The sequence below is a fragment of the Camelus bactrianus genome, chromosome 1 (assembly GCF_048773025.1).
Source record: "Camelus bactrianus isolate YW-2024 breed Bactrian camel chromosome 1, ASM4877302v1, whole genome shotgun sequence".
In the NCBI taxonomy this organism is placed as follows: domain Eukaryota; kingdom Metazoa; phylum Chordata; class Mammalia; order Artiodactyla; family Camelidae; genus Camelus; species Camelus bactrianus.
The window spans coordinates 22,318,235-22,390,323 of record NC_133539.1 but is presented as its reverse complement, the minus strand read 5'-3'; the positions used below and the strand labels follow the sequence as shown (position 1 = coordinate 22,390,323).

The window sequence follows — 72,089 nt, the reverse complement described above, 5'->3', positions numbered from 1 at the left end:
CTGCGCTGGGCCGGGCTGATCTCAAGTATCCATGGTCATCTTATGGATTGGTTGAGTCCGGCCACTTTGGTGGTGTTGTCTGGGATGGACAGGATTCCTGGATCCCCTTTCCATATAGTCTCCAATCTACAACATGCTCGTGAGTATTCCCATGGTAATTTAAGGGTTCCAGGAAGGTGGGTAGAATTGTCGAAAACCTCATTCACCATGGCCCTCTGCCACAGTCTGTTATCCAGAGCAAGTCACAAAGCTGGCCCAGATTCAAGGGTTGAAGAAATAGGCTCCATTTCTTGATGGAAGAGGAAGAATCTATGATCATTTTTGCAATGTGCCGTAGTGTAAAAAAAACAAAAGTTTTAAATAAAGAAGAAACATAAGGGTTCAGTATGCAGAAATAACTAGCAAATTTGAAAAATAGAGTTTTCCTTAAGTGTTAAAGTAGAAGACAAGGGATCCAAACACCTCACCCATCATTAGGTTTTTTCCTAATTCTAAGCCTCAGTTTCCAGGATTACCTTCTATTACTGTTCCTCCATGTTTCAACCAAAGCATCGCATCCCCCATGGATACTTTTGCTTTTGAGATTTCTTCTGCCTAGAATTTATCTCCTTCCCTTTCTACCAAGCTGCTCAATATTTCCTTTCAAAATTCTATTTATTCCAAATATCTCTTCTTCCATGAAAATTAATAATAATGGTAAAACTATGTGTGATTCCTAAGCATATGCCAGACACTGTTTTAAGTATCCCATTTATTCCTACAACATCACCCTAAATATCATTAAAGAGGAAAATCCAGGTCTCTCTGACTCAAAATTAATGCCCTTAATCTTTGCATTAACTACTCTCTAAAGTATTATTTCTCAGTTTCCCCAAACAAGTATGATTTCTCTCAGTTTTATTTATCTTTAAAGCAGATTGACAATAGCAAGTGTTGGTGAAGATGTGGAGCAATGAGAATACTCATGCATTGCTGGTGAAGGTGAAAATTTGTACAACCATTTGGGAAAACAGTTCACTGTTCTCTCTAAAGTAAAGATACACATACCCTATAAGTAGAAATTCAAGTACTAGGATATACCAAACAAATCTATACCACATACACCAAGAAACAGATCTAAGAATGTCCACAGCATAATTTTTAATAATCTCAAACTTGAAATGATTTAAATTTTAATTAATAGAGAAAGAATAAATAAATGTATATGCCATAAGATGGAATACTATATAGCAATAAAATTTAAGAAACTACAAATAGATAGAGCATGGATGATCTCAAGGACATAATGAGAGGAAGATGACAGACATGAAATGCACAGTGAATGATTCTATTTAAACCAAGTTTTTTTTTAAAAAAGACAAAATGAAAGTACACTGGGGATGCATGCTTAGCTGGGAAAACTATAAATAAACATAAGGAGGATGTTAGCATAATCATTAGTAGTTTCTTTCATGGGAGAGAGGAAGTAATATTTAAGAAGAAGTATTTGGGGACCTTCTAGGTTCTAGAGATGTCTTATTTCATGGTCTTTCTGGTGACTTTATGAGCATTCACTTAATGATAACTCATTATACTGTACAATTTTATTTTTTGCACATCCCTATTTGCATATTACAACTCACAATACACAACACACAGCAGGAGATCTGAGCAGCACATTTCCACGGCTGCTGCATCTACTGAAGAGATACAAATTGTGAAAATTCCAACACAGCAATGTAAATAAATGAGACATAAAATACTTTGAATTGCAGATTTATTAACTTATGTTCATATAAATAATTGAACATTATTAAAGTTTTATGATTATTCTAATCAGGAAATCCTTGAAAATTTATGAGATAGTATGGAGTAATATTTTTCTACACTGAAGACTACAGAAACAAGACTTCATATCCACTGAAGTCTACCTGAGAGTAACAACTAATAAACTAGGCAATTTCAATTTCTAAAGCCCAAAGAAGCCTGTTGAGCCGACTCTTAAAAGCATCTGGCCTTATCTTTCAACACTCATAACCAAGGTGATAGAGAACATTCCAGCAAGTGGGGATATGTAAATCTTTATGGCTCTCATAGCCTAGAGTCTGAATAATCTAGAGAAATGTGACTTTCAATTAAAGGCATTTCACTTGAGTTTGCCAGACTGTAACAGAAAGTAAATAAGCTACCAACTCAATCCCATGTGATTTAATGTTGATGATGGAGTGTGAACAAAATAACTAGTTCTACAATGTTTCCAGGGGTCCCCAACCCCTTTGCTAGAAGCAGGAGGGTAGGGAGAAGGGCAGGCACTCATGTTTACCATTCAGAAGGTTTCTCTGAAATATTTTATCTTCTCCTTGTGTTTTTCATACCATGATTATGCTATTGAGAATTCACATTTAAGAGTAGATTAGGACCTGTCAAAACATAAAGGACGTCAGTAGTGGAGGAAATTGAAAAACGTGTGTGTGTGTTGGTGGCATGGTGCCTCATTATTTCTATTCACTGAAACTTACTAATCCTTGTGTTATCCCCTGGTTTAATAGAGGAAATGTCCTTACCTCCATATCGAACCCCCCAAGGCCTGATGAAATAAAAAGAGGAAAATTTGTTGGAAATCAGTTCAGAGGCACTTCACCATATTTTAAAGTAACTATGCTGCTGTTTACTTAGTGATTCTAAATTCCTTTAGCTCATTGTCAGAGACAATGGAGGTACCATCATTTTAAATGTAGTCATGGGTGTTATAAATAACATGGCAATATTCCCCTTTTCAAGTAAATGAAGTGAAAAACTGAACCACTGAATTTGTAACCAAGTGAAACAAATCAGGATTCTTGTTCCATTAGGGAGAGAACACGTTCCTTTTCAAGTATTTCATTAAGCAGGACATCTTCATAACTGTGAGTATGGAAGGAAGGATACGCAAGACGGTTGGAAATCCAAAAAGGGCAGCTGTGGATTGGGTGAAGCACCTCACCTCCCACTATGGAACACGAAGGCACCTGGTCCCTCCCTGCCTTCATCTTCACTCCTAGCCTGGCAGTCATAACACAAGCAAGTGACTTAAGTTCAGGCAATCTAATGCCCTTGCCCAAGATTCTGAATTTTGAATAAGTATTGCAAAGAAAACAGGACAGCAAGGATCTGCTCACAGTTACAGGCATAGTGACCGTCTCTAGAGCAAAGCCACAGCTTCTCAGCCTGATGTCTGTTGTCTGCCTTCCGATCTGACTTTCTAGAGCTGCCCTGCTTCTTGTCCTTTGTCAAACTTTCCTTCCCTTCAGCCTCTTCACTGCTTCTTGGAGCTTTCAACATCACTCTGATAAGATTTCCATTTGCTTAAGGTTACTACAAAAACCACTTTACAGTAAAAGGCAACCGAACTGATGACGACAGCCAGAAACTCTAATCTCAGCAGGGATCAGGGAGCTCAGCAGCAGCGTGAGGTAAGAGTTTAGTCACCGACAGTTAAGGGAGAACAAAGGTCAGTGGGCAACAAGCTGCCTGGGGCTCTCCTGGGACAGCTGAGGTAACTCCCTTGCCATCACCTGGTAAGGCTGTGGGCCCTAGTGGACCCCCTGCTCTGGCAAAGCCATTTCTAAGAAAATGGCTGCTCCAGAATCTGCCAGGACTAAACCAGCATGTGCCCGTCTCTAAGAGAACAGAACCAGAGAAAGCAGAGATCGAGAGCTTGTAAACACAGGGAACATGTGTGGATCTGACTAATGGTTGGTTAAAACTCTAGAGTTGACAAAACTTAAAAAGGTCAAGAATATCCACGGAAGGGTCTCTCTCCACTAAGTGGGCAGCACTTCTTCCTCTGAGACAGAAACAGAACTGGGAAAGATGGGGAGAGGCAGCAAAGTTGGAGATAAGATGATGTGAAGTAAGTTATATCGGTGGCTTCTATTTTCTATATTCCATGTGAAGTGGGAAGCCAGGACATCTGCTAAGAATGAGGAAGTGAGAAAATAGATAGGTTTGAAGAGTAGGTAAAAGTTTTGAATGGTCAATATCAGGGAAAGTATGAAAAAAAAAAAACTCCACTGAATGGTACATATGTCCAGATGAGTTGAAAATAACCAACTTATATGGATTCAGTCTATTAAGTATTTTTTCTCCAGCAGGGCCTCACCCAGAAGTACTAGCTGTAAAAGTAATGTCAGATCACTCAAAAGCTAAGAGATATTGAAAATTCGTAGACAGCCAAAGGGGAGAGAGAAGTCAGGTGCTGATAACAGGGTAATAAATAGTGGTGTGGAAACATAGGTTCTGAGCTGGCTCTGGGCTGGTTCTGGGAGGGAAGTGAAACTAAGAAGGAACAGAACAAATGGGAAACCAGGAAGGAAGCCAGAGCTGGGAGGGTGCGAAGAGGTAGAAAACAGGTTCAGCTGAAAGGAAGGAAGTGGGATGGATGGGAGCAGTGAAAGGGATACAGCTTCATGGTCAGAAAACTGAACAGCAAAGAAGATGATGTGACTTCGGAAATGAGTGCTCAGGAGGAATAGAGGTAAAGGTCATCAGAGTCAGGATTCACGGTCCCTGATTTAAGGATGCTGGACACAGCATTCGAGGATATTGAAGTTACCCAGGCTGATGGCAGGATTTCAGTAGAGAAGATGTATCAGTCAGGAGTTGATTTCCTAGATAAGTGTAGAACAATGACCTAAGAGTCAAGGGGATGATTGGGGAAGAAAGCAGCAGAGCTGAGATGTATGGCTCTAAAAACAGAAGTGGCATAACACAATAACGTAGAAAATGAGTACGAAAAAATATTGAAAGCATTGCAGTTTAAAGAAATGTTTTAATTATCATAACTGGAAGGACAGGGGTGGAATGAGTTTCAGGGGTAGTTGCTTCAAAGGGCTCAGCCATGATATCAAGACCTTGGTTCTCTCCTTATTTTCAGCCCAAAGCTTTAACCTAAGTTAACCTTGAAGTCTTAAGGTGGCTTCCAGTACAATCCTCACCATGTGCTCCCTGCTCACGTTCAGCTGGAGATAGAGAAACTGATTTCTCATCCAGCACTTTGAAAAGGAGAGAACTTCCAGAAGTGCCTCCTGGAAACCTCTTTCTGCATCTCACTGACTAGAATGGGGTCACATATCACTTGTCAACTAACCAGTCATCAACAAGAAAACAGCACTTTTTTCAGATGTACAACTTGATGAATTTTAATAGATGTATACAGCCATGAAACCACCACCATGATCAAGATAGCTAACATTTCCATCACTCCCCCAGAGGTGCAGATTCCGCATCCCCAATATATCCCTTCCCACGCCCTTTACCCACTGACAACCATAAGTTTGTCTAGAGAGAGGTCTTGAGTCTAAAGATGATCAGATTCTTCAAGAATCATCTATCTTCATTCCTGACCCCAGGTTCTACGTTCTAGGAAGATGTGTTCTGATGGAGCCCACCTCCCTCTCTATTTCCTCTGAAACCCCTCAGGATTGATGTGTATAGTCTGCACCTGGCCCCATGTGCACTTGCAGATGGCTGAATGTGTAGTCAGTTTCCTGGGGGAGTGGGGAGGATAAAGGGAAGTGATGGGAGTTCCTACTTCCCCTAGTGGGCGGGATCCCCTAGATGTAAGGACCAAACTCCCCCCATTGAATCAGGAGAACTCTGAAGGCAGAAGTGCTCTCTTCTCTGGCCTGTGGATCTTCCTCTACAGCCCGAGGCTTAGCGCACAGATAGAGAAGTTAGCTCATCGCGTTGCCTGAACAACCAGCCGGCAGGTCTATGTGAGTGTGAGAAAACGACCTGCCCAGGGATGGTCCCCCACTGCTCCCCTCAAATCATGTCCCCAATTAGGGCTATGACCCACCTTCCTTCCCAAATCTCCATTTGCTCATGTACAAATTTCCAAGCCACAGCCAACAGGGTCCAGGCCCTGGCTAGCAGCTCTTTTGAAATGTTTTCCCCCAAATCTCCACCAAATGAGAGCTGGATTATAAGGACATTTTTCATTAAAAAAAAAAAAAAAGGAAAAAAGAACCAAGTGGAAATGACTAACTGGCTCAGATATGGAGGAGTTTCCACCAACTTACTGGCTAGCTGCTTTTCAACTTTGTAGCTGGCAGCTGTTGGCTTAAGTGAAGACTTGATGGGGTGGCGTAGGGGAGGCTGGAGCTGGGGAGGTGGCAGGGAGGAGGGTGGGCAGGTCAGGCTTGGGGCCAAAGATGGGCACGCAAGCATGCACTGCGCCCTCTCCACCCCCTCACCCCCCCCCCAACTCCTGCCTGCTTCCCTAAAACAAACACATTGACACTCCTGAATCAATGATCCATCCGGGCTCTGTTACACAACTAAGCTGGCGGTAAAGCGAATTCAGGTAAATGGATTCTATTTTCTCTCGCTTCCCATTAGAAAGTTGAAGATCTATGTCCCCAGAGGAACACTTCCTCTAACACTTCCAAGTGTGGTCCTAGGACCAACAGCATCAGCATCACCTGGAGCTTGGTGCCAAGGCAGAAACTCTGCCTGACCCCAGATCTTCTGAATCAGAATCTGCACTTTTTAACCAGATCACCAAGTGTTTCACAGGCACATGAAAGGAAAACAGCACTTCTTTAGATGAGATATGCCCAGTTTTCGGGCTGAGGTCAACTCCCCTTACGACACTGCTGTTCCCAAGAAAATGGGAGCTGCTGCTGGGGAGTCTACCATGACCTCCATCACTCACATGTATCCATGACGTGTCCTCAGCGTCTTCACTTACAGTGATAGGTCTGTAACGAGTAACAGATGATGACTTTAAATTCTCTGAATTAACAAAGTTTTGGCTTTCTATTAAAGAACCAACTTTGTGTTGGTTCCACTTGACACGGTATTCAATTCATAACATTCTCATGGAACAGAATCCTCACAACTGCCAATGAGGATCAGTGCTATGAGCACATTACTCTTCTGTCTTATAAAACCGCAGCAACCTTGTGGTCTATTGCTGAGGCTCCAGGACGGTCCTCATGCTCTTTCTATGCAGACTACAAAGGTCCTCCTCCAGCTACGCATCCTAAATGCCGTGTTGCTACAGAGGCAGGGCTCTACGCCCTCCACACTGAAGCTGGCGTCCGTGAACGGTCCTTGGGCCTGGAAGTCTGGACGTCCTTACTGACACTTACAGCAGGCACAGAGGCAACGTCGGTGGAGAGGCAGGTGGGAAGACTGACCAATGCCAATACAAATATAAAGATTACACAATCCTATTTATTTTTTAATTTTATTTCACTTTTTATTATTTTTTTTGCAGGGGAAGTAGTTAAGTTTGCTTATTTTGATGGAGGTACTGGGGATTGAACTCAGGACCTCATGGATGCTAAGCATGTGCTCTACCATCCTACCTACACAATCCTATTTAAAAACATCCAGTGGCTGCCACACATAGGACACTATCCCAACTCCTTAGAACCGCATAAAGGACTATTTTACATGCAGGCACAACCAATGGTACCAGCTTCTTTGCCCACTTTGCATTCCAACTACATTCTTAACATCGCTGAACACTCCTTTTTATCTCTATGCTTTTGAAGATTCTTCCACCAAGAATTCCTTCCCCTACTTTGAGAGTTATCCCATCCATCATTTATCCCTGTCCATCATTTGTTATTGATATAACTCACTATATTAACACACTTAGCCAAACTCCACAACAATGGCCAATCGGTTGATGCTTTAAAAGTTCAGCATTTTCTGACTTTCTTTATCTCAGTATTTTAAAAATTGTAAGCAGTTAAGTACATCTTTACGAGTCAATTGCTGAATTGCTCATTTTCAGTAAGAAGTCTCATGTCTTGCAGCCACAACTTTAGAAATAAATGTAAATGACTGACACAGAGACAGGATGCTAAATGAAGTGAAGTGAGGGCAAACCAGTAGGGCAGGATGGAGGTGTCAAAACTGATTGGCCAGTGTACATTTTTAAAATGTGTGGACAGTATTCCCGGAGGCCAAACCCACTGGGTGACTGTTTTCAAAAATAACAACATAACCTTCTTAAGCCATTGTTTCATTCTGTGTGATACATTTATAAAACTGCTGCCTTAGGGACATTAGTCGCCATGTTTACTTTGCTAATGAAACAAATGATTTTTATTTTTTTCCCTTAAGATGAGGAAATCTTGAATGCTGTTCACAGGCTGGGAGATCATTGGGCCAGTTACTCCCACAACATTCCTCCTCTGAGAGCATACAACTCCTCTCTGATCTGGGGCTGTTCTTGTCGGCCTACTCTCTTTCACTATTAGGAAATGACATGTGCTTCAGCTTTACTCCTTGAAGTAAGGTTCATTGCTGTATTTAAACATCATGTGACAAATAGATGCAAAATCTAAAGCTGTGTCCCCATTCCATTCCAAATTCCAGCATATAAATAACTGATAGGCCAGGGAGAAAAAGGAAGAAGGGAATGAAGAGCTCGTAAGTCCATCGTACGTACCAGGTGAGGCTTCTAGATTGTAACTTCCCCCACAGCTGAGTGAGTCATCGCTGTAGCCCTGATCCCTGGCACAGTTCCCGGCACCCACACAGGCACCGTAAACATTTACTTACTGAAATGACCTAAATCCATCCCAGATGTTGTTTCATTTAATCCTCACAACCACCCTCTGAATTTGGAAGTACTGTCTTCATTTGAGAAAGAGATTAAGTTACTTGCCCCAGGTCACACTGAAAGGCCTGATTGCTAACTAAGGATGTAAGACTACAAGGAATCTAGAAGTCATCTAGAAAAATGTAACTTTTAATAGGTTAAAAAAAAACGTTCTTGAATTTAAGTCTCTGTCCACAGACCACATAAATTAAACCAAACAACACATTGCTGTAAGTGGGAAAGTCAAGACAAACTTGAGTTCAAGCTTGAAAATATTCTACACAGGAGTTTGACTAACACACGCTAACGCATAGGATGCAATTTGACATTTTGAGTCCTCCTGCAACGTGACAGGAACAAGATGACTAAGGAGGGAACTGAGCAATAGACTCTGCCCAGGTGTAAAAGACAGAAACATAAATAGGGTCACAGACTCTAAGCAGACTCTGTGCTTTTAGAGTTAAGAACCAAGCACTGTGGGGCACCAATGACAGAACAAATAACTCCACACGAAAGAAGACGACGACTAAGGATATTGTTAAAGAAACATTGCAGGAGCAAAGAACGGTTACAAAAGATCCTGACGTGGGAAGAGAATCGTGAAGAACTCCACGGATGGTTGCTCAGACTATGCGGGAGGAAAGGGTTGGACATAACATTGGAAATGCAGGCTGTTATCAGATGTGGAGGGCTCTGCCCACATCCATTTGCCAAAAGGATAAGGATGATTCTCTGAATGTTCTACACCAAGTACCCAGAGGAAGACTCATGAGTGCTGGCTAACCCACGGCATCAGTGTATATCTCCTGTCAGGTAACTTCCTTTAACTTACAGGGGCTCCTTTTCAACCTGTCTGTTTCCTTCTCTGTCTTTGATTATTCTGGAAGGAAAATGGGTCCGGTAATTGAAACTTGATCCAACCGAGGTTTGAGACATGATATGAGATTTCACATTAAAATATTCAAGTGCCTTTAAGAGCATTGCTATAATCAGTAATTATTTTTGAATAAGTAATATAAATTATAATGTTGCCTAATATTTGAGAGGCTCTTGTGCCAAATACTCCTACCACATAGCTTTCCTAAGAGCATGCAACTCCCACGAGCCTGTGTGTACCTAACAATGGCATGTGCACATGACATCATGATTTCACTTATCAAAGGATAAAATGAGTCACATCTGAAACTGCTTCATCTCATGGAAGCCAAACAACCTGTCAGTTTCCAAGCTAGAGATCCAGTTTATTTTCCTGAGAGTTCATGGGCTAAAAATGCACGTCCTATTCTACTCTGCTGAAGCAAGGAACGACTGTCTTCTGATTGGTGTACCTCCAAATCTGCTTTTTCTCATCTTGAGGAACTTGTGTTACTTCAAAACAGCACAACAATTCTTTCTGCTATAATTTCTTCTTCTTTATTTGAGGATATGCTTCTAGGATTTCGTTCCTGATGCTGCCCATTTCCTCTTTCAGTCAGGCTCACTTGAGTTTCACTCATTTCACCTAGTTCACAAGTTGATGCAGGAAGATTCCGCTTTCCTTTCCCTTTGCTTTCTAAGCCAGATATTTAGTTTCCTAATACAGTTCTCTGGATTTGGCTTTAATGGAGTGCCTGCTATGGGAAATATAAATTTAATGACTTCTCAGTTTCCGAAAGCATGCAACATCCAAACAAATCTTGTTCATCCTTATTTCCCCTACTTGTATAATTCTACATAAAATTCATCTTCTCATCAGTCTAATGTCTATCACAGACCTAACTTCTATTTATTATTGTCCTAGCTAGCACCCTTTTAGTCCTGGCTAGCTACCTTTCCTGGGGGTCTGAGGATTTTCTGAGCATAATCTCTGATGGCATGGACCTAACAAACTTACCCACTCACCATCAATGTGTCATTTTGAAACTACCTAAAAGAGCCTCATGCATTCTGTGCAAATTTCCAAGTCTTCCACTTTCTCAAATCTGTCCACATTCTCTAAACCCTCCTCATACCTAGCTTTTTCCACCTCTGAAGGCTGGTTATTAGGTAGCATCCAGGGCTTCCACGAGGCGGAGCTCAGCACTTCCTCCCTTGTTCTGTCTTATGAGGTCAGTGCTATGTGCTCTCTATCGTCTTGTTTCTCTCCTGATATTGGAAATCTTTGGTCATATCCTTTCTTATTTGTCCCACCTTTAAGAGTAGCTGGGCTGAGTCTGAAAAGGCTACAAACTATACAATTCCAACCAAATGACATTCTGGAAAAGGCACAGCTACAGAAACAATAAAAAGATCGTGGTTTCCAGGGATCTGGGGGGAGGGAGGGAGGGAGGGAGGAATGAGTAGATGGAGCACAAGGGATTTTTAGGGCAATGAAATTATTCTGTATGATACTATAGTGATGGCTACATGTCATTATGTATTTGTCAAAACCCATAGAATGTACAACATCAAGAGTGAATCCAAATGTAAACTACAGACTTTGGTTGATAATAGCGTGCCCATGTTGGTTCATCAATTGTACCAAATACGCCACACTGATGAGGGATGTTGAGGGTAGGGGAGTATGTATGTGTGTGTGGGGAGGGCTATATGTGAACTCTCTGATTTTCTGCTCAATTCTGTTGTGAACCTGAAACTGCTCTAAAAGAATAAAGTCTATTAAAAAAAAAAAAAAAAAGAAGAAGAAGAAGAGTAGCTGGGCTGACCTAAACAGAGAAATAAATTTATTGGAAGGATATCATGTTTTCCACAACCTCAGGAAGACGAGAGCACTGTGTTCAGAATGGGCAGATAAAAAAGGGGGGCTATACCACCCACACCACACCTAAGATCATATCACAGTACCAGTCCAGCAAAAATGCAACCACGTATCAGAGACTCAGACACTAAACAGACAAAAAAAAAATGCTCCACTCCATCTTGATTGTGGTAGTCTGCCTTATGAAATAATGATTTGACCACCTATCTCTATGCAGTACTATAGTTAGGCTCCTCACATGGAATATGCCTTTCTCAGCTTCCTTTACCTAGCACTGCAGTTCCCAAACTATGCCTTAGGGTCACCCAGGAGACCCAACAGGGTGTTTTAAATTTTCAAGGACAACATAGCAGCATCTGTCAGACACTACTACGACCTCGAGGTGATTCACATTTTCATTAGATCATGCTACATTCCTTTCAAAGACATTTCTTTCTCTGCAAAACCAGGCTTTCAGTGGTTGCCGCAATCAAAAGCAAGCACCACGTGAAAATCACTGGGCAACAGGAAATGAGAGTGGCAATGTCCACTCATTCCAAGGCTGGTGAAGTTGGGCAGTCTCCAAGAGGTACACACATCCTGGTAGTAACTGTGTCAAGAATGAAACTAAACATTACTTTCTGTGTGTACATGTATTTGCTTTATAAATAGCTACTTGTTTGTCAAAACACAAATACTTATTAGGTGTTAATAAATGGAACTGTTAAGTATTTCTCCTGGCCCAGGGGTGCTGTGGGAAAATAATTATTGAGACACTAATGAACCATGAACCAAAACAGTTTAGGAAACTCTGAACTCCTGTGATGTCTATTGGTTAAAAATAAATAAATTCTCAATCATATGATAAGTCTATTTTTAGTTTTTTAAAGAACCTCCATACTGTTTTTCAAAATGGCTGCACCAAACTACATTCCCACCAACAGTGCAAGAGGGTTGGTTCTCTTTACTCCACACCTTCTCCAGCATTTATTATTTGTAGACTTTTTGATAATGGTCAACTCTTGGTCATATATCTGGAGAAAACTCTAATTCAAAAAGATACATGCACCTTAATGTTCATAGCAGCACTATTTACAATAGCCAAGACATGGAAGCAACCGAAATGTCCATCAACAGATGAATGGACAAAGAAGATGTGGTATACATATACATATATATTGTATTATATATAATGGAATACTATTCAGCCATAAAAAAGAATGAAATAATACCATTTGCAGCAACATGGATGGACCTAGAGATTATTATACTAAGTGAAGTAAGTCAGACAGAGAAAGCCAAATATTATATAATGTCACTTATACGTGAAATCTAAAAAAAATGATACAAGTGAACTTATTCACAAAACAGAAATAGACTCACAGCCATAGATAATACACTTATGGTTACCAAAGGAGAAAGGGGGCAAGGGATAAATTAGAAATTTGGGATTAACAGATACATACTACTTTATATAAAATAGATTAACAACAAGATCCTACTATATAACACAGGGAACTGTTTTCAATATCTTATAATAACTTATAATGGAAAAGAATCTTAAAAAGAATGTATAGATACAGATAAGTGAATCACTATGCTGTACACCAGAAACTAACACAACATTGTAAATCAACTATACTTCAATCAAAAGAACAGCATTCATTTTTTTAAAAGAATATTAGATAGCCTCTGAAATGACCCCAAATGACCATCCCAAATGATCTCTTAATATTTATACTCTCTTACAGTCCTGTCCCCTAGAGTGCAGACTGAATCTACTAACTCAATTCTAATGACTAGAATACAGCAAAAGTGATGGATGCCACTATTAACATTAGGTTGCAAAAAGACTACTTCTGCCTGATGAGTCTCTTATTCTCTAAGTTGCTCTGAAGAAAGCCAGGTGCCATGAGTCAGCTGCCCATAACATGAGCTACTCTCTGGACAGATCCATGTGGCAAGGAACAGAGAGAGACCTCCAGCCAACAGCCAGTGAAAATCTGAGGACTTCAGTGTAACAACCCATGAGCTACTGGATGTTGCCAAAAATCACATGAGCAAACTTAGAAGTGGATCCTTCCCCAGTCAGGCTTTCAGATGAGATCATAGCTCTGCCAGACATCTTGATTGCAGCTTTGTGAAAGACTGTGAGGCAGAGGTGCACAGATAAGCTGCAGCTAGATTCCTGGCCAACAAAAACTGTGAGGCAATAAATGTTTGTAGGTTATTGGAGATCGAGATGGCAGAGCAGGAAGACACAGAGCTCACCTTCCCTCATGTATACATCTACATGTGGAGCAATTTTCACTGAAAACAAACTGGAGACTAGCAGAAAGACTCCTGTACAACCAAGATTATAAAGAAAGATCCACACAGATTCAGGTAGGAAGGAAAGAAAAGAGATCAGGTTGGTAACTGAATCCCTAGGAAAGAACACAGAAGAGGAGGGGATTACATGGTCTCAAAGATCCTCCCTGGGGAGCAAGCAGTTTGAACCACATATTGGGCACCCTAGTCCTGGGGTCTGACACCAGGAAGACAAGTCCCCTCAGCTGATTTGAAAACTAGTAGGACAAACAGAAGGGCTGTAAGAAACCTAGACCTTGTTCATGACGCGCACATACACACTTGCTTACACCCCAGGAACAAATCAGAGGAAGCAGACTGAAACTGCCTGGGACTCTGGCCAGTTTCCTATGACCAGCCCAGCACATGCCCCAGCCCATGCCAAGCCCTCTTGTTCTGGCACAGCCCTCCAATAGGCTGAAGGCTGCCATTGCCAAGGAGAGTGAGCAATTAAGGGATAAGGAAACTGCTCAGACCCAGCATGGCATCTAAACAGGGCAGAGATGGCCACTGCTCAAAGAGGCAGCAGATCAGGAGCAGCCTAGAGCTCTAGTGCGCTAGGACCATCCCAGCTCACACCCATGCTGAATGCCCACTCCAGCCCCTCTTGCTCCAGTGCTGCTCCCCTTTGAGGCAAAAGTATCAATCCTGGCAGGAGGGAGAGCTCACACTTAGAGGGAATGGAACCAACTCAAATTTGACCATAAGGGCTTCTACTCCAGCACTTTGGAACCCAACCCCACCCCCAGATATGGTGGTGTCAGCCACTGAGCAAAGGAGAAGCCCCAGCTCATACCTGGTTCTGGCCCTAGCCCCTCTGTCTCCAGACCCGCCTACAAAAAAGTGATGGCTACCAGCACACTGCAGGGAAGACATGATGTGCTCATTTCAGATCCAGCTCTCTAACCAAAGACACTGGGCACATGTAGGCTGTATAGGGATGCTTCCACATAGGACACCCCTTTAAGGCCAGAGCAGGTTAACTGTTTTACTTAATTTCATAGAGACAGAGAAAGTTAAGCAAAATGAAAAGACAGAGGAATTTGTTTCAAATGAAAGAACAAGAAAAAAAAAATACTCTGAAAAAGAATAGATAAACATAATGAGAATTTTAACAAAGAACTAGAAAATACAAAATAGATAGAACCAGTTAGAGCCAAAGAATACAGTAACTGAAATGAATAACATAATGGAAGGAATTAACAGCAGACTGGGTGATACAGAGGAACAGATAAACACTCTGGAAGATAAAATAATGGAAATTACCCAATCGAAACAGCAAAAAGAAAAACAAATTTTAAAAATGAGAAAAGCTTAAGGGACCTCTGGAACAACATCAAGCATAATAACATTTACATTATAGGTGTCCCAGAATGAGAAGAGAGAGAGAAAAGGGTCAAAAAATGTATCTGATAAAATCCATGGCTGAAAACATCCCAAACCTGAAAAAGGAAACAGATACCCAGGTACAGGAAGCAAAGACAGTCCCAACAAGATGAACCCAAAGAGACTTACACCAAAATGTATCATAATTAAAATGGCAAAAGTTAAAGAGAGAATAATTAAAATGGCAAAAGTTAAAGAGGGAAATCTAAAGGAAGCAAAGAAAAAACACAAGTCATATACAAGGGATCCTCCATAAGACTATTAGCTGATTCTTCTGCAGAAACTTTGCAGGCAAGAAGAGAGTGGCATGTTATATTTAAAGTGCTGACCCAATGTTCATAGCAGCACTATTTACAATAGCCAAGACATGGGAACAGCCTAAATGTCCATCGACAGATGACTGGATAAAGAAGATGTGGTATATTTATACAGTGGAATACTATTCAGCCATAAAAACTGACAACATAACCCCATTTGCAGCAACATGGATGTTCCTGTAGAATGTCATTCTAAGTGAAGTAAGCCAGAAAGAGAAAGAAAAATACCGTATGAGATCGCTCATATGAGGAATCTAAAAAAAAAACCAAAAACGAAACAAAACATAAATACAAAACAGAAACAGACTCATAGACATAGAATACAAACTTGTGGTTGCCAAAAGGGCAGGGGGTGGGAAGGGACAGACTGCGATTTCAAAATGTAGAACAGATAAACAAGATTATACTGTATAGCACAGGGAAATATATACAAGATCTTGTGGTAGCTCACAGCGAACATAAATGTGACAATGGATATATGTATGTTCATGTATAACTGAAAAATTGTGCTGTACACTGGAATTTGACACAACATTGTAAAATGACTATAACTCAATTAAAAAATGTTTAAACAATAAAAAATAAAAATTAATAAAAATTAAAAATTACATTGTCCAAAAAATAAATAAACAAATAAAGTGCTGAAAGGGAAAAACCTACAACCTAGGATACTTTACCCAACAAGATTTTCAGAATTGAAGGAGACATAAAGCACTTCTCAGGCAAGCAGAAACTGAAAGAGTTTATCAATGCTAAACTGACTCTAAAAAGAAATGTCAAAGGGGCTTCTCTAACTAAAAAAGAAAAGGCTACAACAAGAACTAAGAATTTATAGGAAAAGAAAAATCTCACTTGCAAAGGCAAATATATAGTAAAGAATGTGGATCAACCATTTAAATAATCTAGTACAAAGATTAAAAGACAAAAATTATAAAACTATAACAATAATAATAAGTTAAAGACATGTAGATGTAAAATGTAAGATCAAAAACACAAAATGTGGAGGGAGGAAGAAAAAATGTTTACTTTTAGAATGTGACTGAACTGAAATGAATACCAGGGACTTTGCTATGGCAGCCCTAGCATAAGAATACCATCAGTTATCTGAGAATCGAAGAAGAACCTAGCCACCTCTTTACATGAGTTTGAGACTAAGTAAATGAATGTGAATGGTGATGGTGCCATAGTCCTGGGAGGAACCATCAGTAACATTTTTCTCTATACTAAGCCATTCATTAAATAAATACATTTTCATTAAGCCTGACTGAGGGAGAAGGTTAGTAGCAGACCTATCTTAGATATTTGTAAGCATTCAGAAAGCACACACGAGTCTCTGTGAACCATTCCAACTCTGCTAAATATAAGATGACATTGGTCTGGATGCATCCATAGGCAAGCCAAGAAATCTGAAATGATGAAGCAGCAGAATTCTGAGCCACAAGTTGAGCAGCTGCATAAATTTCCAAAAGTGAAGAGTTACTTAAATGCACCATTATAATTTTATCAAAAGCAGGCTACAGGATTTCAGAGGAAAATGAGGTTATACAACTTTAAAAACATATATATTTCATGTTTGATTTTTAATGAACCAATTATTTCCATGGTTATAGGAAGCTTCCTATCTTTTGATATAAAATACCTTAAACACAAAACATCAAAAACTGAACTCATCTTCTTTTCTGGAAATTACCCTCCAGTATATACTCAATTTTAGGTGTTGGTGCCATCACCCCCATAGTCACTCAAACCAGAATTTCACTTTTGTTGTAGACCTAAGAACCAAATCTTCTCTTCCATCTCTTTTTATAGAACAGTATTTTGAGATTCCCAGATAGTATTTTTAAACTGTCACCATTTGCAACTACTTATCTCCATGAATTAAAATTATCTTGCCACTGTACAATAAACAAAACGCAGACATAAAAGAATTGCAAAGCTGGGGCTAATATAAGACATAACTGTCATCCATAATCTCTTTATCAATGTTGTATTCAAACAAATGTCACTATTTTCATGGTTTTAATTTATAAAATAATGCATACTAATTAAACTTCCTTTCAATCTAATTTTATATTGGTGTACCATACAAGATTTAGTTTTGAAAAACATTCTGCTGCTAAAATCACTTCAAAAAAAAATTATTGATCTGCAGAATAGAAAACAAGGTCCTTGACAAGAGACAACAGCACCACCCCATCACCTCTTTAGCCCCGTCTCTTGCTATTCAGTCACAGGTAGAACCCTGAAAACCTATCCTATTTCTCATCCGTCTCCCCTTCTGCCACAAGGTTCTTGCTCTTTCACTTCATGGTTTAAAAAAAAAAAAAGAGTACCATTCCGTTGGCTGATGTTGATAACAGGAGAGGCTATGCATGTGTGGGGACAGGGAGTATACGGGAACCCTCTGTACTTTCCCCTCAATTTTGCTGTAAACCTAAAACTGCTCTAAAATAACACTGTCTTAAAAAAAAAAAAAAAAGGAAGGAAGGAAGCATGATGGGAGGGAGGACAGGAGGGAAGAGGAAGAAGACAAGTGCATAGTAAGGGGCTTATAAATAAGTGTTGCTGTTATGGTATATTTGAAGGAAATATTGGCAAGCCCTTTCCTCAAAATTCTCTCTAGTATCTTGTTTTCAGCTAACTGGAAATTCCCACTATCATAAGTTCATTTTTCAATTAAGAATTTAGGACTCAAAGTAACCAACCACTTAACCTTAAATGTTTCTCTGCATCTAAAATACGACAATATGTCCTTAAAGCTTCAGACTAGCTTAACTGAAGGGAGAGAAGGCCTGGGAAAAAAAGCAGAGAAAAGCAGAGAATGAGCCCCATTCCATGCCAGTTTCCCAGGGAGGGGATGAAATGGCACAAATTCATGCACAAGAATTCAGTGCCCACTTATGACTAGCCTTTTAACACTGCTTGTGTGTGTGTGTGTGTGTGTGTGTTCAGCCACTCTATGAGATGGGAGGGTGGCAAACATTACTTCATTTGGAGAAACTGAACTCCTCAAAGATCAGATAGAGACAAAGCTGGCATCAGCCAGGCAAACTTTTCAGTAGCTTCTCTCTCCCAGACCAGTGCCCCTGAGCAAGGGAGAGAGATGGTGTTGCCACCCTAATGATAATGTGCTGATTCTGTTTGTTTGACTAAGGCAACACCAGATTCACAGACTATAATTACAGCTGAAATCCATGTCTCTGACACAGCTGAGGGAATGTCTGTTTCACCGAACTGAGCGCCCAGGAAGGTTAACCAGGCAGCCTCCTGTTCTCTGAAAGTGATAGCGCCGTCTCAGTGTCACACTGGATACCCCTACCTGAGCAGTGGGATTTCCTACAGCTGGGGGCTCAGACGGTTTACTCTGATTTCTCGGGGCGACAAGGCAGTTTGCTCATCTTTAAATGGTGTTATGGGTGGCCACACTATTGTAAACCCTTAGTACATTCTTCTGTGTCTGGTGGGGAGAGCTCTGCCTTTTTATTGTTACACAATTGTACTCAGGACTTCTTCCAGAGAATATTTCCCCCCCACAGTTCTCCCTCCGTTCATCCACTTTCATGCTTTGTGGAAATAACAAAGTCTATCATTAATGGCCCTTGCTTCCTCGGTTGACATTGGGTTTTATTTTTAATTCCTTGAGATTTAGACATGGAAATCAATCAGGTCGCTCTGTCACTGTGGTTTTCTAGGATCTGGAAATGTCCTCACGTTTTGCCAGAATCCTTTCTACACTTTCTGCTCTTTTTCTCTGTCTGGTCCTTTCTCTAGTCACTCTTGTCAGCTTTTAAATCATCAAGCAAACTGTAGACTAAATCTGACTAAAATTTCAAGAAATAAATCAAGGTGAGATAAGTAAGCTGAAGGTAAAGCTGGGAGTAAGGAGAAAAGGTTCTGGTTCATTTTCCCTCAAACCGCCCCAGCCTTTCCTTAAGAACAGAGTCCCTGGTTTGTGGGCTCTCTAATGAGTAGTGGCCGGGAGGCAGCCTCACGTTTGAGGCATGCTATTACCAAGTTGGTTTTTTTTGTTGTTTTTTTTTTCTTATTCCTTCTCCTTAATTGGGGGCTTTAAATGGAAGTTGCTCGCAGTGTCTGACAAACAGCATTAGCTTCATCAGAATGAAATGCCTGGTCCCGGAGGTCTTTCCTGAAGACTTGACTGCTTTGTTGAGGGGCTGCATGGAGTCTGTGACATCTTCTACCTTTGTGGAAGGCAGGAAGAACACCTCGACCGAGGATTAGTCGTGGAGATTATGAAAGCTCTAATCCTGAAGGCTTCATTGTCTAGAACTGAGTTTAGTATTCCTGAATAAGAAGGCAGAGTGACAGACCAGATCAGTTTTCACTGAGTTTCGCAGTTTCACTGAGACCCATAATAAGAAATACATTTTACTGATACCAAACACAAGCTCACATGCGCACTAGGACACGTGCACACAACAATAATTTCATAAAACAGTGTTTATCCTTAGTACCTGTAAATCCTTCTACTTGCCATTCAATTTTATTTCAGTTTTTAAATGCAAATCTTCACCCACTGAATTGATTTCGCACACTAAGCAGACACAACCTACGGCTTGCAAAACACTCCACAGGACGCCCTTTTATTTATTTTTTTCTAACCCTGTAATTCAATATAGAGAGATTTTGAATTGAGGACAAGCCTGATGAGTTGGAGGTATGGAATAAAGGAATCCGATCAGCTCTGGGTTTGTTGTGTTTTTAAATCTCTCTGTGTGTTCATTCTCTTCACCCCAGAGAGGATTCCATTATCTTTGCTCAAATTGCAGACACTGCTCTGGCTGTTTCCCCTGCTACTCTTTGATCCCGACAGCCGAGCCCGGCCCTTCCCCCAGGCCTCCCTTCTGTGCTGGTGGAGGCTGTTCAGACTCTGGGGGTTTGCTGGGCAGGGAGCCTGCTGTGTGCTCACTGTGTTGTTTGGCCATGCCCCACCTCCAACCTGCTCCATTCCCCTGCTGAGCTTTCATTCCTGCTCTGCCAGGTTAATGGGATTATTGTTCTTCTTTTATTGTCCTTCTCTTTCATACAGGGTTTGTCAGTTTGTTCCTGAGACAATTTTTAGTTTGTTGCTGAGATGACAAAAGTGGGTGGGGGTTGTATTTTAGGAATAAATATTTCTTCATCAGCCAGGATTCATTCTGGAAAGAATTTATCCACTCTCAAATGATGTACTTCCAGAGGTGATTTTAAAATAAGTTGTTTTTTTGACAGATAAAAGACAATTCGATGTATCTTAAGCCTTATTTTTTAAAATGCATATATCATCAACATCAAATTAATTATACAGCATGTTAGGTTCAAATTGTCATTTTGGTCAGAAAGATACACTAATAGACTCGTGATATTATTTATCTTACCCATAATATTCAACAAGACTGGCTGTTGCACCTGTTAGATACAAAGCAAGACATGTAAACACATTCCCCGACTTCAGGGGATCTACACCTTCAGAAGGGAGATATGAAATGCAGGTAAATACCCTTTTATAAAATAAGATTTAATAAGTGACTCAGACACACGACACTATAAAGCCCAATCACAGTATCTCTCCCTTTACAGAATTCGTGAGTGAATTTTCAACATATGAGCTTGTCAAATTTCTCTATTTTAATTGAATGCAAGATTGAATGAATGAATGAATGAATGAATACTGGATGCCTACTTTGTGCCATGTGCCCTAGGGGATGGAATGACTTTCCCATTGAGCCTTCTTTGATTTCTTCTCGATTGAACTGGCTGCCCAAGAACTGGACCGAGTAGGAAAGAGAGCCCCACATAGCACGCATAGGGACTGGGAAGTGCAAAAGGCATGTGAATAAGGCCATCAGGACCCAGGTCTTTCCTCCCTCCTCTGACTGTCTGGAGCAGTTTCAGCCAAGAGAAATACGAAGCGTCCCATACATGGAATTCTACATTTTATAGTAGCTGCATTTTAGGAAGTCAAAAGAAATAGATAAAACTTCCTTAAACAATATATTTTACTTAACCCAATACACCTAAAATACTATCATTACAACATGTAATCAATGTAAAAGGTATTAACAAGATATTTTCCCTTTTTCTGGACAGTTGTGACCAGCCACATTTTGAGAGTTCAATAACCTCAAGTCACTAGTGGCTCCTGTGTTGGGATGACACAGGTCTAGACAAAGTAGCAGAACTGGAGAAAAGGCTAGATAGTCAATAAGTTTCTCTAACATTTAGAGGAAAGGACTCTGACTTCATGGAGAGGGAAAAGGCTGAAAATGATTTATTTGTGCAAATTAATAAAGAAATGGAAGTTGCTACCTCAGGATGCACTCTTTTCTTCCAGCCTCTCAGGCCTGGGATGATGAGAAAGAACTGGTGTGGGGCCTCCCTACATCTCCAATGCCCTAGCACCAACATCTGCTCCAAGGAAAACAAAGATGATCCCTTCAGACCTCACACACACACACAGTATCATGCCTTGAAGTTGATAAATGCTTTCACAAATAATTTCTCATGTAATCATTTTAATCATATAGTACAGTAGTCACTGGAAGTATGGTTATTGTCATTTTATAAGTGAATGAACTGGAGCTCAGGAAGATTAAATGATTTGCCCAAAGTAGGACAGTTACTATCCAAGTATTTTGAAGCTTAATCTAGTATGTGTCCTGCTAAATCAGAACTGCCTGGTGAAAGGAAGTAAAGAAAACATTTACTGAAGTATGGATTTTTTGCTTCTTTGGCAACACCCCAAGTCTTTCCCCCTGCTGGAAAAAAAAAAAAAAAAACCCAAACTGATGATCATTTTACAAAAGTAATATACAAGTAACTTCCTGGCCAATTGAGCATTTTTTGTTTTTTGGGGTTTGGGGGGGCGGTAATTAGGTTTATTTACTCATTCGTTTTTTTTAATGGACGTACTGGGGCTTGAACCCAAGACCTCATGCATAGTAAGTATGCACTCTACCTCTGAGCTATACCTACCCCCTACCCCCCTCGCCCATTGACCTTTTAACTAGGTTTCTTTTTGTTTTCTTAAGTTAGATATTGTTTTCTAGTTTAGTGATTTAGAACATCTCACTATGGAGAGCAAGTTAATACATTACAAAGGCAAAGTTTTTGCGTTGGCCCTGAAATGTGTTGCAATCACTTTTCATCTGGGAAAACAAACAGAAGTGAACCAGCAGCATGTTTGCTATATGAGATGCTGGCCGTGTCCCAGCCCCTAGGAGCTGGCTTACCTACCAACAATACCTCCCTTTCAGGCAATGCCAGCTGTTTTATGAGAAGATCACCGTCCTCAGGAGTGAGCTGCTCCAGTCAGCAGGATCTAACTTTACCACTGCTGTGGAGGAATTACAGCTCTACTGACTTTCAATGCATCCTTCCTCTGACCCTGTGTGAAGAAGACTGGCACGGGCCTTAAAGGCAGAGAGCCCATGCCTTGAAAAGCAGAATTCTGTCCTTTGGGGAAAGGTCCTCAGAATAAACGATACTCAATATGTTTATCACTCTTTTTAAAAATATAATGTGCTCAAGAGCCACATTTGCATCAGTCTGTTTTAACTGCTCATGGCTTTCTGTGCTCTGCCCAACTGTGTTCCTATTTTTATCCTTTTCATTCCATTCTGGAGCCGTTTTGCATCCCTGGTTAGGCCACCAAGTGTACCCATTCAAAATAAGTGATTTTGTTTTCCCTCTTTCATTTTACATCTGTTTTCTTAGTTCCTGGTGACTTCTCTCAGTTAACCTTTGACAAATCATATTGAAATAAGCTCAGCTAGTTGTAGACAGCAAGCGTCATTAGGAAAACTAGGATGGCCTGGGAGCATCTTATAAATAATGTGGACAAAATAGCTTGCTTCCAGCTGGGAGGCACCATGTACAGCTCATCTTACTCCAGAAAATCCTCTGGAGTTTCCTTACAGCTGCCACAGTGATGCCAAGTAATGTGACTTGCTGATTGAAGTGCTGAGTGGCGAATCCTCTGCCCTACTTATATGCCACGTCCTGTGATTTCCCTAGTGGTAGGCAGATGCTGGAAACACAAAAGGAAGACACTATGGCCCACTAACTCTCTTCCATTGTCTAGCTTATCACCCAGTTCTATCCTTTCCTTCCTCTCTAGGAAGTGTGGCATACATAAATAAGCAATATAAAACTTGCAGAAAAAAATTAAAATGTTCAGACGCTTTTGAATAACCACCATTTTTCTCACTGAGAGTAAAAGGCACAAATTAAGGAATTTATCATGCTCCATCCAGCCTCCCCAATACCTCCCTCTCTAGAAATCCTACTCAACCTAGTAACCAGTCACTATGGCAAATTACTTGATCTGCTGGGCCAACTCAAGTAGTTCATTAACCAGATTCTTTAGACTTTTTTTTATAATAAGTTTTTAGCCCAATCATTTACTAGCAAATCAGGGAAGTGGGTGAGGTTCATGAGCAAGTTAGGGTTAATGTCACTAAAAACAGTCTGATTCAAAGGAAAACAAAGAGAGCAAACACACCTTCATTCCATCATCATCTGCACAAGTTTGCACACATAAGAGAACGGACACTTACGGCAAGTCATGTTCTTTTATAGCATAAATTCTACTGTACATACACTAAAAGTACCTCGAAGGACCCAGACGCCGCTAAGATATTTCACTGGTGAGATTCCGTCCTCTCTCTGTAGCTTACATTTAAGTTTTGAGTGATTTTTCTGTCCAGGCTACCCCCTAATCTCTTTGTTGGTAAAAAGATATGTTAACACTTAAGACATTCAATTATGTGGCTGGAGAACTGGCCTATCTGACCCAAGTGCTCTTTCTCAGTCCCCATATGCCCAGCAGCATTTATTCTGTCTTTCAATAGGCTCATTGAGGGATACCTTAAATGGTATCTTACTTGGGTTTAAACTTAAGAGTACCTGCAAACACTGATTTGATTTAGTTTATAAAATACATAGGAAAATAGAAAGAAAAATCATCTGACTGTCCATGTAGTCTGTGTACAGGCTTGGTTTCAAGTCTTCTGTCTAAAAGTGTATACACACACATTCCCAGGAGCTCTCAGCCAGCGCCTGTTTATTTTTATTGTTCCACTTCTAATACACACACACACACACACACACACACACATACACATGCACACACTCACACTGAGAAAGCTTCTGGCTCAGGAGAATTGCTTAGGGTGTTGGAACAGGTGCCAAAATAGTAATGTTCTTAACTGTAAACACCACTGGGCTGCTGAGAAGACAATGACCCCCTCTCTTTCCAGCTCTTTCATGCCAAAAAATACTAGGAAAGATGTAGTTCCCTGAGGGAGAGGAGAGGAGCTGTTGCTTCACTTTAAAAGAACATGGTTTAAAGTTACAAAGTAGAATGACATAAGAATGTAAAAGAAATATTTTTCAGGGAATAGAAAAATACAAAGAGATCTGATGGGGGCATAAATTTTTCTTTATCACCATCATCATAGAAATTAATCATGTTTGTTTCATTAAAAAACAGAAAACATAGAGAAGTAAAGACATTATTAAGTCATTAAGGGAGATTAACAATTCGACCCAAATATCTAAACATGTGGGCTATGCATGTGCATATTTGCAGACACATACATACACATAGATTTTGTTACAGACAAGCAAAGAAATGTTTCTTAGACAAATGATATCATAAATTATATTTTGTTATATACATTACCTTTTTCACTTAACAACATATCATAGAAAAATCTTGCCGTATCAGTAAATAAACATCTACCACACCATTGTCAATGGGTGCAAAGTATTCCTTTCTGTTTGTTCCGTAAGTCATTTAACAAATACCTTATGGTTGATTGTTTAAATTCTTTCCAACTTTAATAATTATAAACAATTCTACAATAAACATCCTTTTGCATAAATTTTTGTGCATGTGTCTGATTATGTTTTAAATTCTCAGAATTGTGATTGATGGGTCAAGGATATTTATTTATTTATTTATTCATTCATTCATTTAAAGTTTTTAAATAAATAAAACTCTAAATTGCCCTGTAGAAGAATAGTGCCAATTCATACCCAACATCAATGTATGACATTTCTTTTTCTCATAATGTTGTTATCATCTGAAGATTATTTTCATATAGATGAAAAATAGATAGGTGTTTTCAACCTGACAGGTGATAACTTATAGGTGATAACTTTCTCTGGATGTGCTTTACTTTATAGTAAAGTTACATGATTTCTTATGCTTATTGACCATTGTATCTTTTATTTTTTGAATTGCCTTTGCCCTTTTATTTTTATTTGTCTCTTCCTAAATTCTTATTACACAAGTTGTTAGAACTTTGTCAAAAAAAATTTCAGCCAGAAAAAGAAAGAAAAATACCATATGATATCACTTACATGTGGAATCTAAAAAAAAAAAAAAAAAAAGACAAACTTATTTACAAAACAGAAACAGACTCACAGACATAGAAAACAAACTTGTGGTTACCAGTGGGGGAAGAGGGTGGGAAAGGATAAATTGGGGGTTTGAGATTTGCAGATTCTAATATATATAAAATAGATAATCAAGTTTATACTGAATAGCACAGGGAACTATATTCAATATCTTGCAGTAACATAAAAAAGAATATAAAAACAAATATATGTATGTTCATGTATGACTGAAGCATTATGGTGTACACCAGAAACTGACACAATATTGTAAACTGACTATAGTTCAGTAAAAATATATACCTAAAAAAGAATCTCTAAACATAAAAAAATACATTGCAAACATTTTTCCGAGATAACCTAGATTTCAAATGTCTCCTAATTTTAGAAGTTGGTGGGGGAGGTGGGGAGAACAACATGGTGTCCACATAGCTGCCTTTATGTTTGTTCCATGCCTCTGACTACTAGGATACATGAACTCAGCATGTCTCTGATGCTCTTAAAAAACCTTCAAGTGCAAAACCTAGTGAACATGAACACAGTAACTGACGTTTTCACAGAGAAGGTGGAGAACAGGTTTTGCAAAACACACCCTACAGAAAAATCCCCAGTAGACAGGTCTGTTCTTATTACCAGCTATACCTGGGGCTGAAATAGGGACTGGCTTACAAACAATTCACTTTTTCTCCTCATCTTGCTTCCTCAAACTTGTCTAGATATTCAGCCAAACAAAAGGCCCTCAAGTTACCAAAAACTGCTCTCCTTAGAAGATAACTGGAAAATCATCTTACTGATTTTAAACATGCCCTTGATATCTTGCCCAACTCCAGAAGTTAATCACAGCATTTCTTCTCATCTTTTTCTGTTAAATCTCTCAAGAAGGTTAACATTTCTTCACCAAATTTCTGCCCATTTCTTGTCAAATTTATTTCTAAGTATTTTTTCTTCTTTGGTTGCTCTAGCAAGTGGTAATTCTGCTCCACTATATTATCTAGCCAATCTTTTTTACAGATAGGAAAACTATTGATTTGGATACATTTTTGTGTGTATGAAATCAACCACCATCCTGATTTATCTCATTGTTTCCAATAATATTTTTTTACTTCTATGTTCTTCTTAATATATTATCATCTGCCAATGATAATAATTCTGTCTCCTTCTTTCAGATATTCATACCTCTTCTTACTTTCTCATGTCTAATTACATTGGTCAGTACTTCTAAGCTAGGAGTACTGGTAATGATGATAGGGTTCTTTGTCTTTCCTTAAAAAAACTTCTAAATCTTTCGTTAAAATGATGCTGGCTTTGGTATATTTTATACACATACACAATTTTAATGTCAAAGAAGTTTTACATCTTTTCCTATTACACTGGATTTGGGTTTCTTATTGGTATATTTGTTTTCTTTTTCTTTTATTTTTTTAATTAGGAAAGAATGCTGGACTTGTCAAGATGTTTTAGATACCAGTCCACTGATCTACATTAAATTTGAATTATCATTTTTTAAACACTTAAATATGTTTATGGACTGTTAATTCTATTGCACTGATCTATAAGTCATTTCTAATACTAGTACTATATAAGTTTATTTATAGAGCATTTGACACATTACAACAGCCAGTGATACAAACTTCTATTTCTCTTAACTTTTAAAATTTTCTTGGCTAATATGGGTCAATATCCTAATTGTTATTTATATTACTATCATGTAAGTAGTCAAACTTAATAAAATAGAAATAATACAAAATAATTTTGGGTACTTTGATTTAAAATTTAAAAATAAATCAAGTAGCATAAATTTAGGGGAGGCGGAAATCGATATAAGTTTAATGAGTGATGATGGAACGTTTCACAGAGGATTTATTTTTTTCCCAACTAAAGAAGAGGATAGGAGAAGTGGGGGATATATTATAGAATGATGGTGAAGGCATTTTGGTTAAGGGTTCTTTAGTTTAGGCTGAAATATATAGGTGTAGGAAAGCATACTTATTCGACTCGTAAGAAGGATTTCAGTGAAGAAAAACAATTTATTATTTATCCAAATAGTTACCAGAACAGGAATTAAGGAATTACAATTTAAGGTAAGGAGATTAACTCCAGTACAGTAATTATATTAGGTCAAAGAATGAATAAAAATTTTTAAAATCTAACAGAGTAAATGAAAGTTTAACCAGACTAGGGATTTGCTATTAGCAGGTTTGAATTATTTTCTTAAAGCGTGTATTACTGTTTTAGTTTATTTAGATATAACAATGTACATTTCTGAAAACATCTAATTAACGTCATAGTGGTAGAGAGAGGCTGAATGACTACAAAAGGCTCTAGGGAAGTGAGGTGAGATAATTACACAGATAAAGTTCAAATAAGATCTTCACAATATGCTCCCCCAAGATTTCTCTATCCTTATCATGCCAACTGCTCACATTGCACGCAACTCCTTGCACTTGTCAGAGGACATCACATCTTCCCTGATACCACCCCCCCACACACACACAATGTCTGCCTCCTTTTCCTCTAGATACTTGCACTCACAGTTGCAGACACAGGATTACAGGGAAGTCTCTGTGCCCCAGGCTGAGACAGGTGGCCCTTCTCTAGGCTCCCAATGCAGCTCACGCATACCTCTGTGAATCCCTGCTTTTCTTGACTATCTCCCTCAGTAAAGATACCACAGAAGGCTTTTTAATTGTACATTTAGCATTCAGCATGTAAGGGATATGTTTTAAATCATGGAGATAGAAATGAACCCTTTTAAGAAGGTCTTAAAAGATTTGAGACACAAACTCTTCTCTCTACTATGCTTATTTTTCTCAGCAAGAAGGCAGGTACCCAGTGTGGTTAAAATGTCCCATAATGACTATATAGCTCACATTTGTAACTGTTAATTAACCAAATCAAGTAAGCCCTCCTCCTTTACTGTCTGAAGATTAGGTCAGAAAAGAAGTCCAAGTCAGCAAGTGTAAGAATAAGGGAATCACAAAGTTGGAAAGGCCCATGAAAATCATTCATCCACTGGCTTCTAGCCCTAGTTGACCCTTTTAATATAATACCAATTGTGCAGGTCTTACCTCAGAGAAATTTGACTTAGCTTGTCTGGTGTGGCCAAGTAGCAGTATTTTTTTTAAATTCCCCAGATGCTTCTAATTTGCAACCAGAATTGAGAACAACTGCTATAATCCTATTCCTTCATTTTGCTGATGAGGCAACTCTGAGGATGAAGTCACTTGGGTGGGTAGGTAGGGGACACACTGAGATAACCAAGGGTTCTCAACATACCGTGTAGTTCTCTTCCCATCAAATCACACTCAGCTAAGAACAAATTATTTGTACAATGGTGAGAAGATAAATCCTGTAAAGTCTAATGAAACTGTGTGATTCATTAGAGAAGGAATGAGCAAGAAGTCAACAGATTTAGAAGAACCTGCTTACTTAAGATGACCACTCTGGGTAAGATCATCTGGACTGAAAGTAAAGTAACCACAAGGGTTGTCGGTGGTGGTGGCACTTCTAAATAGGCACAGTGAGAAGTAATGGGAACTAAAAAAAAAAAAAAAAAAAAATTCCAGATTCCAACTGCCAAATAAAGGAAACTGTGCAAGAAACAACTTGGCTGGATAAACAGAATTAGTTAAAATCTGAGATTTATTCTGAATCAGACAAAGCTGGACTACTTAGCACCTCTATTCATTTGTAACTTCCTCTCTGTATAAACTTTACACTGATTCTGAGCACGTATTTAAGGTTCCTTCAAGCCTCATCCTTGAGAAAGAAAATATAAAAGAGAACTCCCAGGTTCGCAGGAACTGAGAATGGAAATTACACTGGAGCTAGAGATCAAATTTTTCTCAGACTGACCTTGCAAATTTAGAATGTTTTAAAAATTAAATTGGGAGAAACGTCAATTAATTGAAAAACGTCAATTAATGTTGTAGGTCAAATAATATCTATTGGCAGAGGAGCAAGAGACAAAGGAAATTTTATTGTTGTTGCTTTGTTTTCCCACCAACAGCTCTAATCTCTTCATCCTCCAAGTCAACTCTAATTTCAGATGGACTTTAGGTTCCAAGACTTAGAGAAATATAGCCTTATCTGGGATAAAAACTGCTTGTCTTACTATCTGACTTTTATTTTCTATAGCAAACATTTTGTACTACTTCTCAACCTTTTTCAATATCCAGATTAATCTTTCAATATATAATTATCCTACCTCAGTTTATGATCCCCATCATACAGCAAGTGATATAATTTTGTGACACACTTTCAGACTATTTATCTTAGCTTCCTGTTTTTACATACACACACACACACACAAAGTTTCCATTTTTCATTTCAAGTTGAATGTTGTGCCTAAAGATACATGGTAAAATCTCCGTATCTACCATCCATTCTCTTTTCTGTTTGGTTTTTTTTTCAATCTCAAATCGTTTCAATTTCAAAATAAATCTGACTCAGTGTTAATCGTGGAAACTCACCCCCAACACCTACTCCTCTACATTTGTCCCTTAATCCAAAATTCCTACATTTTTTCCTAACAGAATCCATATACAGGTAAGAGTAGTCAAAAAAGTAGGTGTGCATTCCAAAACTTGCTTCCTAATAAAGCAGAGTCCTCAAGCCATCTTCCCAGAACCTTGATTCCACTGCATTTTTAGTTTGTGAAGAGGTGGCTTAAATGAGTGCATCTGGGCCATTAAACTTAGTGCTATTTGATAAAATTCATGACTCTAGACAGAGCTCTTACAAAGCATGAACTAACATAGCAAGCATGTCCTCAAATTCCAGAGGTGGTCAATCTTGTTTGGGGGAAAGTAGGCAGTCTCTCCTGTCTGGGGTGGAAACACCATGTGGGATGAAAATTAGAGCCTGTGTGATAAAGAAAGGTCAATTTGTAAGAGGGTCTTGAAGTCCATTACTTCAAATTTTCATCTAATTTCAAAAACAGTTGGGAGCCCCTAAAGGCTTTGGAGAAGGACAGTAATCTGATCAGAGGACCACTGGAAGATGAGCCTTGTTGCTTGGAAGAGAACAGTTGAAGAAGATAAAAGGTAAAATTTTGGTCACTCGAACTACTGCTAAAGGTGTTCGCTGGTAGCTATTATGTATTTCACATTGTTGTACAAAGAGTAGCTTCTCCCAGGAGATGGGAAAGCAAGCATTTCATAGATAAGTCAGCTAAAGAAATAAAGAGTTTGCAGAGATATAATACCCAGCTGACTGCCTGCCAATCATTTGTCCACACAAATATATCATCTCCTAAATGTCTGATTTTTCAGAGGTAAACTGAAGTCAGTTTTATTTTGAGCACTTCAGACCCTGACCTTGGATTTGGGACTGTGTCACTGACTTCTTGAGTGACCTTTGGCAAACCATGGAACTTTTTTTTATTCTAAACCTTCTTGGGTATTTCAAAAACAAGCTTTGAAATCACTGGAACATGTGTCTATCTTTAATCTTTAGGATTCTTGCTGGGCTCTAAGAAAGTTTCTCTTGATTCATTCTGATTCCTTAAATGTTGTCTCCCAGATCTTTAGGGGTTTTGGGTTTTGGGGGGTTTTTTGTTTTGTTTTTTTTGTAGAATGTAGTGCTCCACAGAGTTGTACGAACATCTCTTTAAGAAACACCCATTTTAAAAAGAATTTGTATCTATTTTATATAAAAATATAAATTGCACTACATGCTTCCCTGCCTTCTTCAGCAGTGTCCTGAATATGATTTCATGTTTTGTTGATGACTCAGCACTGTGCTAAACATCTTTTACCACGGCAAGCTGTGACTCATGACGTGTGACACAACCACCAAGAGAGTGAGTGCAATGAAAACCTACCTACTTACAGGAAGTTCAGAAAAAAGCAGCAGTAAGAGACTGTTTGCTTTCTAACTACTCGTTTCACCCCTGAACTCTGATGTATCACTTTAGGAAGGATTTCGGCAAAGTAGAGCATTTTAGGGCAGCTAGGATGGTAAATGGTCTAGAAATAAGGTCCAGTCAGGGAAATGACTGAAAGAATTAGAGAAGCTTCACTTACAAAGAGAAAACCCAGAGAAGATAAATATTTAAATGTTGGTAGTATTGTCTTGTGAAGATGCCTTAGATATAAATCATAAGCACCAAGAGCAGAGAACCAGTGCATAAAAATTACTATAGGGAAGCAGATTTTGATTCATTGTGAAAGGAACTCATTTTTGCAATTCACTTCAGTTCACAATTTATGTGCAAGATCTTATTTAGTTTCACAGGTATTAGAGAGATGAGCAAATCAAAGTACAGGCCTCCTAAAAGAGACATTAGCCTACTGAAACTGGAATGTGGAGTGTGTAAGGCGGAAAGCAAGACCATCGGAAAAGCAGATGGAACCAGACCTTGGAAGAACTGGAAAACTAAGTTGAGGATTTAGGTTGTTTTAAACAGGCAGTTGGGAGTGATAAAGCCTTTTAAAATCCTTTTCAACTCAAATTTAAATTAGAAAAGTAATTTTTATTTTTTTATTGAAGTATAGTCAATTTACAATGTGTTAATTTTGGGCATACAACATAGTGATTCAGTTATATATATATATACACACACATACACATTCACATACATGCACATACATATATTCCTGTTCATATTCTTTTTCATTATAGGCTATTACAAGGTACTGAATATAGTTCCCTGCTATACAGTATCAAATCACCTTCTTATTTATCTACTTTATATGTAGTAGTTAGTATCTGCAAATCCCAAACTCCCAATTTATCCCTCCCTAGAAAAGCAATTTTAAAAGTTAAATAGATTTATTAGTAAAAATACAAAGAAAACAAAATATATTATGTACAAAGTAGAAGTTCACCACCAAACCCAATTCCCAGAGGTCACCATGAACAATGTAGCTTGTAACTTTACTTAATTAACCTTTCTGTGGCTCAAGCTTCACATCTATAATAACACTTAAGAATAGTGCCTACCTCATAGAGGCTTATGAGAATTAAATGAATAATTGTCAGAACCAGGAAGGCAGGGATTTCATCTAGTTCAACGTTTCTCAGCCTCTGCCCTGTTGACATTTTAGGCTGAATAACTCTGTGCCGTGGGAAGCTGTCTTGTGCACTGGAGGACAGGCGGCAGCATCCCTGGCTTCCACTCACTAGGCGCCAGGAGCAAGCCGCCTCCACACAAGCTCTTGTGACAACCAAAAATGTCTGCAGGTGTGGCCTAATGTCCCCTGGGGGCAGAATCCCCCCAGGTTGAGAACCACTGGTCTCATTTACTGCTGAATGCCTCTCACTCAGCAGAGCATATGATAAATATTTGTATTTATTGAACTGAATGAATGAAAAGAGTTGATACATGTAAATCTCCTTGAACTTAGGAAGCATGCATATAGGAAGCCCTCAGTAACTGTTAGCAGTGATAGTTTTTTTATACTATTTTCCTATAGAACTATACCATATGTAATTATTTCCACATAAATGGAATCCTATTATTATGTGTACTTCACTGCAGTTTGCAATTTTTCACTAACAATGTATCTTGAACATCTTTTTATATCACCACACGTAGATGTAGCTCTATCTCAATCACTTTCTATGGAACCATAATATTCTAGTATATGGAATACATTCTACTATATCATTTGTCCAACTCACTATTGATGGATATTTAGGTTAATTCCAACTTATTGCCATCATAAACAAAGCTACAAAGAACATTTTCCATTAAGAATTTTTAACAAAGTAATGACACAATCAGAGCTATGCAATGTACTGTGCCCTAACTTTATTTTTCTAAATATTATAAATTTTATTTTTTTGAAAATTAAATAATTTTTAATTGAAGTATAGTTGGTTTATATTATGCCCTAACTTTAAAAGGGATTCTGTATTCAGAGTTCTCCAAAGAAACAGAACCTATAGGACATGGATGGTAGACAGACAGGCATAAATAGGTTTTTTAAATTTAAGTTTTTATTGACACATAGTTGATTAACAACATTGTGTTAGTTTCTGGTGTACAGCTCAGTAATTCAGTTACACATATATATTCTTTTTCATTATAGGTTACTACAAAATATTGAATATAATTTATTTCCTGTGCTATACAGCAGGACCTTGTTGTTTATCTACTGTACATATAGTAGTTTGTATCTACAAGTCCCCAAATCCTAGTTTATCCCTCCCCGACTCCCTCTTTGATAACCGTAAGTTTATTTTCTATGTCTGGGAGTCTCTTTCTGTTTTGTAAGTAAGTTCACTTCTGTCATTTTTTTAGATTCCACGTATATGTGATATCATATGATACTTGTCTTTCTCTGACTTACTTCACTTAGTATAATAATCCCTAGATCCATTCATGTTGCTGCAAATTGCATTATTTCATTCTTTTTTATAGCTGAGTAGTATTCCTGTGTGCGTGTGTGTGCGCGTGCACACCACAACTATTTTGTTGTTGTTACTTTTTGGGAGGGGGTAATTAGGTTTATTTATTTATTTATTTATTTATTTATTTATTTATTTTCAGAGGAGCTACTGGGGATTGAACCCAGGACCATGTGCATGCTAAGCATGTGCTCTACCATTGATCTATACCCTCCAAAGGGATTTACTTTAACAACTTTTTTATATGAATATGGAGTTGGGAAAGTCCAAAATCTGCAAGGTGGGGCCAGCAGGCTGGAGACTCAGAGAAGAGCCAATGATATAGTTCAAGTATAAAAGCCATCTCCTGTGAAATTCCCTCTTTCTCAGGGGAGGTGAGTATTTTGTTCCATCCAGACCTTCAACTGATTGGATGAAGCCCACCCCCAAATTATGGAAGGCAATCTGCTTTACTCAGAGTTCCCCAATTTAAATGTTAATTCATCCAAAACCTGCCTGACATAAACTATTATTTTGTGTGTGTAGCTCTCAGCATTAAATTTTTCCTGTTATTTCTGAGGATATTTTTAAATTTATTGTAAACATGTCATTACTTAGAAAGGTTATAGCTTTACATCGGTCTTTTTAAAAAATCTAGTCTGTGTATGTCTGCTTATAGAAAAATTTGCAGGTGACTATGCAACCACGTAATATATGTGACAAACACAATTACATACACAGCAAAGTTTAAGTTTCACCTGCTTGATGTACATTCTTATATGCAAAATAGACAAATGTGTAACAGGCTAGACAGGATTTTGCAGATCGTTAAATTTAAAGCATTATAAGTTTTCACTGTCCGACTTTTGTAAGAAAACATGTGAGCAGCTGTTGGTGAAAAAAAAAAAAAACCTGACAGAAACGTCCAGAATGATATTTGACCGCACCATCACCCAATCAATGACACATAAAATTAATCAACAAATTCTTTGTCAACTGGAGAGAATTTAGCAGAGGCAGTCTAACCACCTGAGAGAAGAACTACAGAGGTGAACCACGTGCTGACTGGGAGGCTTGGCTGGACGACCTCTGTATTCATCTGGGGCTCTGAGTCTGGACTGTGGTGATGATGCCTCCAGGGAGAGTGACGTGTGCCTTTCTCCCCGCTCATCACAGCAGTAGACGAGGGTTTTCTTGCGGTCTATGTGCTGACTATTTAGAATTCTTCAGTCTTCTTGGAGCTGTCAGGCAGTCAACGGTCACTTCTTGATGTTACTGTTGTGTCTGCCTCGAGCAGCTAGTAATGGATGTGAAAGCCCTTTGTGTAATTGTTAATGCCAAGGAAATATGCAGCAGTGCGCCGCTCTAGTCTCCTGTGGGCTACGTGAACCCAGATAACCAAGCTTATTATAATCATGTGTAAAATTTAAGTAAATAAATAATGAGTGAAGGCCTGAGTGGTTTTTTTATGGCTAAAAAGTACTGACTGACTTAATGCATGAAACTTGTAACATCTATTTCTATGCAGTGAGATTTGGGGGGTTACTCTTAATTTCTCACCCGGCTTCCAGATATGGGAGATGGCTGGGTGCGCGAGTTTCACATCAGTGTCGCATTGTCCTAAATTACCTATCATTTCTGCCTAAATTATCTGTGGAACAAGGCACCAAATACACAAATAAATATCTTAAATAAGCACACAAATAATAATTCCCCAATCTCAATGAGTACTTTCCTACTCATTAGTTGAAAAATCACTAGTCTCTCTGCTTTGCTGCCTAGTATGAAGTTCCTTTATAGGTGAAAGTCAGGTTCATGGTCACGAAATAAGGTTAGAAATTCAGAGAAGGGAAGAAATCTACTAATTTAAAATGTACCGCTATTTACCATCAGCTACTACTTTTTAGCACCTAGGTATTAAAATACGTAATGATTAAGAGCTAAGCGAATTCCATAATCTGTCATCATTCTTCCACTTCAAGAGGCCCGTTGTTAACCTTTCCATTAATTCTAGATCTTTTAGATCTTCCTAAATCAACACCTACTCTAAATTACCGCTCAAATTAAACCCTAGTTTTACATCTGCAGCCTCTCTGTTCTAGTCTGAAAAGCCTACAAGCTTTTCTGTCTAGTCCCCACTTCTACCTCATCCCAGAATCTGGCATGAAGCCTGGACTTTCACAAATCCACTTGCTGGCAAGCAAATCCTCTACCAAACAGCTCTCTCACATGTCTGTGTATTAAAGATAGCAAATATGACTCAGTACAGCTTCTTACTCCAATTAAAGGGCAGCTCTCGGCCCCAGGGATGGCAGAGGGGAGAGGGGCAGTGGATAAAGAAGGGGAGAACCATATTCAGAAATGATTTTCTAAACTTCATACTGATGTTGAACTTGTCCCTACTATTTCCAGCAGAAAACGTATTTGCTGGTAATTGTATGGGGAATTTTTTTTAACTCATCTTCCTAGGGAGGCATGCTTCCTTAAGCATCTGCAGTGGCTAATTTGACACTGTCATGTTTATTCATGGGTCACACTGTTCAGACTAATACCATAATAATGGCCCGAGTTTCAAAAATGGCTTTTGCCAGACTTTCGCCTTAACATTCCGAATGAACCTTTTAGGTCAGTCATTCCTTCATTCAGGAATCATTACTGAACACTTTCTATGGTGGGCAGAACTTCCAGGTTCCCCAACTCCAGAGAGCACTATTTTCATTACATTCCCTGGAGCCGAGCCACAGAGGGCATTCCCTGCAGTTGTATATTTAGTGAAGGTCATTTAAAAAGTATGAATGACATAGTCACCTAGCCTGGGCCCTCTGAGAGTGATTAACAAACATTTTTCAATAAGCAGATTATTGTACATTCATTATGTTATTCATTCATACATGCTGGTTATTCATTAATGAACAGCCCAGGTGTGTGTTCTTCTGGCCAAGACACCAGAAACCTCCATCTGGTGCCCCTCTCTCTACCCCTGACGTGAAAGTATACTTAGTGACCAATGTAAGCACAAAGCAGGCAGACATTCGAAACCAACTATGAACTTGGCAATAAAAATATCAGTTTCATTGAAACTTTCTGTCTTGTAAAATGTTGATAATGCTTATCAACCAGCGGAATAAAGTCCAGCCCTGCACCCCAAACAGCTGACATGACCCTCATTGACAACAGAAAGTCAAGTTCGATTATCATGACCATTCTTTCTATTTTTTTTAATCAAGCTATAACAACCACCAAAAAATGTTTCTTTTTTTTTAATTAAAGTATAGCTGTTTTACAATATTGCTTCTCTTTAATACTACCAACCCAGGAAGGTCATAAAAATCTAATCATGAAGGATTTATTTATTATCATTTGTAAAAGTGTTCTTTCAGTAAGAGAACTTTTTTCCTAATAGTAACCGACCTTTGCTATAATTCTTTTTCACCCCTGTCAAGCATTTCTAAGACTTGACACAACTACTTATGTTAGTTGGATCAAAAACACCTTGTGATTCAGGTGGAAATAATTCTTCAAACAGGAATTTATATGACGCTGCCTTTTACCATTCATTAAGTGCCTTTTTATGTTGGGCCTACTTGTAATGTGTATTAATGTCAGCTTGTAAGAGGCAATGGCATTCAGCATTTTCACTAGTTTATAATAAGAAGTCACATTTCAAATAAACTTCACTCAATACTAGTCTGTACCGACTGAGTGCTGGAAGGAGGCGGGCACAGATGACTTAGACATGTGATGTGCTCGCTATATGCATGCAGTCTGGTGCCTGAGACACACACCCACTCAAAAGGCAAACTAACAAGGGCTACGACCATGGATTAAACGAAGAGCTTTGAGAATATGGGAAGATTAATTCCAACTGGGGGATTTGCTAGTGTGTGCAGTGACCACGTGGGAATGTCAGAAGAGTGCGTAAACAAGGAGATTACGGAATGAAGAGAGATTGGAGAATTAAGAATGGAAGTCTGCTTGAGGAATTCAGACTTAACCCATGTAAATCCTGGATCCTGAAAGCAACTTGCTCAGATTTGTGTTTCCTTAGCCCGCTCTTATGCATTCTCCCTGTTTCATGCCGAGGACAATCTAAATCTATTATTTAAGCTCTAAGAAGTCTCCCCCACCCCACCTCCCCTTGCCCATCCTGCTCCTGTAAGAGCGCTCCGCTTCCACCCCACACGTGCCCTTTGACCTCCCAGCACGTCTTGAACTCTGTCATCTCTGCGGTTTCCCTCAGACTCTGTCACTGACCTGGAATCCTTCCCCATTCTTCTCCAGCTACCCAATTTAAACAGTCAGCATTTATCTAAACTGTGTGTGTGTTACTTTTTTATTTTTTTAACTGAGGGCCTAAGCACATATCAAGCAGTGTGTGATATGCAAAGTCATACCAGATCAGGCCACTACTAATCAGGGACTTCATTGCCTATGTAAATTCTCTCCATGCTTTGAGAGAATGTCTCCACACCAGCCTGGCCTATGAAATTCAGTGGTATATTCAGAAATGTTAGCACCAATTACATAAATGATCTGAACTATTCCACTGACCTCCCTTTAAAAAAAAAATGTTATTTGAAACATGTGTATCATTGTTTACTTTTTCATCTGTTAAATAATTTCAAGCTCCTTCACAATAGGGATCCTATTTCATCTATCTTTGTTTTTTCTAATAGCACAAATTTAAAAGTTTTCTATATTATAGGTGCTATAGGTGCTTAATAATTGATCCTTACAGAAGTAGTTAATGACAAATAATATTAGCATATGTATAATATGTTAATATACATCTAATATATATTAGCATAATGGACCAGTGCTAAGATTCACTGCATGTATCTGCACATTCTTAAATTTCATGAACCAATAATTTTTTTAAATTAATGCATATATTTGCATGTATATATGACAAAAGTTTATTTTCCTAATTAAGATTACTTCAAAAATCCACTGTTACATAATTTATACCATCATGAATTTGTTGTGCAAAAAAATCTGCTAACCTGCTACCAGATTTTCATAACGCTGAAAAAAAATCAATTTTTCATAAAAGTAGATGACACATTACCTTAGAATAAAGTGTAGGATTTTAAATTGAATAAATAGGAAAAAATCATCACAGCATCCTATTTTGTCATTTAAATCATTTAAGACTTCTATAGAAATCTGGAGATGAGAAAGTGAAAGCTAGAAAGAAAACATCGTCATCACTGAGTGAGTTTTTCAATTAATCCTTACAAGAATCCTGTAGAGCAGGTCTCAATAGTTATAGTCAGACTCAGAGAAGTCAAATAATTTACCCAACTAAGCTCCCTAAAACCCAGTATCCAAACCTAGGTGTCTGTGACTCTCTCTACTCTGTCTCCTGGTACTACAAGGGAGTACAGGGAAACTTCAAGGAGGTGGTGGCATTTTGAGTTGAGTCTCTGGTGGCATTTTGAGTTGGGCCTATGAGGAATGATAGGTTTCTGTGTGCAGAGATTGAGGGTAAAACATTCCAGTGTAAGGAACAACTGTGTTAACTCATAAAAGCAGGGAACAAAATGAATGCTATGACGAGCATCCCAGATCCCCTCTAGGACTGAGGCATTCATTCCCCCAACAGCTGGCAGGCTGGCGTGTGATGGCTCCCTGGGATTTGCCGTCAAAAAAAACCCCAGATTTCCCATGAGTAGCCCACACAAATTACTACTTAATGTACTTAACGTTGGATGGAGAGTGGGAATATGAAGCCTAACGCCCTTGCCTCAAGGTGGAGCATCATGAAGGGTCAACCCAGCTCCAGAACTCTTTGTTGCAACTGCATCTCCTCCATCTTCTGCCCAATCCTACCTACATCCTTCACTTCTCAATAAACTCTCTTCATGCACATCTCTGTCTCTGAGTCTACTTCCCAGGAAAGTGGACCTAAGACCATTGGAAATACAACAATCAATCAGTCAGTAAACTAAGACAGTATGGGATATAACAATGATAAAAGAGAGATGAAATTCTGTTTGGAGAAAACCTTGAATTCTGTGCTAAGGAATTTGGACTTTATCCTGTGAAACAAAGGTTTCCAAAGTAGAGTGGCTAAAAGGATGCTCAGGAATATAGGAAGAAAATATTTATTATTATTCATACTTTTATAAATATCTGATTTTCTGTTTTATAATACAGATAATATATTAGCATAGTACATACACACAGGTATTTGTATGTGCTCTAATTTTTTTTTAACTAATAGATGTGTGCAATCAAAAATTGAGATCACAGCTATAGACATTGGGAAAGTCAATAAGGTCTTTTTTTTTTCTTTTTTTGAAAGGAAAGATACATTCAGGACAAAAGTTAGACTAGTGGTTCTCAACCTTCAACCCAGGAGAATCACCTGGGAACTATTAAAAAATATTGATGACCAGGCCCCACCCCAAACCAATTATATCAGTTCTCTGGGTTAAGGCAACAGCATCAATATTTTTCTTTTCCCCTGATGCTTCTAATGGGCTCAGGTTAAGAACCACTGAACTAGAGGGGAGGAGGGTATAGCTCAGTGGTAGAACAAGTACTTAGCATGCACAAGGTCCTGAGTTCGAATCCCCAGTACCTCCATTAAATAGATAAATAATTACCCCTCCCCCCACAAAAAACAAAAACAAAAAAACAGCTGAACTAGAGGTATAATCAAGTTTGATCTGAATTTAATTAATTAATCCAAACTATTAAAGATCCTGAAAAGTAACCATCTGGTTACAGAGGAATGAAAGCTAAAGATTTAAGAGGTGATTTTACCTTAAGCAGAGGGTCTGTACTGGAAATAAACATGGTTATTCTCTCCACATTTTGTTTTCACTTCCTTAGAAAGCTTAGCAGTCACATGACCCTGCTGGCTCTCTTGGCCAGAAGAAATGAGTAACTCACCCAATAAGAGAGATTTTACATAAGCCACTTTCTTATCTGCTAGAATTTGAGTGAGCTCTCTCAGCCTCACCGCTTGTTTTCCTGGGAGTTTACACATAATAAAATACACACAATGACCCTCTTACTCTTCTTTTACCAGAAGATGATTTAATACTGAGTAGCCTTGAAATGTAAATCTCCGTATCAAATAGCAAGCTACTTGCCTTCACCTGGGCTAAGGATGTATTAGAGTGAAAGTCAAAACAACTTTATGCAAAGCTAGCACACCAAGTCCATCCAAAGGCTCCTAGGAGATCACCAATTTTTTTCAGGATTATATGCAGGATATGAAATTCTTTGAACTAACAGATCATCCTTTCTCCTAAATTCCATGAAGCTTTGCTGACCATTAGCTGAACTTTCAAAGCAAACATAATGTTTTTAGCATTTCTGTTTCTGTCAAAATATGACTTACACCAGGAGGGAATTTCCACAGGAGAACCTTATCTAACCTATCACATTAGGACATCAGGATTTGTTTGTCTTGAACCAGACAGTAATACTTTTAGAGCTGAAAATACCTTTGAGGTTGCCTAATTCACCCTCATCAGTTTACAGATAAGCACCGCGGTCTATAATGCCTTTACCGGGTCAGTATTTGAGCTGGAGGAACCAGAGGTGGGTTCTGAACGGTAAGTTCTTGGTGCGGTAGAAACTGAGCTGGGACTGGCAGGCTGGTGTCAAACCTGCTGAAGTCCCGCACCTGAAATTCAAGGCTTGAAAGGAACAGTCAGAGGCTGAGCAGAGCCTAACACTGGATATCAAGGCTAGGACTGATTTCTCAGAAGCAGCAGGTGGGGATGGGGCAGCCCCGAGAGCCAGGTGCTCTGGTCAAACCGGGCATTCCTCTGGGAGGTCGCTGTGGAGAGAAGGCAGATTAAAATTTTGTGGGAAAGCACAGACCTGGGGCGGAAATGCAATGCCTGTTACAAGCTATGGAAGCACCATCCCATTTTCTTTCTCCTTAAAAATATCTGCTCTCACAGATAGCTGCCTGGTGGTTACCAGAGGCTGGGGAGAGGGGAGAATGAGGAGTTATTGTTTAATGGGTACAGAGTTTCATTTGGGGATGTGGACCAAAAAAAAAAAAAAAAAAAAAAACTGTTGCCTGCCATTTCAGTAAACAAAAAATATCGTCAGCCATTCCAGTAAACAACAGAGTGTTGCCCTCCATCAAGTCATCAGCCACTGCAACCCCTGCAGTGTGCCCTGAGGGGAATTCAGGATGGAGAAAAACCAGTTCCTGGCCTTAGACAGTTAAGGTGTTTGCCAAAGGAATAAATTCAGTGAGCCCAGATTCTTGTATCTACATATTCATCAAAAAGCACTGAAATTGTTAACCTCCAAAGTCTGTTCTTTGTGACTAGCAGTAATCTTTTGATGTTCAACTACATGTGTTTTTGTCTTTGTTTTTGTTTTTTAGCAAAAACTCTTACGTATTCTGGCTTCTCCCTAACTTCTTTGGAGCTATCTGAGAGGCTGTATCCAGGGCTATAGTTCTCAGTAAGTTCCCTAAATATAATATAACTCTCAACTTTTAAGTATGTGTTTTAAGTTTTAAGTGTTTAAGCTTTTTGTTTGTTTGTTTGTTTTCAGTTGATACAGAAGATGAAAAAGTTCTAGAGATGGATGGTGATGATGGCTGCATAACAGTGTAAGTGTACCTACTGCCACTGAAATTTACACTTAAAAATGGTTAAAATGGCAATTTTTTTAATTATTTATACTTCACCACAATTAAAAAAAAGTCATTAGTTCTTAGTTCACCAACATCTTCTGCCTTCTGAATAAATTTCTCATTCTCATTTTTTTAATTCCAAAAATTCAAGAATTCTGCTTGAGAAAATCATTACCAGACTGATAATCACTTGATAGACAGTGAAATCTCTGAGCAAATTTAATTTTTTTAATCTTGTCAGAAGCAGTTGGTAAACAAAGGACAAAAAAAAAAAGCTGTAAATTTTAGAAAATTTTCTGGTTTTCACAACCACAAGGAAAAATGTTAGTTCCCAACACTACTTTACCAAAATAAAAAATATCTTTCAAAATAAGTAAATAACAGAGAACTGTCCACTTGTAAGCAATTAAAACATGGAAAAGAAACAGGAAGCAGAGCCTTGTAGAATTCTTGCTGGGTGTCATTTAATCATTTAATCGCCATTTTACAGTCGTGGAAACAGGATTAGAGAGGTTAAGTATGTTACCCAAGGTCACAGTCTGGAAGAACAAGGTCTAGCCTAAAATCTAAAGCAGCCTCCAAATCCTCATTGTTCACTATTTGTTCTTCATATGCAAATACATTTCTTGCTTCAGGCTACGTAATCAGTTTAAATAATGGGGTAGGGAGGGGGGTAAGGCAATGGCATTGAGTCATGTCCCAAATAACCAGTGTAAATTGCTTCTAAATAATGGGAATCCTCATAAAGCACTCCACTGCGAACTTCCCTCCAAAACCAGGTCATCAATAAAAAATAGCAGTGGAAGCAAAAAAGAAAGCCATTTTGTCGAGGGAAAAAGGAGAATCATACCACATACACAAAGCTGACTACAGTGAACAGAAACAGAAATATCTAGAACAATTAGCACGATGTGAATGAAAAGTGAGCATTTCCAACTGAATTGTGAACAGTCGTAGACAGACTGAATTCTATACACTTTCTATATTTAGCTCCATACCAGAAAGTTCCCAGCCCGGCGTGATCTGTACGGTACAACTAGAATAAAGACTGGTAGGAGAGTTCCGAAAGGATCAGCAGGTGAATCAGAGCCAAAACAATTAGGAGAACACGTACAGAGCTGCGTCTCTCACTTTCAGTTACAGGTTTCCCCACACCCCACGGAGGTGCTGACAGTCAACACCTTTGTGGTCACGTATGGTCTATTATCTTGGTTCTCCCATGTAACAGGAACAGCATATGCACACTTATTTACATTCAGGTCAGCCAGGCCGAGCATAAGACTATGAGCAAAGCAGCCAAAAATTTGTATTTCCCCAGATCTCCTCCTTGCATCACTTCAGAACTCCAGTTTTCTCCTATTCTTCCAAAATTGTTCTAGGAGAGACTAATGACTATTGGCCCCGAGCAGGTTGGTCTAGTTCTTGGAACCATTTTTTTTTTTCTCTCTCTCTTACTTCAACACTCTGTAGTTGTTAGATATGACTCTGGTCACTTTCAATCTGCTGAGTAGCGAGCGACTGTGACGCCAATGTTGCTGAAGTTGCTGCCACTGCTATTTTACTTGCAGAGGTATGCTGTTTTGGGGCCACTGTCTGCTGGAGAAGACAACATCTCCTTTGTTTAATCTGTGAAGTCAGATGGCCTAGGTTCAAATTCCAATGGTGCCATTTACTAGGTATATTAATACTGACAAACATTTGTATATTCATCCAGTGGGAATTTTAATGGCCCTTCCCTGATAGAGTTGTGATAATGATTAAATGATATAATGCATTAGTTAACATCGAGCATTTAGGTAACATTTATTGAGTACTTATTAAAAACTGTCTTAATCTATTTGGGCTGCTATAACAGAATATCATGGACTGAGTGGCTTACAAACAACACACATTTATTTCGAACACTTCTCAAGGCTAGGACGTCCAAGACCAAGGTGCTGGCAGGTTTGGTGTCTGTTGAGAGCCTGCTTTCTGGTTCAGGGAGAGCCATCTTCTCATTGTGTCTTCACATGGTAGAAGATGCAAGAAATTTTCTGGGGTCTCCTCCCTAACCCTAACTCTCTGGAGTCTCTTTCATAAGGGCATTAATCTCATTTATGAAGGCTGCACCCTCATGATCTAATCTCCTCTAAGAGGACCCATCCTAATATCACCACACTGCGGGTTATGATTTCAACATAGGAATTTTGACAGGACCCAAGCGTTCAGTCTGTAGCATGAGCTAAGCAAAGTGCTGATATTGTCATTATTGGTAAGAAGTAAGGGGAAGATACCACTCTCCATATTCCATGCAACAAATAGCTCTGCCCATTTTAACTTAGTCTTTAATTACAAACCCTCAAGTTAGGACCTAGACTGGCCTAGAACAACATGAATGGCAAACACCAGACTACACTCAGAACAGTCTTCTGCCCAGAGATGTCACTCATTCCCAGGGTAAACAAACTGTACCTACTTCATCAATTATATAATCTCAGTACAATAATTTTTTTTTAAAGTACCAATTAAACATTATCATATAAAAAGGTGAAAAAAACACAATTTTCAAAGACCTTCAGGCATTCTTAAGGAAGACCCCAAATATGATAAACTCCCCTAAAATTTGAGTTTCCCAGGCTCAAAAGACACAAGTAAAGTGAAGTCTCTTTTATAGAAAGCTGTCTTGTAGGTCATATTTATCCTACATTAAGAATTGCATGAATTCCTCCTGGGAATTTGTCCTATAGACATGTACACACATAGGTATATGAATAAAGATGCTAACTGCAGCAGTGTTTATACATGCACAAAAGGAAATAAATATTTATCTGCAGAGAATAGGGTAACTAATCATGGTACTTCTTAAATTGAATTAAATCTCTATGTTCTGATAGGAAAAGGTTCCAACATCAATAAGTAAAAAAGCAGGGACAAAAAAGTATCTCTAGTATGTCCCTATTTATGTGTATATATGAGTATTTTAAAAGACATGTACATACTTGGGTTTAGATACATAAAACAATTCTGGAAATAGAAATGACTGATGGGGGAGTCAATGGCAGTAGCTGTTTCAGATGTTTTGACTGAATATCTGGCCAACTTTGATTTCGATAAAATTGCAAATGGGCATAAAATAGACAAAGACAAATCAATTACATCTATCAGCTTTAGGAATCAAAATGATATCCCAAACTTCTTCCTCCTGATGGCTAACTTATTTTAAATAATACTTAATATGACAAAATTCCAGTGAAAGAATCTGGATAATCTCTAGGAGTTTCTTGTAAGAAGGATCAATGATTATATCATTTTAGGGTGAAAAAAGTGCTAGACATTATGGTAACTTCCTTTTACTAAACCTGCACTCAGGTTGTCTTTTTCATATTTTACTGACATCTCAGAACTGGTAAGGCCACATAGCTATTTAACTATTATCCATTCCCTCATCATGTTCATATGAGCTGAGGAAAAAAATCACTTATTTGTAGTGCCTCAGACCTGAGAGAACTGAAAGTTGCAATGAGTTATTTAATACTATTTCTATACTCTCTTGCTTTTGCTTGTCTGACCAAATCATACTGGGAGATATTTAGGGCCACATATTGTAAAGAATGGAACAGAAGGAAGTATCTTACAATTATTTTACACTATAAAATAGCTTAATGAAAACATGAATTGAATAAATCAAGAACTCTCAGATAAAATAGTCAAATAGCAGAATGATAACTTTGAAAAGAGAAATATTGCAATCCTAAAGGGAAAAAAGTAAGAACCAAAACAATATTAAGACACAACTAATGAATCGATAATGAATGGCAAGGGGTGAGATAAAGGCAGGTGGAAATTTCATTACTAAGAGATCACCACAAGGAAAGCAGAATGAAAAAGCCAAAGACAGAAGCAATCGGAGAGGGGCTATTAGGTATGGGAGATAAAGATAACCTAAGCTTGACTGAAATGCAAGAAAAAATTTGTTCAAAGATATAATTCAAGAAAAATCCCTGAAATGAGCCAGAAACTGAATCAGCAGAACAAAATACCAGTGCCAAAGCAAATTTGGTATAGAACATTCAACTCACAAACTAATGATCTTCAAAAATTTAAAAAAAAATTTCAGCCATCTAGGTTTTATGGTTAAACTAGTAGTAAGGGAGAGCATTTGAGCATTTAGGCTGCCTTCTGACTTCTCCAAGATAATATTCAATACCAGACACAGAAGAGCCCTAGTAGAGCCTCCAAGTTGACCTTCGATGGCAAGCCCCACCTCCTGGATATTCACACCCCTGTGCAGTCCGCTCCCTCATTTTAACAGGGTTGGTCAGTGTGACCACAGAATCCTGCAGACATGGCGGCATGGCACTTCCAAGGCTATTTTATAACAGGCATCTCCACTTCTGCCCTGGATGCACTCACTCTCTCTTAGATGACTCATTCAGGGGTGAGCCAGCTGCTAGGCAAAGGCCAAGGCAATAAAGCAGCATCACCATGGTCTTTTGCCATCAGCCAGACAGGAAGAGCCTCCTGGTAACAAGCACCTGAGTGAGGCATCTTGGGATGCCAGCCCTTGAGATGCCCGCAGCCCTAGCCCGCAGATTGAATGCTTTGTCCTGGAGACCCTGAGCCCAAACCACACAGCTAAGCCGCTCCCATTTTCTGGATCCTCAGAAACTGTGTACCATAACAGAGGCTTGTTGTTAGTGTCTAAAATTTCAAGAAATGTGATATGCATCAGTAGATAATGAAAACAATCATCCGAAAGGGAAACACAGTGTGACCCAAGAAAAACATGCAGGGTAACCCAAGAACAATCTATTAGAAAAGATGTTATTCAAGAATAAAACTAACAAGTATGTATTTTCATAAATGAAAAATGTGAGGCAATGCGAGATCCACTAAAAGAACTACTAGTTAAGAAAAAGCAGGCAGTTGAGATTAAAGCAAAGAATCCAGAAGCAGAAATTGTGGTGAAAAACTGATACTGAGGAGTGAGGAAGGTATATAGCTCAGTGGTAGAGGGTATAGCTCAGTGGTAGAGCACGTGCTTATTTAACATGCAATGAGGGCCTGGATTTAATACCCAGTAACTCCATTAAAAAAAATTTTTAAGTAAAAACTGACAGTGAGTATTGACTCTGAAAATGGATAAATAATACTTACTATGGAAATTTTGCTACAGACTGGAAAATAAATGTTAAAGATCATAGTGTATAAACTACTACAACAACAACAACAATAATAATAATAATGTAAATAACAAAAAATATTGGAACTGTAGGAATGGTAAGGTCCTTGATTTTTCTTAGTATTATGAAAATAAAAGAAACTTCACTTAAAACGGAGTCAGGAAGCCCTGAGTGGGGAACTGTCATGAATGTCACTCACCCTCCCTTGCCAACCTGAGAGGAAAAATGATTTCCTTCTGACCCAGCAACAAGCTGCCCCCGACTCGCAGCCAATGAAGAACCACCACAGCCTCCCCGATTTCCTCCTCTCTTCTATAAGAGCTAGCCCCTCTCCCCTGTTCTCCAGACTTGCCCATGGTTCACCATAGTTTGCTTGTCCTGAAATGAAATTCCCCTGCTATTCCCGAAAAAACTCATTTTTCTGACTTTTCTTTTTAAGGCCAATAGCAGGATGTTAATTACTACCAGCTAAGATGTAAAGATTTTATTAAAAAATAAATACGACTGCAACTTCTTTGTATTTTTCATAGATTCTTTCTTAAGAGGAACCTTCTAGAAAATATTATCTCTTGTAGTAAACAACTATGATGTTAACCAAAATTTTAGAAAGAGACCTGATTTAAATTTAAAAAGTATTTATTTGAGATTTGTTAGGACTGCAGCCCAGGAATCACAAATTCAAGAAGCACTTGAATTGTGTTCAGCCTGACTACAGAATGGGGGAGGGTTATAAAGGCAAAAAACCACAAGGTTACAGTTAGTTACATGAGCTCTTCATCAAGAATTATAATTAGATCTGGCAAGAAGAAAGGATGCTTGTTAAGTAAGGATTGGTTGGGGTCCGAATTGGTTGCATAGTTAGAAGGGGAGACCTTGAAACCATAAGGTTGTAGCTGGCAGGTGTTGTTCTGAATTTTCCTGGCAGTGTCCTTGGGTCTGGTGCAGTTCAAAGAAAATTCAAATTTTCAGTGGCGCAGAGATGTGTCCTAGACCAGATCCTCAGTGGCCACCCAGCTCCATTTCTGTATGCCTGAACTGTGATCACTGCATGATCATTGCAATTTGTCATCAATGTCCTGATTTTAAATTTCAATAATTCCTTTAGTTTTATTTGTTTCTTTTCTTATATTGTATATTTGAATTAAACTGTATTTATGTATAGGACTTATAGTATCCAATTTGTGGAGAAGTTTATCTTTCACTCTTCTTCCTTCTTTTTATTGAAAAATGTTTTAAGTAAGGTATACTACTGTGTTATTTCTTAATAACAAAATCTCATGTTTTTTAACTTTCATTTTTGTGCTTTTCTGCATTCCACAAATTCTTTGTAATATGCATATATCGATTTTATGATAATAATTGAGTATTGACAATCATGACAGTGTGTATTCCAATACACAGTGGTAGAAAATAAGCATTTTCTTCTGGTTTCTTATTGTGTATATAATCTACTGGGATAAATGTCCTCCTGGAGAAGGACAGTGACTATTTCTGCTGTATCTTCTGTACCCAGAACAGTGCCTAACACACATATGTGACACTTAATTAACACTTCCTACTTTAATTAATAAATGGTTTTAAATTGAGGAAACATAGTATTTATAGGCTTGCATTTCCCTTTTATGCATCTATTTCATATATGTAATAATCTATTCCCCATGTGACCATTTTTCTAAAACTTTAAAAAGAATTTTCTTTTCTTTGGGGTGAGGGAGGTAATTAGGTTTATTTATTTGTTTTGACAGAGGTACTGGGCATTGAAACCAGGACCTCATGCTTGCTAAACAGGTGCTTTACCACTGAGCTATACCCTCCCCTCAAAAAACATTTTGTGTCTGTTCATCATCCATCGTATGAAGTCATTTTTCAATTTCCCTCTTTTTACACAGTTAATTTTTTCTAAAATCTCATTTGTATAAAAGTTCAAGAAACAGCCTCGTACATAAATTTGTTTGCTTATCTATGGCTGATTATTCCTCAGAACAGACTCTAAAATGTAGATGTATTAGGTCAATAAGCATGAATATTTTAATAGTAGTATGATTGAGTAGTTTACAATATAGTTACAACCAACATTTATTGAGCCCTTACTCTGCACCAGACATTTTACTAAGAACTGCAGTTACACTGTCTCTTTACACTATCACAGTGACCTTACAATGTTAGTACTATTGCTAGTCCCATTGTGTAGACAGGAAAACCTAGCCTCGGAGAGTAACTTTCCTGAAGTCACACAATTAGTAAGTGGTAGAGGCAGGACTGGAAAGACAAGACAACCCCGGGGCCTAACTCCATCCTCAAAAGTAAACGTTTGGGAAGAAGTTTGCTTGGGTTTGGATCTCATGTCCACCAATTACTACCTGTAGGATCTATTCAAGTTAATTAATCTCTTTGGCTTTGGTTTTCTGTAAAATGGAGTTCATAATAGTACCTTCCATAGTGAGAATTAAAGGAAATAATGTACATAAAACTCTTCCTAGTGCTAATACATAAGAGCTCAACATAGGATTCCTACCTTGTTTTTTGTAAAGTTCTGAATATACCTTGAATATTTTCCATCAAACACTCACACATTACATTTCCCCCAGAAGTACTGTCGACAGATTTATGTAGCTGCAGGTTACACTGGGTTCCAAGTGTGCCGAAAAAACAATACACCAAAGAGATGACCTACGTATAACTGAACCTACTTCCTTTTGCTTGCACATCATATATGCATCCTAAAGGTGTTATCTGAATTTCCCACACTAAGCTTCCTTTCTATACTTTGCCTTGGTATCTATTTTGGAAAGAGGACTGTAAATCAGAGGAGCATTCACAGAATAATTTTGGTAAATCAAGCTCCTAAAATTTATTTGATATGAAACCTCTGGTTAATGAGGACAAAACGCAGCTTGTTTGAAATTATAGATAATTCATCATTAGTCTATGATTTTTTATGCATACAAGAAGCTAGAGGAAGAGAAGGAGAAATAACAGTACTCTGTTTAATGTTTGAACCACTAATAAAACAGACATTTAATTTATATATTACTATTTATGTCAATTTTTCTCATCCTTGTTTCAGCAAAATAAGCATTTTGTTGTTATAAAGACACTCTTATAATTTGTGATCAATTAACAGTAATGATCTCAAGAATTTTTTAAATGTAATTATATCCAAAGTGTTCAAAATTTGATGATTAAAGTTCAAAGTATAGAAAACTGGATGATACTTTCATCAAAATATGGAAATTAAAATAAAGGTTAAAAAACCAAATAATGAAAACTACATTTTTCAAAAATATTTAAAGATGTATTGAAATTAAAGGCAAAATACAAACTAGAATTTTAAAATATCACAATTTTAAATCAACATTATTTTAAATGCTGAATATTTACTAACCTTTTGGAAATTTAATTACATTGTACTAATTTTTTAAATTAAGCATCATTCTACCATTCAATGTCCATCTAGTTACCAACACAAAGAATCATCCCATGTCAGTATGTTCAGACATATATACGCACATTTAAAAGTAACGTGGATTCTTCAACCTCATTTGCCACTGTTCTGTATACCACGTGATGCCAAACGGACAGGTACTCACAGTGGGGAGCATGAACAGAAGCAAGAAAATGCAAGCGCCCCACTGACTGCAAAAGGCCCCTTTAGTAAGCAAGGATCTACTGCATTCGTGCCAGCTGATTGGAAGGACTGGGCAACCTGTCCTTTCTCTTACCTGGGCATTCCCGCTCGACGAGTCCTCCTGGCGCCATAGGGCAGTGTGTTTTTCTGACACTGGCAGCAGCAGTCCTGCAGACCTTCATATGTGGTCACGGGTAGCCTTTAGCTTGAAGGAAGTCGGGAGACATGGAGAAGCCTGTCCTGGGGCCTGAATGACGCTGGCCACTGGAGTGGATACTGAGCGGGTCACAGGCAGCGCGATAAAGGTGCGGTCTCAGGCAGTCCGGGCTGCTCCCACGGCATACCATCAACTGGGTGGCTTGAACCGCAAACATTTATTTCTCACAGTTCTAGAGACTGGAACTCCAAGACAATCAGGGTGCTAGCACGTCAGGCTTTCAGTGAGGCGAACCTCTCCCCAGTTACGGCCTCACAACGCCTTCCGTGGGGACGCACGCAGAGACAGAAACCCCGGCTCCTCCTCTTTGTTTAAGGGCATTGATCCCACTGCCATTTTACCTGTCTTCACTGAGAATCAAGGTCATTTTAAGACTTGCACATCCTCCAGGAGGCAGGTAGCCTACACAATAAGATGCTTTCCTGAGCTGTTGTCCGGGAACTTGACGTCAGCTGTGTCTAGCTCAAGCTGAGCCGGTTGAGACTGGATGGGACCATCGACCCTCCAACTGGGCATGCGCGAGTGTACGCTAGGCGACCTTTTGACGTCAGAGGGCAGAAAACTCCACCCTCTGATCGTACTTAGAGCCTCCATTTTTGAATGTACAGAGACCTGTAGCTTAGTTACGCCTGCGCACAATGATTGCTGCACCTTTTTCCACTCACCTTTCCCAAATGCTCCCCATGCTCCCAAGCCTCAGACTGCCCTGCTGCATTATTCTTTATCCCATAAACACCCCGATCATCTTGCCTTCAGGGAGGGTGATCTGAGACTCCATCTCCTATCTTTTGGCTGCCTGGAGAATAAAGCTTCTCTTGGCGCAAACCTCGGGGTCTCCGTGTTCTGGCTTGTTGCAGGTCAAAAAGTAACCTAGTTCAGTAACACCATCCTGAGGGCAGCACCCTCAGGACCTAATCTAACCCTACTTACCTCCCGAAGACCAATGTGATGATGCCAAAAACCATCACGTCGGGGGTTAGGGTTTCAATATATGAATTTGGGAGGGACACAAATGTACAGTCCGTAGCAGATACCTATGTGTTCCTTAAATATTTATTTGTGGCTGTTTTTGCGACATGTGTGGCCCTCTACAGTGTGGGACCCCGGGCAGCAGTCTCTCTCACCCAGTTCTAAGAGCCTGACTACTGCAAAGGAGTGAGTTTCTCCCCCATATTCAGAGTCTCTGTCCAGAACACCCAAGTCAAGATTTCTACGGTTAGAACTGCTGACACAGAGCCCTTTAAAATTCACAGAAGATCCTCAAGAACAGGCATTCCTTCAGAGTCCAGAATCCCAAGTAAGAGTTTGAAGAGGTGGTCTCTTCTGTTCATAATAATAGCAACTCAAGGAGTAGAAGGCCCCAGGAGACCTGGTTCAGGACAGACCTTAGGGTAGCTCCTCCAAGGCCTTGCTTTTCCTTTCAATTTAGGGTCAGAGCCAGCTCCTTGCCCCACATCTTATTTCAGAGGCCCTGCTGCATCACTTGCACCCGGGCCTTGGTTGGGGCCACCCTAGTCCAAACCTATAAATCTACCCGAAATCAAACCTCAGGTAGAAAACTTGGGGGGTGAGGATTGGAGTATTTATCCCTCCCCTCCCAGAAGACCCCTGGGGTCCTGATGTAAATGGTGTCCCACAGCTTAGCTCAGAAGCTAGCTTTAAACTAAATACTTCTTTTTACCTTTCTCTGGGGCATCGCCCACGCCCTCCTAGAATGCAAAAGACCTAATGATCTACTCAGAGGTGATTTTTTCCATCTCTACCAGTACAAGGATGGGAGTGGCAACATTTTCACATAAGAAAAGAAAGAAAACACTTACGTACTTATGCCTTTTTAGGGCATAAATTTGGCAGATAATCCCATTTGGCAAGTCAGTAAAAGCTTAATATTTATATGTTTGTAATTCTGTGAAAACCTTCAAATGATGCTGAGATATCACAGTAATTTGATACATTTGATAATTCAATATATTTTATCTAGTCAGTGTTCTAAGCGAATGTATTCTCTCTGCTGTTTGTCAAGACTAATACCTTGGTTGTTCATTAGTGGTTATTTTTAATTCATCCTGATGTGGTATGTTGAATGTTTGTCAAGATTCTGGATTTTACCACAGAGAGGCAACAATATCATGTATGTCTTTAAAGATGAGTATAAAATTTCTTAACACTTTTAGACAAAGATGAAATGAATCAGTATTTTTATTTCTTTTGTGTGCATTTAGCACATAAAAGGAAATTTTTACTGCCTAGGTTATGGACTTTATGCAATCACGCTATAGAACATTTAAAAATTATTTTTATTGCATATTTTTTTTCTTGTTACAAAATTAATTCTCTCTACTGAAAACCTGGAAGATATAGAAAAACACAAAGAGAAAAATTAAAATCATCTGTATTTCTTCATTCGTATTTAAACTTCTTCATATTTTGATGCAAGACCTACCAGTGTTTTTTCAGCACATATACATGTACATCATTTATTTTAAAAACTGGGTTCTGAGCATACATTTGGTTTTCCAATTTGTCTTCATTTAACATATTGCAATTTTTTTCATGTTATTCAATATTCTGTGATTTTTTTAATGGCTGAAGATCATATCATATAGCTCTACTGTTAAACCAAACTCCTATTTTTGGACACTTTAAGCTATTTCATTTGTTTTACTATTATTAACTCCAAGTAAATTTCTAGAAGTAGACTTTTTGAGTAGAAGTACTTATAGACATTCAGCTTCATGATAAGCACTTCAAACTGCAAACAGCCACAGCCCCCACCTTCCACCCTACATTTACACTCCACTTGTACTCTTGCAAGAAATGCATACAAAAAGCCTGTTTCCAGCACCTTCCATAATGGAGTGTTATGTTTTCCAGTAATGCCAATTTCTTTAGTTACTAGGGAAGGATTCTTTTTGTCCCACATATTTAATTGCTTCTTATGTATACTTTACTGATGTTTTTGTCTGGGGTATTCAAATTTCTTAATTTTTTTTACTTTGAAAAAATAAATATTAACGTAATTATCCGTGTCATATATTTGCCAAACATTTTCCAAGTTTGTCATTTTTGCTTGTAATTTTGTTTGACATTTTTTTTTTGACATACAGATGTTTTAAAATATTTGTGTTGTCAAACTTATCATTTTCCTTATGTTTTCTTCCTTTGGTTTTATGTAATTACAAAGAAGTGTTCACTCAGAAAATTTATCCAGTACACTTATGATTTGTATTCTTTTCCATATGTTATATTTCAATAAAGTTTACCAAAAGTAGGACAGATCTTTTTAGCTTATGTATGTATGTATACACATACACACATACATATACATGTATATATTCTTCTGGTTATTACTTTATTTTTTTAATTATTTAATCCATTTGGGTATGTTGTTGTAAAGTGAACTAACTACATGTACTTTTCCAAATTGTCAAGTAATTTTAGTAAAATCATTTTTCTTTGAATAGGGAAAAATTAATACCTTTTCTCCGCTCTGAACCTCAGCATCCATGTGTGAGAAATGAATAAGACAGACTGATCTCTTGGCTTTTCTCTGTGTCTAAAGTTCTCTGATATAGTAACATAGATGTTAGAGAATAACCTATGGTGATTTAAAACGGTAAGTGAGGAAACACTGAAACTAAATACACTTCCTCTAACAAGTCCAGGCAGACTTGAATAGCCAACGTATTAACAGCAATTGTGTTCATGTTAGTAAATTCCATGATATTAAAAAAAAAAAAAAAAAAGATGAAGGTGGAAAAGCTGTTTCTTCCAGACTTGCAAGGCAAGTGGTCCAGGGAGAGGTTATCAGAAGAAGCAAATCTAGCCGCACCGGCAGCTGAGCAGTTCTGTACTAGGGGGATGAGCTGGCAGGGTGATGGCACCTCCTCCTGCCTCGGTGACAGGATTTTCACATAACCTATGTTCCTGCATATTCATACATCCCTCCATCCTCTCCTGATGTTTATCTTGGAAGCACTGCAGATTTTGACCAAGTTAGGTATGGACTCTGTAAACTGTATCACTGTTACCATGTTCATAGAAGGTAATTATCACTTGCCCTTGAGCTCCTTCAAGAATTGACACATTCAATGAGTAAACTTTGGAGTTAAAGTTTTAAATCCCAGGAACTGGACCGAATGGGATTTAGCAGAGAAGTAAACAGGAGATAATTCTACTCATCCTCACTGAATCACTAGTTTTCCCAATGCTTCTCAAGGTCTCCTAGTTGGAGGAGCACCCATCGCCATCACCTAGGCTAGCACAAGCATTCTGAGACCTTCGCTCCTGCTGTCACTCATGACCACCTCCGGCCTTCTAGAGTAGCAAGGAGAGATCCTGAAAACTCCTGGAGGAAGCTGTGCTCCCATATAACTACAGAATTATCTCCCGCCATGGTAACCTAAGGTAATCTTAACTCTTTGGTCCCTAGAACATGAGACTTCATGAAATTAGCATACTTCTTCTTTGACTCAACACCCAGGCATTCCAGGAATTCTGGATACCAATGTTTATTAAACATTTGTGTAGCTCTTAATATTATTGACACAACCACCATATTTATTACCAGGGGTAGGGGTCAGTAATGAATTCCACTTTGCATTTACTATTGGGGACAGACTGCCATTGTCAACTAACATTAGTTTTCTGTCTCTTTAATCTCAGACATCCCTTGTAAAAACTCTAGCATCCCTGGGTCTATACTGCAGCAGGGATTTCATTTTGAGTAAAAGAATTCAGGAGTAAAAAAGTGAAAACTGCCTTCCACATCAATAATGAACATTAGACAAAATCATGCCATTTTGACATCCCGTATTACACTCCGGGGATCTTATAATGAATTGCATTTTCTACCAAATCAGGGCTTGGTAATGTACTCCAGAACCACAGAAAATTTGTCTGTCTGGTTCCCTAATTTATACCTAATGTCTATAACAGTATCTATCACATATTTGTTAAGAAAAAAGTAAGTATTTTAAAATTTTTGAATGGATAATGTATGCACACAGTACAAAATTCAAAAGATATTATACAGTGAACACTTAGTTTTATGCAATGAAAATTTGTATTGTTTGTTTTCTGAGGGGGAGGTAATTAGGTTTCTTCATTGATTTCCACTTGGAGGAGTTACCCGGGATTGAACCCGGGACCTCTCACATGCTAAGCATGCACTCTACCACTTGAGCTATACCCTCCCCCCTATATAGTGAAAACTTAGTTTTTCTCCCATGGTCTCCCAGCCACCCAACTACCATCCTCAGAAGCAATAAGTATGATCAGTGTTTTTCTATATCTTTCCAGAAATAATAATCATATGCATACACACATACATATACTGTACTTCACACAAACGGTGGTTTATGACAGACATGGTTTTGCATCTTGCTTTCTTCTATTAACAAGATATCCTTGATATGTTATTATTGCACAAATAGAAATTTATTATCCCATAAAAATGCTGCCTCAATGAAAGATACTTTGGTTTTCTCACCTAGTCAATATGTGAAGTTAGTTAAAACTGGTTTTGCTTTCCAGTGAGAATTTTGTAAACTATAAATATGATTTTTAAAAAAGATTGAGTTTCCAAAAAGAAAGCAATAAGAATCCAGAAATTAAATGTCTTCCTGGATTGGAGTATACCTTATAATTTAAAATTCTTCCAGGATGCCCTAGGTTTCAGATGGACTCAAGCAGGGTCCTTGCAAAAATCCAAGAATGTGTCTCTTTCCCTCTGACTTATGAATGCTGAAAGCCACATATAGAAGGCGCCTAGCTAAAATAAAATCGAACTAAGAAAAAGCAGAGTCAAAGGAACTAGCTGAGTCATGATGTGTTCATTTGAACCTGTGGATTCAGCCATGCCTGAAGCAGGTTGGGACTAGGGTGAGACAAGTGAGGCATTCATCTTAGGAGCGAAATTTAAAGGGATGCAAACAAAACTCAGTTATCAAAAAACCCCAGTATTTTAAATGATATTTTTAAAAATCAAAATTAATATAAAAAAAAACCATGATGGAAAAAAATTAACTTATTAAATAAAAACAGGATCCTACTCTGCACTTGCATTACCTACCTCACTTGCCTCCCTCTAATCCCAGCTCTGAAACAGCCTGGTTATGTGAGCAGGTAAATTCTAGAAATTCTTTTTTTTTTCACCTAAGTTAATTTTAGTTCTACCACTTCAAACTGAAATAATACAGAACTTCACAGTGTCATTGCAGGCATTACATGATTTGATCATCTGGAGCTTAGCAACTAACATGGTGCACATAATACATAAATGTCAGTTGTTTGGGCTGTTGTTATTCCCTAAAGCGCCCCCTCTCCTCTCTTATCATCCTGAAATACTCCAAACTCTGATCCAAATTCATTACAGATATTTTCAAATTTGTGAAATCAGCCCTATCTACAGGAGTCCTGGGCTCACTCCCAGGTGCTGTGCTCTGAATCCACCAGTTCCCAGGTCAAGCTGCCCACAGGCTGCTTCCAGCCAATGGCCCCGTGTTGTAGGGAAATAAAGGGAGGCTCGTTCCTCACCTGGTGACTTTGGCTTGAGGGCTCCCCACTGGCTTTGCCCAAACTTTTGAACTGCACTACAGTCTGAGACTCTTCCCACCCACCCTTCTTTCCTTCCCTCTGTCCTTCAGGGGAGTCAGATCAGTGTTGTGGTCTGAGGATCTCTCAGCCTCCCCTGTTCCCTCTCTCTCCATTTCCCTCACAGGGATTTTCCCCCAGAAACATCATGCACTTCTAACCCTGTCTTGCCATTTGCTTCTTGAAGGACCTGAACTAACACAGGTCTGTCTTTTCATTCCAGAGTGCACGTTTCTCCCTAAATGACTCAGGCCTAACAGGACTATCAGACTTGTTGAACACAGACACACACACACACTCTTAGAATCAAAGGTCAAAACTCCTTGGCCATCAGGTCAACCTTAGAGACTTTGCTGTGTTACTTAACGGAAGTCAGGCTCTGGTTGAAACAGATTCTCAGGGACCATGAGCACCAGCAGATGATCAAGAAGCTGAAATTACGGACAATTATTCCTCTACCTCCACTTCCTCCTCCTCCTTCTTTTTTTTCGGGGTGGGGGTGGGGTGGCCATAATTCATTTCTTTAAATTAGTTAAGAAATAGGAATAATCCCAGTATATTCTAGCTTAACTTTCTGAAACACCTATATCCCTGGCACCCCAAAATTGGAGCTTCTGCCCATAACCTATAGTTCATGGCCCCTTCCCCTCCACTCATCCCTAGTTACTCAGGAACCACATGGAAACCATGTAGGTCAAACATGGTGCCACCATTTACTCTCCTGTCGATCAGCAGGTCCTCTTGGAAAACAAAAACACAGAATTCTTATGCCTCCAAGAGCTGTTTTACAGTGTCTACACTGACCAGCTTCTGTGTAAGAGAAAGCCTCTGTCTCAGCAGTGAACCAGACACGGCTGCCTGCCTAGGCCCCCGTGGTATACCAGACCCTAGGAAATGCATGCTACCAACACTGGGTCACCTGAAGGCATAACCCAGCCACAAGAGAGATCCAGTGACCCCAGGTCCACTGCAATGAGAGAAAGTACTCATGTCCCTTGTATCCCAATGTGCCAGGTCTGTGCCTGAAATCTCACCAGTAAACCCAAAAGCCTTCTGCTCGACCTGGAGCAGGCAGGGAGAGCTATATTTACTGGTTTCATGATGTTGGCCTTTGTTCCTGAGTCATAATGACATCATGGCAATTGTGGGTACTGTTTCAATAATGATTCATTTTCCTAAGTACTGGTAATCTCCCTCCCACAACCCTCAGTACTGTGGTGCTTGAAACTCGTATTGCCACTGATACTACTGTCCTTGAAACTGATAACAGTTACTATTTCTGGAGAAAGTATAGATGACTGGCATTCAGGACCTAGAGGAAATTTTTTATTTTTATATCTTTTTACGGTTATTGAAGATGGGGCCATATAATTGCATTATCTACTCTGCAAACAAAATGTACAGTGAAATAGATTACTGTGCTGTTCCTATAGAAATTTTAGAAGCAGACTGAGGCTCACAATTCCCCCCTCGGGAAGATACATGTCTTAGTCTGTTTGGTCTGCTCTAACAAAATACCACAGACTGAGTGACTTCAACAACGAATAGTTATTTCTCACAGCTTTGGAGACTGGGAGGTCCAAGATCAAGGTGCAAGCACATTCAGTGTGTGGCAAGGACCCTTTTCCTAGTTCAAAGATGACCCTCTTCTCACTGTGCCCTCACATAGTGGAAAGGGTGAAGTGGGTCTCTGAGGTGTCTTGTATGAGGACACAATTCCATTCATGAGGGCTTAACCTTCATGACCTAATCATCTCCCAAAGGCCCTCAGATACCATGACATTGGGGATTCTCTAACGTTCAACATACGAATTTTGGGATAACACAAACAGTTAGTCTACAGCAATACTATTCTTCAGTCACTAGGAATCTCTCTGTTACAACATTCTTACAATATCTTAGTTATGCCATCTGCTACAAGGACCCACCTGCTGGGTCTCCCTCTTTCATACAACTGAGTCCTGCTAATAATGAAATCCATACCTCCATCTAGAGTATGGTATTTCAATGTAAGTATGGAGTTTGTTACTCCTACCTCAAAATGCTTTCTTCCACAAGGCTTTCCATGATAGATGATTCCCTTGCTGGCCCCAATCACTCTGTATTTACCTTTCAGTGCTAAGACAAGGTAAAATTTTTCTAAATCAGCATAGATCCCCCAAGACAGAGACTCTTTGGCACTTCAAGTGGAACTTCAAATTCCCAATAAATTGAATGCAAAATTCATGTATATATGTATGCACTTCTTATTTTTTCTAGTGAAAGGATCTATAACTTTAGTCAAATTCTCCAAGTGACTGATAACTGCCCAAAAAACTTAAGAACCATGTAACAGATGCTATAGGTGCCTAGCCTATATCCATCCAGCATTTACTGTTCACACATTTCCTGTGGGTAAAAGCCAATGACTGACTGTCTGCCTAAAGGCTTTCTCCAGGTCTAGGAATGTGCTAGACCCTTAAAGGACCAATGGGGAATGCTGGAGAGTTAATATCCCCAGGAAGAGCCTTTAGCCATTGACGGATGAGAGCTGGTAAGTAAACCACCCCAGCTCCTCACCCATCAAATGGGACAACTCTCAGATTTATTCTACATAATCTTCCAGGATCTCCCCTTAGGATTAAACCATTGTTCACAGAGTCAGTCTGCTCATCAACATGCCTTCTACTGGCTGTCTTCCATGGTACCCCACTTCCCCACTTCCCTGCTCATGATTCCTGGGATCACCTTCTAAATAAAAGCCTACACTGAGATCTGTACCTCAGGGTCAGCCCAAGTCAAACCACTGCCCTGTTGGTTCCCAGGTAGATAATCCATTCTAGCTATCATTTGGGTCATCTATACACTAACCAACCAACACTAAAATCAGAGTGTCTGCTCAATGGGCCTAGACCTACATCCATCATTGGAAATCTGCCTGCGATTTGCTAATCACTTCTGTAGTGCTTACATTAGACCCTACTTTGTATCCAAACTCACCACACTCCATACCGCCCTGGAGGTAATTTTTGGGGAAAATGAATTACTCTTCCTAATATTTTAGGTTTCTGGGCTTCTTAAAAATTCTCAGTAGCCCTTTGAGGCCTGAGGGAGAAAAATAAAACCAGTGGAAGGGGAGCTGACCTAGAAAACAGGAGGTTAAGTGTTCATTTCCTCATTCTATTGAAGATTACACCCTACTTGGGTTTATTTGTTTTTTGTGGGGTTTTTTTTTTTTGGTGGGGGGAGGCTGTTTGTTTGTTTGGGGGGAAGCTGATCAGGTTTATTTATTTATTTATTTTTAATGGAGGTACCGGATTGAACCCATGACCTCATGCCTGCTAAGCATGCACTCTACCACTGAGCTATACGCTCCCCCTGGGTTTATTTGTTTTTTTAACTTGAATCAAGACTCTTCCTTCTTGCTATGATTACTTGGCTTTCATGCTTCTTAAGAAATTAATCAGAATCTTAGTAGCATTCTAAGAAGTCAGTCCCTGGAATCTGCAGGCATGTCTTTTGGCAGATGGCTTTTTGCGGTTCTGCAGACCAAACCTAGTTATCCATTTTGAGCTGTCATCTGAGTTTCTATCTGAGTTGCCAGTGTTTGTCCATTTGATTCTTCTCCTGTCCATTAAGCAATTTTAGTGCATGAAAGAGCATCTACACAAAGAGAATGTCAGGAAGCCGACAGCCATTTGTTAAGAGCCATATGGGATATGTCGGGACTCTTCACCAGAAATCCATTTCTTTTCTTAATCAAGAAAGTAGGAAACATAGAATATTGAAATAAAGAGCTCAAAAAAAAAAAAAAAATAGGACCTAGCACATCTACAGGACAGTCTGGAAAATTCCCATCATGTTAACAGAGTCGAATCTTTGCACCAAACACATTTCTACGTGGTCAAGCCAGAGTGTACTAAATCTCTATCACAATGACACAAATACTAAAATGCTATAAACTGGAGCTACCTAAATGCTTTTAAAATAAACACATATTAAATATATCTCAGTGTTTTTCCTTACTTTTGTTAAGTTTCTCCAAAGGGTTGACTGCCATGCCCAACCCTTCCCAGCATCTCCTGCAAAATCAGAAGTTTGTTTGACTTATTGACACAGAAATTAATCTCCTTTCAGTGATTCTCCCAATGGTCCTTCCTTGCTTAGCAATAGCAGCACCAGGGAAATAGAAAACAAACAAACAAAACCAAACTTAAACACAGTTTACTTTTACATGCAGTAAAGTTTACATAAAAGTGAAACCACAAGGCTCAGCAGTGACATAAAAGCTTTTTTTTAAATTTTTTTTTGTGGGGAGGAGGGAATTAGGTTTATTTATTGTTTTTAGCGGAGGTATCAGGGATTGAACCCAGGACCTTGTGCATGCTAAGCACACAGTCAACCATTGAGCTATACCCTCCTCCCAAGAATGCTTTTTTAAATGACAAAAAATTTTTAAATCTTAAATCTTTCAAGGGATTTTGAATAAAGAATGTTTAACTGACTTTTAAATTTATAAAAGTGAGACAAGTGAGATTACCTTGACAGCTTGCCCATCTGCACAATGGTAAAACTCCTCCTTTATCAAAAATTTTACCTACAAGGGCCTACTGGATAGCACAGGGAACAATATTCAATATTTTGTAATAACTTATAATGGAAAAGAATCTGAAAAAGAATATATATATGTATAACTGAATCACTTTGCTGTACACCTGAAACTAACAAACATTGTAAGTCAACTATACTTCAATTTAAAAAACATTACAAGTTTCCTAGTCCTTTAGAGCTCAGTCTGTAAGTTGGGATAATTTGTTCTCACTACTAGCAATCTGAAATTAGAAATATCCTATATACCTATGAATGGCTATCCAAAGATCAGCCTTTCCCTCCCCACCCCCACTGCCCCTGGGCACCCCCATCACTTCACCTTTCTTCTCTTCTTCGTTACCGATTAGCAGAACACCTTTGTTCTATTCCAAATTCTGATGTGTGTGTATGCTACCAAGCAATTCTGTGACACCAGCTGGGTGTCCTACAGCTCAACTCAGCTCTACACTATCTACCCAGATAGCGCATCCGATTCCACAGGTTGAGGGCTCAGTCCTACAAGAACCACCCCCTACCCCCAACAAACAAACACACATTCAAAGGCCAGTTTCAAGCTCTTATTATCACCTGTGCTTCTGACTGACTGGCTATTGATTGGAGGTTCCAAAGGCTCCCTCCATGGGTTCAATTAATTTACTAGAGCTGACTTCAGATACCAGTCACAAATCCAGACTGTTACCTGTACTTCTGACCAACTGGCTATAATTCAGTTTCCCAGAACCCCCTCCTTGGGTTTGGTTAATTTGCTACAGTGGCTCACAGAACTCAGCAAAACTGGTTTATTACAAAGGCTAGGTAGGAATCAACAGTCAGATGAAGATATACACAGGGCGGGGTCCTGAACAAAGGTGCTTCTGTCGTCACGGAGTTTGGGGCCTGGCATGGTGGCACTTGAAAGGGTTCTGGTTTACCGACCAGGAAGTTCTTCAAACCCCTTCCTTTTGAATTTTTATGGAGGATTTATCACACAGGCATGAGTCATGAAATCACTGGCTGTTGGTGACTGAGTTAACCTCCAACTCCCTTCCCCTCCCCAGAAATCAGGCGGTGGGACTGAAATTCCCAATCCTCTGTTCACAGATAGTTTCACTGGCAACCAGCCACCCCACCCCCACCATCTTCAGGGGATTTCCGTAAGTCACCTCATTATCATAAACCCAGGGATGGTGGAAAGGAGCTTGTTATGAAAATCAAGACACCCTATTCCTCTGAACACGAGACCAAATATTGTAACAAAAGATGCTCCCATTGCTTTAACTGCTTAGGAAGATTCCAAGCGTTCTGGGAGCTGTGAGCCAGGTACTGTGGACAAAGACCAAATACATATGAGAAATACATTTTGGTCATCTGAATGGCCAAATACATATATTTGGATGTCGCAGCTGTTACCTTCCCAAACCCATTAACAAGGTCGCCAAAGTTGCCTGGGGCCACAGGTGTTTCAACTCTAACCAGGGTCCTTCACTCCCACTTTCCACTCCATCCCCCAGCATCTCTCCATGCTAGCTCACTCATCCCTACCTGAAAGATCTCCCTCTCAATTCTTTAAATGCAAATGTAGTCCCTTCTCCCGAAAACTATACTAGTTCCACATGGTAATACATGCAACTTGCCCTTAAACATTCTATGCTCCATTGTTCCTGGGAAGAGAATAAGGTTTGGCCAAGAAGCCTCACTCCCAAGTCTATGCCTGAGGGAGAGAAGTTGCTTCCCTGGGTGCTGAGTTGGCTTTGTGAATGCGGGTTCTCATAGAACCATTCTTACAAATGACGTTTCATCTGCTCTATCAGGAACACCACAGTCTAACTGGGTATTTGTGTTTTCTAGGGAAATTAAGGAAATCAGCGTGGCTAGTATGAGATTTACACCAATACAAAAAAAAAAAAAAAAAAACCCACTAATTCCTCAAAGGAGTGTAATCTAGGTTCCAAAATGTGGTTCTCCAGCCAGGTCGTCTCTCTTTCTGGCTTCTCCACTTGGATGTCCCCCAGGCGCCCAAAACCTAACATTTACACTTCACCGAACCTGCTTGTCCTCCAGTCCCTGTTTAGTTAATAGCACCTTATCCACCGAATCCCCAGCCTGGAAACCTGAGACAGCTCCGATTGTTTCCTGTTCCCCACAGCCCACACCCAGCTGGGCTCAAATCCTGCCCGTCCTTTCTCCACAATGTCTCCCTAGTCTCCCTCCTGCCACAGCTGGAGTTGGGACCCCACCAGCTTTTACTGTAACTATTGACAATAATTTCCTCAGTCATCTCCTTCCTTTGTTCCTTCCTACTCTCTTTGCAGATCCATCCTCGGTTCTGCCTCTGGAGTTTTCTTCCCAAAACACTGATAGGATTATGACAGGCCCTGTTTAAAACAAAAAGCAACAACCACACACACACACACCTGACTTCTGAAGATTCTCAACTTTAGGTATATACTTTTAAAAATATTTTTTAATTGAAGTATGATTGACCTAAGACACTACGTTAGTTTGAGGCACACAGCACAGTGATTTGATGCTTCCATACAAAGTGGTCACCACGAAGAGAGAGTCTTGCCCACTCTGTGTTTCACCAGAGCAACTGGTCAGTACATCTATGGCATTTGCTGGCAGCAGCTCTCCATGCATCTCAGACGTGAGCCCTCCAATAAGGCCAGGAAACAGCTTGAATGAATGTATCTAGTCTTCTCCCAGTCTTGCTCAGATGTCCAGAAAAGAGAACCACAGTGAGAAAACTACAGGGAAATACAGAGAGAAGTACACTCCTGGGGTTCGAGTGGGGACTCCTGCTCTGGAAATAATCCACTGGCTTTCTTGTCTAATCTCAGATTTCCAAAGACCAGAGATAAAACGTTGTATTAAATTGTGGAAGCCCCTCTTAATCACAGTTTTTATGAGCTGCCTCTAGCCCCCTTTCAACATTTCCCTGATTTGTCTCTTGTCAGCTTACTAGAGTTTTAATGGTTTTAGCTTGAATTAACTTGTTAAAACAATGTACAAATTTTCCTATTCAGGTATGTTAGAATAATGACTTAGAACACCAACCATTTTCTTCTGGATTATAATTCCAAATTGAAGCTCAGAATTTGGGGTCAAATTCTGAAAGAACATTCTTCCTAAAATCTAAATTAACTTAGTCCACAAATATATTTTGAGGCCATATTTAGCACCAAGCACTCAGCTAGATGTGGGGGCTACAGCAGTAAGGAAAACTAGGGGAGTGGGACAGGCATCAACCAAACAATCCCCTGACACAGTCAAGTATAAAACTGCACGTGTGACAAGTGCTCTGACGGGGCGATGCCTCATACTTGGAGAAACAGTAAGGCTGGAATTTGATTTAGTCCAGGGGTCCCCTAGGGAGGAACATGATGGGGAGCAGGAAGGATGACTAGGAGATACCCACTTGAGACAGTCAAGCGTTCTGGGCAGAGGGAACAGCACAGGCAAAGTGGCTGTAGCCAAGGGGGAGAGTAAGGAGTATGAGATGGGCTCGGAGAGGCAGGTAAGAGCTAATCCCTTCATAGTTAAGGAGTATTATCTTTACCATAAACGTAATGGAAGCCCATAAAGAGCTAACACTATGGGGAGGGAATGGGTGCTAGTGATTATGGTCTAATCAAAGAAAGACTTACTCTGAATTCCATCTCCGAAGCAGCCCTGGGATGCTTTGTTAACACTTTCATGCCTCCAAAACCCGAGTTTCTTTACCTATAACCAGTTGGCCTCCATGCATGTCATCTGAAGTGTTGGGAGATATTGTAGGGAACAATGAGTCAGCTGCTGAGATCTTTGAATTCCTTGGATGAAAGATGTTATACAGCCTATAAATGTAAAGCATTGTTATTACCTATCAGACAGACAGCTGCCTCTAGCCAAAAAGGAAACCAGCAAAATACAAAGTGTATGAGGCTTCACCCTCTTCTGTGATATTTAAATGTATAATCTGGGTATAAATTAAATGGGTTTAACGCTGGGGAAGCGCAGCATCTTTGATCTAAAGTGCCCAGAGCACTCTGCAAACATGAAGTCATCCATTCTCGAAAGCCACTACAGAACTTTCTTCCTGAGAACTATGATAGTTCTCACAAAGTTTAACTTTCTTTTTAAAAGTCACCACCAAAGTTGGGGTAAAATCTCTGAAAAAAGGACATAAGCTCCTGGTTTACAATGCCTGTCCTTTTTTTTTTTTTTTTTTCTCATTCAAACAAGCAAACAAAAAACACCTTAAAGCTGAAATATTAAATATAGAATTGGAGATGAAGGAAGAGCTAAAATAAAATAAGCAATAAACTTTCTTCCCTAGATAAATATCTTCTCTCTTTCTTTAGTACAGGACAATTTAGTACTTTATGGATTGTTCTGGCCCAAGAGGAAAAGTGGAGAAAAGGGATGGCAGATGAAGGAACCTTAAGGATAGGCTAGACTTTTGGCAAAAGAAGTGAAATAGAGACAGAGATGAGAGAGAAATTTGTAAACTGATTCCTCTCTTTTCCTTTCAAAGAAAACCTTTAATATTATTGGAATCATCAGAACAACTGACACTGGGGTGGAGAGAGGGAGGAAGAGACAAGCAAAGCCCGGAGGCAGCTTGCTCAGGGCCTGTGAAAATGTTTTCAGTTCCTTTAAAATCAGAAGAAATAATATGATCTAGTTTGGATTAAATTTGTCTTTATATCAACACAGCCATATAAGACAATTTAAAAAAATGTTTTTTAATGATGCAAGGGGTTCACAAAGGCAAAAATACCCAGGGCCTGTGAAAGTTAAAATGTGGCTTTAGAAATGCCTCACTTAGGAATTTTGAAGAAAAATGACTGAGGAAATCCTCGACAAAGATTTACTTATTCTACTCAGACACTAGAGAATCTCACAAAAGCAACTAAATATCATGTTTTTCAGGTGATTCAACAAACTGAATGGAGCCAGCTAAGTGAACAAATCTGGACGGCTATCAGCAAAGGAAGACGTCGTGTGATTTCTCCATATACCTAACCTACAGAGCACCGGATTGTTATTTTATTTAAAAGGCCTATTGAGGCCACTCTCCCTTCTGAGTAAGACAGCCTGCACTCTGTCTTTGGAGTGTGAATCTACTGAGCCCCCACACCTCACTGCATTTCTCCTGCCATCTGACACAGGCTGCACTCTGTCTATGGAGTATGTATCTCTCTGACTAAATCTACCTTTACTCAAAAAAAAAAAAAAAAAGGACTATTGAGATGAGAGGCATGAACCTCACTGAAAATTTGTAACTACAAGCCCTTCCTCATGCCAGTTTCTGAGCCAAATTTACATCAACTGTGTCATCTGATAAACTTACTGCCAAAATCTGTTTTCAATTTTTCCTGGATTGGTGGTGCCCCTAATATCCTGGCAGAAGCTAATACAAATTCTCTCTCAAGGAAAGCACTTAAAACTCTCAAACAATTCGCACAGATAAATTCCACAAACATGAGCCTACAGTAAAAAAAAATAGTCATAAAACATGAAAAAAGAAGCCTAACATAAGCAAGAATCTGTATGAACAAAAAATAAAATGACACAGAGATTTCAAAGAATGTAATTATTGCACACCTAATATATATTGTGTGTCTAATATGCTTAGAGAAATATGAGACATTTGGAAGTATGAGTAGGAAATAGTATTTTGAAAGCATTGACAGAACGCACCGATAAGTCCCAAATTTGATACCAAGAACTCTTTTAAGAATGAGGGCAAAATAGATACTTTTGGACAAACAGAAACAAAGTTTACCTTAAAGAGATCCTCACTAAAGGATATACTTCCAGAAGAAGGAAAATTATTCCAGAGGTGGTTTGAGATGCAAGAAGAAATGGTGAAGAATGTGTAGACTAGTGACCAAAGTACAACCTTAGAGTCTGTGGACCTTACTGAGACCTATAGCCTGGGTAGCTCTGAGGAACAGCTCCAAAGCAGTAAGGGAGGAGCCAGGATATATAGATGTTTTTAAGCAAAAGCTTAAAAAAAAAAAAAAAAAAAAGCCACGCAGTCAAACATCAAAAGATTACTGCCAGTCATAAAAAACTGATGTCTCAAGTTAATGATTTTAGAGCTTTTCTGTATATGGGAAGATGCAAGAGTCTGGGCTCACTGAAATTATTCCTTAGACACCTATCTTAACCAGATAGGGCTAGTATCCAAAGTGCAGAGTGCTTTCTGTTTTTCTCCATCCTGAATTTCCCTAAGGGCGCACCTTAGGGGGAGGGGCAGCTTGGTTCTTGTAGAACTGGAATGACAGGCAGCATTGCCTTTCCACAAGACAAGTCTAATTAAACCTCGGCTATACAAAAAAAAAAAAAAAAAAAAAAAAAGACAATATATAATCATAAAGTGGATACAGTAAAAACAATGGATTATAATAAATTAGGAGAGGGATTTGATAGGTGTTAAACCAGTCTAAGATTCTTGTATTATTTAGAGAAGGGTAAAGATATTAATTCTCTTTAGACTTTAAAAATTTCACTACGCATGGGGACATTTCACCCGAATTGAGGGAAGATTTTTGAATAAAGATGGAGAACTATACACGTGCATTTGCCTCTATTCCTCCCAAAGAAAAATCTCATTAAAATTACAGTAAACGGGGGTAGGGGAGGGGGGCGAGTGGAGGGTATAGCTCAGTGGTAAAGCACATGCTTAGTGAGGTTCAGTGCCCAATACCTCCATTAAAAAAAAAAAAAAACTGCATTCATATCAACAACTTGCTTGTGAGAAAAAAAAATTACTGTAAATGGATTTTTTCAAGGGGCCTCCATCCAGGTACAAGGACAAAGATAACAGGACAGAAGAAAACAATACCAAATTTTTTAAATCACAGCAATATTTTTTTCAAACCAGCTCCTAGAGTAATGGAAATAAAAGCAAAAATAAACAAATGGGATCTAATTAAACTTAAAAGCTTTTGCACAGCTAAGGATACCATCAACAAAACGAAAAGACAAGCTACAGAATGGGAGAAGATATTTGCAAATGATGCAACCAACAAGGGACTAATTTCCAAAATATACAAATAGTTCATTTGGCTTAATATCAGAAAACAAACAACCCAATCAAAAAATGGGCAGAAGACCTAAATAGATATCTCTCCAAAGAAGACATCCAGATGGCCAATAGGCACATGAAAAGATGCTTAACACTGATAATTATCAAAGAAATGCAAATCGAAACTACAATGAGATATCACCTTATACCAGTCAGAATGGCCATCATTAAAAAGTCGACAAAGGACAAATATTGGAGAGTGTGTGGAGAAAAAGGAACCCTCCTACACTGTTGGTGGGAATGTAAATTGGTATAGACACTATGAAGGACAATATGGAGGGTCCTTAAAAAACTAAAAATAGACTTAACCATATGATCCAGCAATCCCACTCCTGGGCATATATCCAGAGGAAACTTTAATTCTAAAATATACATACACCTCAGTGTTCACAGCAGCATTATTTACAATAGCCAAGACATGGAAACAACCTAAATGTCCATTGATAGATGACTGGATAAAGAAGATGTGGCATATATATATATATATATATATATATGTGTATATATATATATATATATATATATACACACACACACACACATATGTACACACATACACACAATGGAATACTACTCAGCCATTAAAAATTAAAAATGCCATTTGCAGCAAAATGGATGGACCTGAAGATTGTCATTCTAAGTGAAGTAAGCCAGAAAGAAAAATACCATATATTACTTATATGTGGAATATAAAAAAAAGGACACAAATGAACTTATCTATAAAACAGAAAGAGACTTGCAGACATAGAGAACAAACTTATGGTTAATAGGGGTAAAGAGGGTGGGAAGAGATAAATTGGGAATCCGAAATTTGTACCCCTTGGAGAGTGATGGAAATGTTAGCTATCTTGATTGTGATGGTGGTTTCATTGGTATATAAATCTATCAAAATTCATCAAATTGTACATCTGAAATATGTGTAGTTTGCTGTATAGGAATCATACCACAATAAAGATGTTAAAAAAAAGAAAAACACAAATTTTTGGAAACTGAAAAGCAGATGTATAAAGCTTAAAGACTGAAAGAACTCAAGAAAGTTGAATTCTAAGCCAGCAGTGGTTCAAAGGAAGCTTCACAGAGTTTCAGGATTTGGTCACCTAAGGCACATTTGAGAGTGGGATAAAGGTGACACCAAAAACAGGGTGATTGTTTCAGAGTTACTGAAAAAATAAAATAAAAATTAAACACCAAGATCCCACTTTTGCCCTTCTGTAAGCTGGCATAAGACTGAGTGGGTAAAAAGAGGTTCTTTGGACAGGGCAAGAGGAAAGCAACTGGAAGAAACAGGTATTACTCTTAAACATTAAAAAAAGGCCATCGATAAAATTCTGAATTTCACTCTGTATAAATGTATCACTTTTATGTGTTCATTTTGGAATCTGCATTATTAGGAATTTGAAAAAAAATTCTGGGTCTCTGGCTAAGGGTTGATTTATAAATATTACACACATGATATAAAACTAAAAATATATATATTTATAAGTCCATTTGCTTAGGGGTAAACAGATGACTTGGATGGTATTAATTCATAAAACCGATGTTCTTAGTGATGGTGCTAAGGGGAGGCTGCCCCAGGATGTGCCTCTTCTGGCATTAGGGTAATTTTGAGCTGAAAACAATCAAGACCCAAAAGACTCAGAAAAAACCTTTGAGCTTCCTCTTACTGCCTAACAGAATTTAAGATAGGTTTGTCCTAGGAAGAAGCTATCACTTGCGGGGTGTGTAAAGTATTAGGTGTGGTGGACAGGGAAGAACTTAGCAAAGCCCATTTAATCAAAGTCCTCTCTGTGTCCCATTGTCTTTGGATGGCCCAGCAGCAAACATTTGTTTACCAAACATTAACTCTTTTTATCTTCCTGCAAATTACCTTACTTCCCTTGAAGCCTCAGACCCCCACCTCCAGTATATATACATACACCTCACCTTGCCTTGCTGTCTTTGGGATTCTTCATTCCCATGAGACTTCCCTGTGTGCCCATAATACATTTGATTTTCTCCTCTTAATCTGCCTTACGTCATTTTAATTGCCAGACAAAAGAACTAAGAAGGGAAAGAAGGGAAATTTCCCCTCCCCAACATTGGTAAGGGAAGCAGAACAGTGAGAAACCTTCACTTCTTATTAAGAACAGCATTATCATTC

General features: G+C 38.9%; 2 long non-coding RNA genes across 3 annotated transcripts; one reads left to right on the top strand and one right to left on the bottom strand.

Annotated features, from left to right (window-relative positions):
- The first annotated feature begins 41,574 nt into the window (after positions 1-41,574).
- On the top strand, positions 41,575-68,710 carry LOC123618414 (uncharacterized). Of its 2 annotated transcripts, none has more exons than XR_006726845.2 (4): positions 41,575-41,655; positions 42,447-42,526; positions 42,620-42,677; positions 67,786-68,710. It is a non-coding gene; the product is annotated as an uncharacterized LOC123618414 (long non-coding RNA). The 2 variants fall into 2 exon arrangements; XR_012505936.1 differs by lacking the exon at positions 67,786-68,710 and adding an exon at positions 55,928-56,635.
- On the bottom strand, positions 63,179-68,769 carry LOC123618416 (uncharacterized). Its single transcript, XR_006726849.2, has 3 exons — positions 68,642-68,769; positions 66,519-66,707; positions 63,179-65,618 (listed from the first exon to the last, which is right to left on the bottom strand). It is a non-coding gene; the product is annotated as an uncharacterized LOC123618416 (long non-coding RNA).
- Positions 68,770-72,089: the final 3,320 nt, after the last annotated feature.